Genomic DNA, 72,089 nt, shown 5'->3' with positions numbered 1-72,089 from the left:
ATTAACACCATGGTTGTACTGGGAAAGTTTATCAACAAAGGCCAGATCTAATGACCAGATTTCGTCGATATCGTAAACTAAGACCTTGAGTCGCGGTGTTTTTTGGTTGACAGTTCGATATTTTGTGTAAGCAGGTTCAGTGTGAAGGAAAGTAGTATTTTTTGTCGCGATAAGTCGGTTGCTTTTATAAAGTTGCTCACACTACCAAATAGAGCGGGACTTTTGTCACTGTTTTTACTTTTCAACAATTTTTTTTCAATTTTGGTAATTTTCCCATTGTTTCAATTTCCCTTTCGTCTTTTCTGACGATGGAGAATCTGAATCGTTATGACGCGTTCCGTACGAGTCAGAGCCTTCTTCTGACTTTTTTTTTCACAATTTTGGTTTCGGTTTTTCTATTACCGCTGAGACTTTTTCGTTTGTGTTTTCTAATTATCTTAAGTTTTGAAGTACTTTTTTCTGCCAAGTGGCCGTTGTTGAGTTCTTAGGGGTTCGAATTCTCGTTTCTCGTGATCGTTAAAAGAGGGTGACTGAACCGCGTGTCTGGCATTCCGATTTTTTACTAGGTTTTCATTCAAGTTGAGAGCAGTTAAAGTGTTACTAAACGCCGGATTGTGTATTTTTTTCGTTGGTTGTTGTATGTCGTATAAAAATATTGCAGCTTGAAATCCTGTTGGCACTTTATCTACGTATATCACCTCATTGTCACGGTTTATGGTTACTCTTTCTGAGTTCTCTATGATTTCAAGTATGGTTTTTGCTCTAACAAATTTTTCGGTCTGTCTATCGTTTTTCTCTTCTAACTTTCGTCTTTATCACGTTCGGCTGGTACTTATTCATCGTCCGTTAACAGTTGTGCTGTTCTTGTCGGGGCTCAACATTTTCCGTAGTTTTTTCCTTTGTTGCAATAGTCTTACTATTTTGAGTAGGTAAATTTGGTCTAAGCCGGTTAGGTTAGGATAGTTGAGCGTTTTTATGTTTAATGTTATAATCATGAAGAACACGTGCTGCATGTGGTTGCTCTTTGCCAGATAAGTGTTTTCGGAATTAGAATGAACACTTCAGCAGTCATAACTAAGTTGTGAGAAATTTGTAAGAAAAATAAAGTACTTGTCGCACTGACTGAAAGCCTCTTGACTCAAAATAATCGAACGTTTTGGAAGTGATTAAATAATTGTATGCTATCTCGAATCGTTCGATGTTTGCGATTTTAACATGTACGTTTCTTTTGACTACATTGAGCAAACATTCACAAATAAGTGTTATGATCTCGAGATTTGAAATTTTTCTAATTAATCTTCTCAGCTGGTCAGGTTTCATTTGTACCGTATGCCTCAGAATAGATAAGATTTTCTTTTTCATTTGTGACTGTAGTAGTTTCTGCTTAAGATGAGGGTAAAAAAACTGTTGGCTCAGGCTGTAAGATATTCGAACAATGTCTCAAACAATCTAATGTACGGGGTCCAAGTTGATTAGAAGATGTCCACAAGAGTCTCTGGTAGCTAATTAATAATAGCTTCTCAAAAATTTTGATACATTCAATTGTCTTTCTAGACTATCTAGTTGCTGAACGTCACGAGGTGATTCGAACAGAATGATGCGCGAAGCGTAAGCAATTGAGTCAGTCGCTGTAGTCTGAAGTTCTTATTGCTAAATCTTTAACCACAAAGGCGTTTTTCTTCTAACGAAATCCTCCCACGTCCAGCACAAATGATCTCTGGCTTAGCATTCTAGTAAATGATAAACTTCTGGTTTTTTCTACTGCATGAAAAGGCGGAAGTCTATTAGCCAAATGTCCCAATAAAGTGTTGTTGCAGTTCCAGGGCAACGTGTAACAGTACGTGGGTTCCTCTTGGTAAAACTCGTGTACAAATCCTGCCGCATCGTGCAAAATAGCGTGCAATCGTTTATTTTTGGAAGTAATATCAATAGCAGTCGTCAAGCCACCTTAAGATCTCAAAATTTTTGAAATGTCGTAGTTACGATTATCAGAACTAACAGAAAACAGTTAACAAGCAGCTAAAAAACAGTTTCATCGGTTAGAATTATCTTGATAAGTTTATTTCAAAGACGTAGAAATTTCGTGAAATATTTTTAAATCAAAAGGAGTTACTCTGCTTTTTTGCAATCTCATTGTTTATTTTTTTGAACACCACTCCAACCTGCTGAATTTCAAGCCTGTGGGAACAAGAGTGACCCTGCATAAACCATTCAGACTCAATGAGATGTCGGTGGTAAATAATCAAATAAACCAACGTAAGTTTTTTTCTGTATTTGATAGCTTGTTGGAACATAGACGAAATTTTCTCTCCAAGTCTTCATCAACCCACATTGAGTTGAAATGAAACGAAAAGTCAAATACTTTTTCATAATCAGCAAAATTTAAATCGCTCAAACTATCAAACAATTTGTTATGTAGAAATGCATCAAGTGATTTGTTGAAGCTCACTCAAACAAAATTGCTCTTTGAAAATACCTCGTATTCTTTATTTGAAATTTCCTTTACCTTCTCGAGAAACACGACGTAGCGTTCATTACAGAGTTTAAAAAATGAGTTTTTTTCCCTGATTGATTACACTCTTAATTGTAAATGTTCATTATCAACATCTTCAGTACAGCAAGTTACCTCTTACTTCATTTTTCTGATTTCAAAATTGGACAAATTTATCATTTGGTTTATTTTTCCAGAAACGGCCGCCGCCTTTGCAAAATATTTTCAATTTACTGCCCTTTTACCATAAAATATAGCTCAAGTTAAGGAATTAATTTACTGCTGCCAACAGTTAAGCTACGCTGCCAAAATTGCTGGCGAATTTTTTAATTTACCATAAAATTCATTTCCAGATTCCCTAACCAATTTCAACTAGGTCGAAAGTTCATTTGCCCGAAACAAATTTAACAATTGATATGATTCATATAATTAACCAGAACCAATAATAAGGACCCCAAAAATTGGAATTAGAAAGAATTTTGTATCGTGTCCCTTGTTTTTAAGCTAAGCTTAGCAAGATCCTAAGTGGGGGGGTCTTCTGCTTTTTGGGTGGAAACTTTCTTTCGTTTACAGAATCCTAGGATGATCGTCCTCCAAAAAATTAAGGACCCCTCTCCTAAGAATTTGCCTTAAGTGAGGACCCCCCTCCCACCTTAGGATCCGGAACACGATACAAAACTACTTTAACGTAATTAATTGATAAAACCTTGAATGATTTTTGACAACTATGTCGCTTCGAAAACAAATAAGCATCAAGATACATACAGATATCAGTTCTTTTTCAAACCGTTCATAAGTTTCACTATACCAGGATTATTAAAAAAATGAAATCAATGTTATCCTTTTACTGGGTAAAGCTGTTGAACTTTGAACGTTTTTAAAAATTTTTTTCAACTATTTATTCTCGTTTTTTTTTGGTTGGGAGCGGAGAAGTTGTGATCATTAAGGGTATAATGCAAAAATTACAGTTCACTAAGCTTTCTGATGGATCAGATATTCCTGCGGAATCTGATAAATGGCTTTGGTACGATGACAATCGAGATTCAAACCAACAGACTCAGGAGTGCGTTTCAACTATCGGTGAGTCGTTTTATACTGGGCAACCTTATAATTGAAAATTTTCATTCGACTGTGACAACTAAGTTCTTTGGTTTGAATTAGGTAAAGCATAGGTCAACTCTTTTTTTTTGCCACAACAAAGTTTTTCCAAGATTTCCTGTCGACTGATCAAGTTCTGATTATATCTATCAGAAATTTTGTTTGGTTGCAAACACTAAAGAATTTTTGAAGAGTCATTATGATTATTTTGTTTAACTGTAAGCCTTCAAAAATCAGCTGAGAAAACTGTAAATTGGCAGGTGAGAAAATTGAATTGTCTCAATGCAAGTCCAAACTGTGCACTAGATAGGCGAAAAATTTTGTAAAATTATTTTCCTGGATTCCAGAGACGAGTCTTTAAACATGTTTAAAATTTGTCGAAACGATCAAAAGACATGAAAAAAACAACAGACGAATAAAGTTAGCGTCCTTTTTGCAGGTTCCGCTCACATTTCGCAAAAAGGACATTTTGTCCGCACTGGAGTATCATGGATAATAATCGATTATATTGTCATTGTATTGTCAGGATCCATAAAATTACAAAAGTAATCGATTGGAATCCATTAAAAATGGATTATTATCCTACTTTTATATCAATATAGTCCATTGTAATCGATGATTGTTGGTGAACTTTGCAAATTTTACAAGTTCCTGTTTATTGCATGCTACGGATTACGTTTCAATAACATAAAATTTACACATAAGTTTATACATATAAGTTTCTCTATTTTTTCAATTTGGCAGTTCAGCATTTTCTTTAATTGTTATTTTTTCTACAGCCGCCGTAGTAAAACCTTACCATTCGCCCACTCCCGCCCCGCCTACTTTCCTTCCCCTGCCCAATACCCTACTCCCCTCATTTGAACCACAGGGGGCCTTTTTTCCAGTTCCCCCTTTCAAAATACCGATATTTATGGTTGTTTTACGTGTTTTTGCGGCTAAATGCGTCATGTTATGCTGTAAAGTATGAAGAACAAAACTCTTCAAGTTCACCACGCCAAACTTTGTTGCATTATGACAACGTTGAATTAACTTAAGGGCTGACAACGTTAAAGGGTATTATTCATGGCATTATGACACTGTTAAGGGATAAATAATGGTTGAAGGTAGGGTGGGAATGGTTCTACGGGGTGGCGGATATTCTGGGGAAGATCTGGGACATGCTTGAACGTGCGTTTCAGGGGCTGAAGTGTATGTTTATGCATGTCCCAGGTCTTCCCCTACCATATTTTGAGGAAAAAATTGTTTAAGAATTGATTTTTGAGTCGAATACGATGTGGAAGACATGGGACATGAATAAACGTGCGTTTCAGGGGTTGAAGTAGCGTAAACCCCATCACAACTTCTTGCAACTCCCTCTCCAAGCCCCGTTTTTTAGGTCATCACCACCACAGAAGATACTTGGACTTTTTATACAACCAAGTAGGAGGGGATTAAACGGCGGTGGGGGAGCGGTGTGGGGGACAAACTTTTTTGAGTTTTTTTTTAGCGATGAACGTGTTTGTTCGGGTTTCAATTTTCCAGAAAATTGAGTTTTTAACAATTACTTGTCATTTTGATGTGATTGTGCAAAATTTGTGGCCTAATGAAATCGATTATATTATCAAAACAACCGATTATGATGTATTTCTAAATATTGAGAGTAATCGATTAAAAGCGACTAAAAACCCATTGTCATGGTTAAATGGTTCATGAAAATCGATCAAATGTGGCACGTGTTTTGCCAATAAAATCAATTATAATCAGTTATTTCCCATTAAACTCAATTGCGGTTGGCCTCATAATGCAGAAGCGTAAAAAAAATTTGCAAAATAACCTGACTCAGACTAAAAAAACTGAAACTGACGCCAGCGGTTTTGTCTTGTTTTTGTCATTTCTTTGCACTCTCTATTCTTTCAGTGCAAGCTAAATCTCTTTTTGAACTTGTAATTTTAGAAAGATGCAAATTTCTCTAAAGTCAAGATTTGAATGGGTCTGAAAATAATGACAGACTATTTTTCAGGAAACATCGATTGGTTGTTTCCGAAAGCAATCTCCTAAAAGTTTCTCCTATTTTAACAACAAATTTAGATTTAAGTTTTTATACTATAGTTAAAAGTTCTGCATATAGCTTAAAAGAAACACTAGCCCTACCATTTCGATAACTGTTATTTTGGTATCGAATTTGAACAAATAATACAAACAGTAAAACAGTCTTACAAAAAAGTATTCGCACTGCTCACTTTCTAATTCAACTCTCCGGTGTGATTTAGATGCAGGAATATTTTTTTATGTGTCAGTTCGCTCAAATTAACAAATTAAAAAACTTTCAAAAAATCGTAAGCGAACAAAATTCCCAAAATACTTATCTTATGATTGATAATAGTACATAAGGTTACCGATTTTCACCAGACTGAAAAAGAGCACCTGATTGAATCTTGCCATAGCGATTGAGATCATTTTTGGTAATTAACTCATGGCTATCAAAAAAACTTTTGCCATGAATTTATTTTTTCCAACACGAAACTTTTGGTTCCAATTTATAATTCATTTTCAAAAACTTTGTAATTTGTTTTGCTTATGAAAAACATTTTTTAGGAGAACAAAACTATGTTCATGATGTTGAGTGCTATGGAAACGTAGAAGAGCCCAATGCTGTTTGTGAGGTCACAGCTGAATTCGATCGAGAGCCAGAAGAAAATTTTATACGTGATTTCAATAGTGTAGGAATGTATAACTGAAAAAAATAATAACTTTAAAAAAATCACTCATCGATGTCAACTTGGGCGGAGGGTAAAATCGAAATTCTGGACAATGGGAGACAAAATAACAAAATCTTCACATCACAATTCTTTTTTGTGAATGGTTAAAAATTATAATTAAATATGTTAATTTTTAATGATTATACTACTGAACTTGGTCACGTTGACGTTCGTAAAAGTATCTTAACTAATTCTATCTGCGAAAATGAGTGATATAATATGTGAGAAACAAGTAAAGTTCTTTATATCTATCATAATTTATAGTTTGAATGCATTTTCTCAGAATCTGACTTTTGAACTGAAAAGTTTTTGATTCTGCGTTACAATGTTTACTGCGGTAAACATACCCGCACCGAGCGCCAATGGATTCTAGTCGATTATATTGCCATTATATAGACAGATAGACAGTGTCTATGAAATTACAAAATAATCGATTATAATCCATTAAAAATCGATTATAATGACACTATTTTTCGAATCAGCAAAATCCATTATAATCGATTATAATCGATTATAATCGTTTTTTGTGTTTATTCCACAACATTCGAGTTTGAGTTATGATCCATTATAATCGATTAAAATCCTTAGACGCTCGGCGGCCATCACTTAGAGTTTTATCTGGTTCTACAATGTTATTTGGTTGTTATAGTTCGGATTGCCTTTTTCACAATATTTCAAATTTTTACATTTTTTTTTCAAATTTTCGATCAAAAAATTTTAAAATAGTGCGACGTCAAAAAAGACGCTCTGAGACAAAACATGTAAATTTAGCTTTATTTTGCTCATTTAGTGTACCCACGGTAGTATGAGTTATTCGTAAAGCTAGTAAATTTAAATTCCAGGGTAATTTAACAGGGTCCGTACGTACCATCACCTGTTTTTACTCACTTAATCCCCTGTATCCTTTTCTTGGAAATGTTTTTTTCAATTATTTGGCCGGAGCGGGCAGCTATTATGGTTAATGGTTTTGGCAAACAAAGAGGACTTTTTAAAATCATGAGATTTGAATTCTACTTTTTTGGGGGGGGGGTTGAATTATGTACCTCAAAAAACTTGTACAAAGTCTTTTTTGTTTACTTAAGAATTAGAAATAGAATCGCTGGATTAGCTGACTAAAATGAATTATAATCGATTATAATGGACTATAATGGATTTTTACCTCATAATTAATCGATTATAATCGATTATGGTGGATTATAATGGATTTTTTTACCTCATAAATAATCGATTTTGATGGATTTTCCTGGCAAAATAATCGATTTCAGTGACAAAATAATGGATTATTATCGATCATAATGGATTATAATGGATTATTATTTCTCCAGAACAATCGATTCTAATTGCAAAAAAATCGATTTCCTGGTCTGAACTTTACATCCGTAAGGGATTATAAACATTTTTTGGTCTCGGGAATCCATTATTATTGATTAGAATCCATGGGCACTCGGTGCGGGTATTAAAATGACAGCTTTTTTTTGTTTTATTAAGTAAATTACGGCTTTGCAGAAAACTTTTTTTTGATAGCATAACACATTTCTATATAACTCTGAACTGAGAAAAAAATTAAGGACTTTTGATGGCTGTGCGAGTTCTACAGTAAGATATGGCTACAATTTGTTGCAAGAAAAAGATAGATGTTAGGTAGAAAGCAATAGATCTTTTTTTTTTTGAAAAAAAGTATTTTCCAATGTAAGATGCAGATTTGAAAACATTTCATAAGACAAAACAAAAAACATTGATTTAGAAAAACTGGTGTTTCGGCAAGCATAATAGAAAGTATGTACCACAAAAGTTTAAAAGAAAACGCAAAACCGTTTTTTTTTTCAAAACAAAAAAACCTTCCCCAAATTAAAATTATAAGAAGAAAAATGTCACATATCATTCCAATCTGGGGCTGGAATATTGCGGATCGAAATGGTTTAAACAGCCTCTTAATGATACCCACCAGTTGTATTCTCTCTTTGCTCAGTTTAGGTCAGAGAGGCAAAACTGTCCTGAACAGTTTTTCTGTGAAAAAGTTTTTTTGACCGAAAACCCAATGGTGTGATTTGTTTTTTTGCTGTTTCAAATGACCTTCAGTATTAATTAAAAACCACTTAACTTATTCGATACGACCATCGGTCGATCGTAGTGTGTTAGTTCGGTTGTCTTTTTAGAACGTTTTAAGTTAACACACTCTATTTTGATAATTTAAACTTTTAAAAAAGTCGTACAATAGTTGTACAAAGACCGTGGATTTAGAATAATTTTTTATGGCGCAGTCAAATGATTCAAACCTGCGTGGAATTCTCCCCTTCTCATCTAACCATACCTTAGAGCCACCGCATGACTGGACCCAATGGAGCGACCATTTTCAATTGACGATTATTGCTAAAGAAAATCTGGACATAGAGAGGCTACACATACCAGAGATTCCAGAAACGTAAATCCCCATCTTGGAACAAATTAGAGGTAGCGAGTCGGACACGGACAGAGCCAACAGAGAGACAAGGAACAGAAACGCAATGAAACATTACGAATCGGCCAAAAAAAGCGGATCAAGGAAGAAAAAAGGAAATTCAACGGAATGAGACAAACAAAGGCAGATAAGAAACTGCGCTCAATCTTGTTTCTAGCTTTAGGGAGCGAAGGAAAAAGAATCTTTACAAAAAAGAACACGAGGTTCAAGATCTTAGCAATCTCCTACACAGAGTTTTGGAATCTGCTTGACGCAGGATTAAACAACACTACGGCTAATACTACGTTTGGAAGGTACAAATTTTTAAATCGAAAGCAGAAATATCGTAAATTTTACGAGCATTTCTCGGGAGCCCTAACGGATTTGGCGAGTACGTGTAATATAAAGAAATCCGATGAAGCGGAGTGGATAAGGGACGTTTTCATCTGCAATATGAGAACACAGACACCCAAAGGAAATCACTTTCAGCCATCATAAGTCCAACGGAAGCACTCAACCAAGCCTTGATTGATCAAAAAAGATATTTTATTCATCATAAATTGACAAATATGGCACGATCATTGACCAATAGGACAATGTTTAATTCTTTTAACAACCATAACAAGATCAAGAAGGAACCAAGTCTAAATATAGAACGGAGTAACTCGCGCATAAAACGTGGGAAAGTACTTAAGAAAAGGCATCCGAACGTTTGCCCAGTGAAGGAAAAAACGTGAAAAAATTGTAATTATAAAGGACACTTCGCCAAGTAATGTAAATCCCGCTGTAACTGATGTGAATGACAATTATGTAAATACCGAGAATTGTACATACGTCTCCCCGGAAAGCTCCTCGGCTGAGAATCGAGAGTCATGTGATGTGATAAACGCCTGTAACGAGTACGGGCAGAGCGACAATGACGACTTCAAAGTATTGAGCGTGAGGACAATCTACGAAAAAAACGGACTCGAAACGAAGAAACTCCTGAAAATAGGCCTGAGTTGGGATATGATTGTGAATATGAACATACCAGTAAATTCAGCAAGCCCTGAAAATTTTTTAAAACAAAATTTGTTGCACAAGATCAAATTTAGATACCCGAACTTGAAATTTTACCCAGAGGAGAAGCGGATCAAAGACTTGTATTGTGGCTTCACTGACGATACAATCAATATCTTAGGAAAAATAATCGTGAGGACACAATCCAATGACTGGACCAGCGAAGAAACACCGTTCTTCAGAGTACACACTTGCCTCCTTTCAATGACAAGATCTTTAATGAGTTCAAAAAACTAATCACTAGAGTGTGAAAAAAACTTAACGATCACAAAGTAACTCACTTTCACTCACCATTTAAACCAGTACAAGCTAAAGGGAGAAGAGTTCCTCTTCAACTAAACGCGTGGGTAAATTAAGATTTAAAAAGAATGGAGACCGAAGGTCATATATCAATACTGGAACAATGCGACAAAGATTGCTTCATCAGCCCGGTTGTGATTACTCGAAAAAAAGACGGTTCAAATAAATTTGCGTTAGATTCTAAATTATTAAACGACCGTTTTCTCAAAAACTAGTAATAAATTCCTAATATCCACAAACTCATAGATAACGTAGCTCTACAAATCTCAGAGAAAACCAACGGACAAGTTTGGTTCAGCAACCTAGATCTGAAAAACGCCTACATTCAACTCAAGTTGTGTGATCAAACAAGTAAACAGTGTAATTATAGTATAGTAGTTTAACTGGGTGACATGCAAATTGAATTCCAACGGATCATGGACTCACTGTTGAAAAAAATACTATTCACAAACTGTTACATAGACACAAACTATTCACAAACAATTTTTAAATCAGAAAAAGAATGGCTTGGCTTCAAAATCTCCGGCGAGGGAGTACGACCATTGGTCGGTAAAGCAGACGTCATAAAAGTTTGCCAATTCCCGAGAAAATTTCTGAACTACGTTCGTTCTTCGGCTCGATAAACTGGTATGTGAAATTCGTCCCGAATTTCTCGACCCTAAGCTCTCCACTTTGTCCGCTACTGAATAAAAATCTGTCTATAAATGGGACAATGATTATTCAAGAGCATTCGAAAAACTAAAATCAGAAATTGTAAAAATCACAGAAAATAGCCATTTTGACATAAAAAGAAGGACCAGGCTGGAAATGGACGCTTCGCACAGCGCACAGCTTCGTGCGACTCCAGAACAACTACAGGGGACCAGTGGAAAACGATTGCATTTGCATCTATATTTCAAAAGAATCATAAAATGAGGTATTCCACCAATGAATTAGAACTACTGGGAGTGGTGTGGGCTTCCGAACACTTTAGGAAATATCTTCAGGGAACAGAATTCCAAATCATTACGGACCATAAAGCACTACTCTCTTCACTTTTGGCAAACCACGGGAATGTAACGATGCATAGTCGACAGACCCGTTGGTTGAATAGACTCTTACCATACTATTTTGCTTGCTGTACTATTCACTTTCATGGCGCAGTTTGTACAAATTTGTTCCTACTTTGAAGGGGGAAATTGATTGTGTATAGAATTAGTTTGTGATTTAGTAGTTTATCTTTTTTCCCGGCGGGAAATGTTGTAATTTGTTTTTAGCTGTTTCACATGACCTTCGGTATTAATTAAATACCAGTTAACTTATTCGATACCACCATCGGTCGATCGTAGTGTGTTAGTTCAGTTGTCCTTCCACAGCGTTTTAAATTAACACACTCTAATTTATTAGTTTTATCTTTTCAAGTAATTGTACATTAGTTGACATAGACCGTGGATTTAGAATAGTTTATTACACAATCAAAATGACGTTAAATAGTCACTACTCAATTCCATCCGAGATTTTTTAAACTGAAACTCCATCCGACATTAAAATAAGTAGGCACAAAAAAACTAGTGCCATTATCTTCTCCTGCTTTTTTGTTGCTTTTTTCATTTAGAACCAAAAAAAATAATTTTGAAACCTTAATATAAAAATTTGCAACTCATCCTGCATTAATAATTTTGTCATTATTTTGAAGTTCAGATGCTTATGATTGTCTCAATTGTACCTTTCGACAGGAGCATCCTTGTTTTTTCAGCAGGTCCTCTTATTCAGCAATGTTTCTCATGGGATAACAATGCCGAACTGTTTTGCTTCTTGTTTTTAACGTTTACATAACATGATATATCCTCGATGGTACAGACCAACATACAATCTATTCAATTCTTCTGAAAGAATAATTGTCGCGGTTGACTAAAAAAACTTTTCGAACTTATCGTTTTATTTCATACTTTTTCATACCTCAAAAAAAACTACGAAAACTGCAAGATAAGTATTTTTTTCTATTCTATGAAATATTATAAAAAGCAATTTTGTCATATTCTGGGATTCAATGGCAAGTGTTTTCCAAAACTTTTTATCACAAAAATTTTTTGAAAATAACCAAAGTCATACCATTCCTTGGCTAGTGTTTCGGAGAAACCTTTTTTGCATACTATGAAAAGATTCGATAAACACTTTTTCCATAAATATGTAAAAATACAAAAAAGTTTTTTTTTTCATTTTTTGGGTTTCATCCGAAACACTAGCCAAGGATTTTTGTCATAAGAAAGCCCAGATTGTAACTGGCAATTATTACGTAGATAATCTGCATTTGGTAATTTTAGCCTTGTAAGTTAGTTTTAACATTTTTATACGGAACTATAAACCAAAAACAAGACTGATTGTTTATGCTAGATACTTTGTAGTTTGTGTACTTTGGTAGTTGAGAAGAAAGGCCTGTTTTCTTACAAATTCATCTTTATCTTTGCATATGAAACAAAAAAAATCGTGTTTCTGATTTTTGGACTTTTTGAGTGAAATATATTTGAGCACAAAAACAAGATTGCAACCAAAAAAGATTAAAATTTAAAACCGTTAATACGAAAAAAACAATGTTCATTCCACATGGAACCACTAGTTGAGCCTAACGAAGAAATTAACATAGAATTTGCAGCCCCCCAGTCAATATAAATAATGATGCTTACATATTAGTTGCCATAGATAAGTGGTCCAAACTCACTACATCTAAAGTAGTATCAATTATGGCGGCAGACATCGCCATGAAACATCTGCAATGCAATATTTCAAATCCCCGAGTACAAAGAAAACTGAGATGTGGTCGAACCCAAACTTTTAGAGCTAAAATTTCCAAAGATTTTGTAAATCAAACAACATCAAACTACTTTTCGCACCTGTAGATGATCATAGATCATTTAGTGTAGTAGAAAAAAAATAAAATCGCTAAAACACATGGGTTTATGAGGATAGTCAGAACTAACACACCATTCAAAAAAGCATCGAATAAGGCTGAATTCCAAAATTTATTTCGCATCAATTTTTGAGATACGCAGGTGACGAAAACCAACACTCCAATTTCAAACCTAAAGACAAACAGTTCGCCAAATAAACTAAACTGGGAAAATTCAAACACGCATTTTTAGATTTTAAAAAATCGATATAACTTCTACAGCCTTTATATTGCACCATCAAGAATTGGTCGGAGGACGAAGTTGTAAAAAAGACATCGGGAAAGTATACCAGAGCCAACCCTAGTGGACCCCAATTTTTCAACAGACCAGCAGATGCAGAAAATAGGTGCGAAAACTAGACAGTCAAGAGCTATTGACGCTATTGAACAAGAAAATTTAAACTTAAGATTTAACGGGGTGCAAGCAAAGGTAGATGAAAAAGTCAATAAACGACAAGAACAAGTAGCAACGAAAACAAAAAGAAAAAGAAACAAGTGAAAAGCTCAAAAACTAGTATAAAAATAGAAAACAAGTGACGGGAAAAATCTAATTTACACAACAATTTGGATGCTTACACTAAAAAAACAACCGAGATTGTTGAGAGAAATCGGAATTGATTTTGTTCCTAACCCAATGAATTATGGGCAATGAAGACCATCACAGCTCAGTGACAATGTCGCAATTAAATCCACACTTGCTTTTTTTAGACATAAAAAACCCAACGCGCCATAATATTTGATGTTCAAGAAAGACACCGCATCGGGGCCACGAAATCCAGAAGGAAATATGAGTTATTTTTGTGGCTGAAATATGGCAGTCGAAATAGTCTTGGTGAGACTTCTGCTATCCTTCAAATAGATGAAACAAGCAATCACTCGGACTAAGTTCTCTGTACTGGCTATAATTTTTTGCGGTAATATAAAAATATACACAATTTTATGCGATCTAACCACTCTGGAATTATCACGCTGAAATTATACTAGGTAGTTTTTCTAATAAACAGAAATTTTCCTTAGGTTTGATGCTACATGTATAACGAGACTGCTCGTATCAGGGCAAAGCCATGAATGTTCCGACTGCCTTTTAAGTTTTATTGAGCAGTAATAACATTAAAAAAATAAATGAAATAAAATAAAATGAAAATTTTTTTTCTATAATTTGAAAATTTTTATGACAATCATCACCCCACACGCCATTTAAAGTACAAAATGAAAGATTTCGTTCCTTGTAACAAATCAGTTACGGCAAATAAGCTTCTTTGTACCAATTTGGAACAATTTCTAAGACGGACAAGACTGCTCGTAACAGGGCGAAGCCCTGAATGTTCCGACTGCCTTTTTAGGTTTATGGAGCAGTAAAACATAAAAACATTAAATGAAATGAAACAAAAAGAAAAAAATTCTAAACTTTGAAACTTCTATTGAAAATCATCCCCCCACACGCCATATCAAGTACATCAGGATATATTTAGCTCCTTACAACAAATCAATTTAGGCAAATAAGCTTCTTTCAACCAATTTGGAACGATTTCTAAGGCGGATTAACTCTCCGCTTACGCGTTATTAGCGCGAAATATATCGCGCGTTAATTGTCCCAAATTGGCCGAAATGGCAATCTTTAAACTCCCATAACTTTACTAAAAATGATCACAGGTGACATTACCTTTCAAATTTAAGCTCAAAACAACAATACATTTCGAATGATATTTAAAAATTCCGTCAAAAACGGCTAGTTAAAAAGTTGAAATTTGTCTGATGAAAAAAAACCCACTCCGAGCACAAATATTCCGCTGTTTTCGTGTCGAAAATTGGAACAAAAAATAACAACGAAAACACGGATCAATTTTTAGACAAAATCTCACTTGCTTGTCCCTCGCATAACTTGTTGCCCTCTGCGGGACGCACAACAGTGGCGTAACTCGAGTCGAGATTTTTCACCTAATTTGAAGCAAGATTTGAGCCGTTTGAGCGGTTTTTTGAAACCTTTACGCTGAAAATCTTGCTTCAAAATGAGCGGTTTGAGCGGTTTTTGAACGTTTTTTTTTAAAAAACCGCTACAAAACCGCGCAAGATTTGACTGGTTTTGAGCGGTTTATCTGAAAAAAAATGCTCAAAAACCGCGCAAGATTAGAGCGGTTTTTGAGCGGTTTATCTAGAAAAACCGTTCAAAAACCGCTCAAATCTTGTGCGGTTTTTGAACAGTTTTTTAGATAAACCGCTCAAATCTTGCGCGGTTTTCGAGCGGTTTTTTTTAAATAAACCGTTCAAAAACCGTTCAAACCGCTCATCTTGAAGCAAGATTTTGAGCGTAATTGTCTAAAAAAACCACTCAAACCGCTCAAATCTTACATATTTTCTAGTGGTAGATTTGCTCGAGCATTTGAAAAAAGTCGCTCACATTGTTTTTGGTCAAGACATCTTGCTTGATTTGAGAACTGTTAAGTTATTTTTTAATTTGTAGATAGTATTTCAAGTGCATCTTAGCGTGGGTTGACCAAAAATGATTATCCTACAATTTCCATTATGAACAAATGTTTGTCCTACAATTGCTACAGTTTCATAGACTCAGAAAATTGTAAGAAAAAACTCTAGGACATTCTGCACATCTTGCCTTTTATGAAGAAATGGTTATCATGCAATTTTCATATATGGAAATTGTTTGATAACTATTTTCTTAGCTTCAATTTAAATTTGTACTTTAAATTGAGCAAAGGCACTCTTAAAAAATATAAATTTGTTTATAACAACTTTGAACAATTTCTGAAAATCTTGCCTTCTATGAAAAAATGGTTATCATACAATTTTCATATATGGAAAGTGTATGGTAACCGTTTTTTTTTTCAAAAAAAAACGTAGTTATTTTTCAATAAAAAAGCAAGATCGGTATTTTTTTTTCCTTCTATAAAATATTTTAATAAGCAATTTTTCTCATACTCTGGAGTTAAACAACAAGCGTTTTGCCAACTTTTTTATCACAAAAAAATTTTGAAAACAGCCAAAGCAGTTTTTGTCAATTTATGAAGTTGTATGAGATATATTTTTTTCCATACTACGAAAAGGTACGAAACACATTTTTTTCCATTAATAAAATAAACAAAGTTTCGTTTTAGTTTTTTGGGTTTCATCCGAAACCTTTACCAAGGATTTTTTCTTATAATAAAACCCAGAGTGTAACTTGCAATTACCACGCAGAAAAACTGCATTTGGTTTTTTTTCTTGTAAGTTAATTTTAATTTTTTATAAGGAACTATTAACTAAAAATTTGAAAAAAAGGCCTGTTTTTTTACAAAAATATTATATGAAACAAAAAAAAACAAAAGTTTTCTTACCAAAAAGCACTCTTTTTGATTTTTAGATTTTTTGGGTGAAACATATTTTTGGGCACAAAAACAAAATTGCAACCAGAAAAAGGAATGCAAATTTATACCGAACAGGACATTTTTTTAAATAGTTAATGCAAAAAAAAGTTCATTACAAATGGAATCACTAGTTGAGCCTAAAGAAGAAAATAATTTAGATTTTTGCAGTGCCCCTCCCAGTCAGTATAAATTAGGATGCCTACATCTTAGTTGCTATAGATAAGTGGTCCAAATTACCTACATCTAAAGATTTATCTAACACAACGGCCGACATTGGCATAAAATATACGCAACGCAATATTTCAAATCACAAAGTACGAAGAAAAATGAGATGTGATCAAACCCAAGTTTTTAGAGCTAAAATTTCCAACGATTTTGTAAGTCAGACAACATCAAACTAATTTTTGCACCCCTAGATGATCAAAGATTAATCAGTGAAGTAGAGAGAATGATAAAATCAATAAAAACAGACATATTTATGAGGATATGAAATCTAAAACACCGTTGAAAAAAACATCGGGTAAGGCTGAATTACTAACAATAACTCGCATCAATTTTTGAGATACACAGATGAGGAAAACCAACACTTCAATTTCAAACCTAAAAACAAAGAGTTTGACAAAAACCTAATATCGAAAAAGTCAAACATGCATATTTAGATTGAAAAAATTGATATAACCCTGCGGCCTACTGAAATTATGCACGATCTCAAGAAGTGGTCGGAGGACGAGGTTGTAAATAGAAATCGGAAAAATAAATCAGAGCCAACCCAAGTGGTCCCCACACTTTCAACAGACCAGCAGATACAGAAAACAGATGCGAAAACTAGACAGTCAAGAGCTATTTAACAAGAAAATTTAAACTTAAGATATAAACGAGTGCACGCAAAGGCAGATGGAAAAGTCAATAAACGACTAGAAAAATAGCAACGAAAACAAAAAGAAAGACAAAAATGAGAAAAACCCAGAAACTAGAAAAAAATTAGAAAACAACTGACGGTAAAAATCTGAAGTACACACCAATTTGAGTCCTAATACCAGGAAAACAACCGAGATTGTTGAGAGACATCGGAATTGCTTTTGTTCATAGCCCAATGAGTTATGGTCCAAGCAGAACATAACAGCTAAGTGACTATGTCGCATACAGATCCACACTGAGAACGAGATCTTGCTTGCGTTTTTTAGACATAGAAAAAGCTAACGTGCCACAATATCTGATGTTCAAGAAAGACACGGCATCGGGGCAACCAAATCATGCAGGAAAGATGAGTTATTATTGTGGCTGGAATTTGGCAGTCAAAATAGCCTTGTGATACTTCTGCTATCCTTAAATTAAATGAACAAACAATCATGTTATACAGATCACTCGGACCAAGTTTTTTGTACTGGCTATATTATGTTTCGGTAATATAAAAATATACACAGTTTTATTCGATCTAATCACTCTAGCTAGAATTAAATTAAGTAGTTTTTTTTAATGATCGAAGTTTTCTTTATATATAAAACAGAAAGAAAAAAACCGGATCAGTTTTAAGACAAATTCTCACTCGCTCGTCCCTCGCATAACTTGTTGCCCTCTGCGGGATGCACCAAATCAACTGATATCTATCAATTCAATCGATTAGTCTAAATTTGAGAATTCATTCATCAAAGGACAAACGTTTTTCTTGGTTAACTTCCAGTGCAAGTAATCATAAAGTTGAGATGTCTAGTTTATACAAAAAAGCTCAAAGAGATGGTCATTATTGACTTATCTGAGGAAGTCAGACTACAGCATACTCTGAGAGCGCGTTGTCTTATTGAATGAGCCGAAACCCTGTCAGGAAGAAAGAACTGTGAAAACCAATTTCTTTTGACACTTCATGAACCTGATCGATACTGTAAAATCAGAATTTGAATTTACCATTGGTGACTAAATGATACCAATGGAATTCATCTCGTGACAAAAATTGCGTTTACTAGCAAAAAATAATTTGAATTAATACAGCTGAAACAGATATAATTCTAAGTGATTTGCTAGTTCTCCTACAGTTTAATAATCAAGCACAGCATGCTAGGTTGCTCTTGGAGTATGATCACGGGGGGGGGGGGGGTTTCATACAATGTTAAGACAATCATCTGACAATTCAGGACAAATTAGTTTAAAAAATCTAGAAACCAAAAAAATTAAATTCTGTGGAGATAAGTCATATTTTCCATCAAGTAAAAACATAACTCAGGCGGTAAAACTGGATTTTCTGCAAAAAATGAAAGAGTGATGATGGTTGTCTTAACATGCAAACTTATAGCGATTGGCAGCTACAACTCCAATAGTCACGCCTGCTCGGTGTTTTTTATGCTGGAAACATTTTTTTTCTAATGTGTCAACGGTTGTCCCACTGTGTAACACCGCCGGGTTATGTACTAGTCGTGGGACTGTGTATTTTGATTCTCCGCCAGTTCATCCCCAGCATGTTCCGCATTTCTTCAATTATACTAATACCGGTTCTCAACCAGTCAACGAAGACTACGCACCATCATTTGCTTATCCGAACCAAGGTTGTTCGTCGGATCGACCTCTCTCCGCTCGTGAATTGGCGGAACTATTGATGCATAGCCGCAAAGATCATCTTCCTGAACGGAAGTTAGCTCAGTTTGACGGCAACCCGTTAAACTGGTACGAATGTTTTGGTCAGTTTAAGTTTGGACTCCGTTGTTCTCAACGATGATACGAAACTGACATATCTAAAAACACTCGTCACAGGCAAAGCAAAAGCCGCAATTGAGCGTTGAGTTATTGCGTGTTATGCGTGTTATGGTGTTAGGTACAAAGTGCATTGTGGAACTGTGCTGTTTTTAAGGAAAAGAATGCTACTCAGCGAGCAAAATACTTAGTTGAGCAGAGATTTTGCTTCGCTTGCCTCAATGTTCCGGCAATAATCTAGAGCTAAAAAGTGCCCGAAGCCAGAGTGTGATAGCACACACAAATGTATTGCTCCATTAAGCCGTAAAAGTATTTCCTCGGAAGGAAAATTCAATTTTAACATAAAAACTTCCACCCATGCTGCTGTTAGTGATATACATGACATTGAATTGTCTAAAATGTCGTTGCCAATTGCAACACATGGTGTATCCTGTGATGTAACCAGTCTTCTGACGTTGGTTCTTTGTTATAGTGCATCGACTCGCTCTTGTGCGTCTTCGTCACTAGTTAACCGTCTCTGCATAGAAGGTGAGCCCATTATTTTGTCAATTAGTGGTTTCAATTCAACCACCATTGTTGAGTTTCAGAGGGTCAAGTTTACAGGTTCCTCCGAGCCGAATAAAAGTGATTTCGTTTTTCTCTGTGTGCATATGTTAAAAAAATATTCGGATCGGTTCCGAATTAATCAATATTGCTGATTTGCAGAAAAAATATCCACAATTAGCACTTCTTAAGATCACTCAAAAAAATTTTGAGGGTGTTGAAGTTGTTATAGGACAAGACTACTACCACGCCGTTAGATCCACTGAGTTCATCTTGGGAGATGATGAAAACTCACTGTGTTCCGTTCGCCTACCGATAGGTTGGGTCATAAGTGGTCCGTCGCCGCCGTCCGTTGTTTCTACTTATTCGTGTTTCAAATGTGTTGTTGAAGATTATTCTCTGACCGACCAGATAAAATCCTAGTATGAGTTGGAATCTTATGTTCTTTCAAAAAAAAATAGATGCCCATTGCGCCGCGGGTAAACATCCTTTATCCATCCTTAATTCTGAAACCGTTCACGGGGGCGAAAGATGCATTGTTCCTCTGCTTTGATAGTAATGTCAATCTACCAAACCACTATTACTCGTCACTCGTCCAATTTGAAAAATTGGAGAGAAGGTTAAGTAAAGACCCTGAACTGCGCGAAAGTTACGCATACACAAATAGAGAGGACAATAGGAAAGGCTATGTCGTTACCGTCGAATCTCATGATCCACGTACGCGTTCCGATCGCGAGTGGTATCTTCCGCACCATCCCGTCGTGAAACCGAACAAGCCGGTTAAGGTGCGCCGAGTCCTGAATGGGGCTTTTAAGTTTCACTGCACATCCTTTAAAAAGTCCTTAATGATGGGTCCGGACCTACACCAAAAATTAAGTTTTGTACTTTTGCGATTCCGTCAACACAAGTACACCGTCTCCGCGCATGTAAAGGGTATGTTCCTCCAGGTAGGAGTCCTCGCCCGTGATCAAGTTTCACTCCGATTTTTGTGGCGAGAGGATACCACTTCCGATGTGGTAGTTCATCAGTACGCTCGCCATATATTCGGCGCCCGGGATTCGTCTACGTACGCCAATTTCGCATTGAGAAAAACAGCAACTGATAATATGTCTACATACCCTGAGGCCGCATCAGTCGTAACTGAAAATTTTACACGGACCCTTACATGGATTCGTTCGAAAACATTACCCATACAATTAAAATTAGCCGCAATTTTGTTTCGTTTAAATTTCACTCCGATTTTTGTGGCGAGAGGATACCACTTCCGATGTGGTAGTTCATCAGTACACTCGCGAAATATTCGGCGCTCGGGATTCGCCTACGTGCGCCAATTTCGCGTTGCGAAAAACAGCAACTGATAATACAAACACATACACTTAGGCCGCCTCAGTCGTAACTGAAAATGTTTACATGGACGAATGGTTGAATTCGTTCGAAAAAGTTACCCATACAATTAAAGTTAGCCGCAATTTGGTTTCGTTACTAAAATTGGGAGGATGAAAAGTTGTCAGTAGGGCTGATGAAATCACTTCAGCAATGAACCCCGAGGATTGCGAAACCTTGTCTTTACCTATCAAGGAAGTTTGTAATGGTGCAGAACAATCATCACACGTCTTTGGTCTCAAGTGGGACCATGTGAAAGACACATTAGTTGTTAGCAGAGGCGTTGGTCGTCCTCTCGATAAGGCATTAACTCAACGAACCGTCTTGAAATTCGTCTCTGCTGTGTTTGACCCTGTTGGGTTAGTAGCGCCATACACCGTTAGGGCCCGTCTTTTGCTTAAGGATATTTGGAAAATCATTGGCCAAAGTTGGGACGAGGAACTTCCGGAAGCGATAAAAGATAACTTTCTCGAGTGGCACTCCTCTCTTAGGGCAATTGACTTTTCCCCGTGGTTACTTCACAGAGCTTGTAGATCAAATTGAGCTCCACATGTTCGGTGATAGCTTGCAGGACGTTTTCTGTGCTGTTGGATTATTGCATGCGCGACTCTCGAGTTGGCACAAAACTCAAATATCCTTCATCTTTGGTAAAACTCGCGTTGCGCTCCTGAAAGCGCTATCTATGCCAAAGGTAGAGCTTCAAGCTGCTCTGCTCGCCACACGACTGAAAGATGATATACTGACCGCCTTTACTGTCTGCATTAATCATGTCTACATGTGGACGGATTGTACTACAGTTTTGCAGTGGCTAAACTCCACTGAAGAATTACCTGTATTCGTCGCTAACCGTGTCGGCGAAATGCTCGAACCGACCACTATTGATGAGTGGCAACATGTACTGATCGGCGATAATCCAGCTGCTACCGGTACGCGGGGGATTTCTTCGGAAGCCCTCAAGGATAGCAGCTGGGTTATTGGTCCGAGCATCCTCAGGACTAAAGATTGGCCGTTTATACCCGACGAACGTGTAATCAATAAATTTCGTTTAAAGGGTCTTTCTTGTGATGTTGATAATTGCTTGGAGACATCATCTTCCTTCGTCCCCGATGTCACATCCATCAAACATCCCGAAAACAATTTCAATTGGGAAAGGTTCAGTTCCTTCACGGGATATAAATGATTAGTCGCTTTTCTGTTAAGGATGCTGCCTTCACATAAGCATTTTCGCGGTAAGGACTTACGAAACACGACCCCACTGAACTTGATATTGCAAAAAGCAGACTGATTCAACTTGCACAGATGGAATGCTTCCTCGTTGATTTAAAAACACTCGCCGCTGGCAAACCTATTAAGAATAGCCATTTTTTGGTCCCGCTGGTATCATCTGTTCCACCAGACGGATCGTGCGCTTAGTGAATACCGAGTTTGATACTAAGCACCCAATATTACTTGACGCCCGACATACCCTAGTTCGCTTGTTGGCCCGCAGCCACAACAACAAACATTTTCATCAAGGTTTAGATTATATGCGCTCCGTTTTAAATATGAAATATGCAATACTTGCGTTGCGTCGACTAGTTTGGTCTATCGGAAATCAATGTGTAACATGCCGTAAACGCAAAGCAACTACCATCCAGCCAATGATGTCGGATTTATCTTTCGAACGTCTCAGATACAAGCAACCACCCTTTCATCATACGGGTGGGGATTACTTTGGACCGCTCCACGTTCCGGTTCGCAGAAGCAGTGAAAAAAAGTTGGGGATTTCTTTTCACTTGCCTCACCACCAGGGCTGTACACCTTGAGATTGTACCATCTCTGGACACTAGTTCGTGTGTCATGGGCATTGAACAGTTCATTACAATAAGCCCGATCTGGTCGGATAGCGGCACGAACTTCGTTGGTGCGGAAAAGGAACTACTTGCCTGCATCAGAGCTGGAATGGCATGTCTCCGATCATTTTTGCACACAAAGGTGTAACTTGGAAAGTTAACCCGCTAGGCGCACCCCATCATGGCGGTTCCAGGTAGCGTCTCGTTCGAAGCGTAAAACGCGTGCTTTACGATATACTAGGCAGTAGGCGAGTCACCGAAGAGGTGTTAGGAACAACACCCTGCTTAGTTGAGCAGGCTTTGAATTCGAGGCCAATCACTCCCGTTAGTTCGGATTCATGTGAGTTAGAAGCGTCGACCCCAAACCACTTTTTGTTTGGACAACATGCCACAAGTTTTCCTTCGCTTTTACTTGGGGAGCTTTTTGACCAAAAGAAGAGGTACGTGCGAGCGCAGTCATATGCTAACGCGATTTGGTCTCGTTGGCTTCGAGAATATGTTCCCTCACTGAATAAGCGTGTCAAGTGCCTCACTCAATTTGACTCCACTCTCAAGTGGCACAACTCGTGTGGGTGATTGAGCCCGATAGTCCACGTGGGTACTAACCCCTCGCCCGATTCGTCAAGCTGAATTAAGGACAGGACCGTTGCGCCCGATCCGCCTTGGTTAAGACCGCAACCCGTGATGTCACTCGGCCGACCGTTAAGATTGCTCCGGTTCTTCCTTCTTATAAAACAGAGTATAAATGCATATAAAATCAAACACAAGCTTGAATATGATTGGACCAAAATGTAACAACCATAAGCACAGTTGGCCGAGCGGCCTAGGAACAAGTCTCTCATGCCGGTCAACCGGGATCGAGTCCACTCATACGCAGGCCTTAAAACATGTAGACCCGAGGGGTTATAGCCCCATTTGACCGTTTTTTTACTGTTTTTTGGTTCTAATTCGTTTCAGCCTTAATTAAGGCGGACCGCCAAAGAGAGCAATTTGTCTCAAGGACATTACCGACCGATTCTTGCGGCTAGCTTGCGCCAATGTGTTTATTGAAGCTGAAAACTGGTGTTATATGAGCTAATGTTTTTGGATGGAAATTATCAAAACCCCTGATAATTTTTTATTGCCGATAATACGAAATTATTTTTGATTCTTCTCGACTTCAATTTCATCTTACGGAGATTGAGCGCACATGTTGAATCTCATAAAAACACAGTTAAAAACATAGCAAAAAATAAAATGGACTATCATGTTGTTGGCATTCTGGATTCTCAAGGAAATTTGAGAAGTACATATGATAGCTATGAAGTGGTAATTTTTCTGCTCCATTTCTCATCCAGTGGCGGATCTAGGATTTTTTCGAGGGTGGGGGCGGATCCTTTTTTTTAGATCGACCAAATTGATTTTCCGAGCTCTTCTAAAGCACACTAAAATGTCCTTATTTTGGCCCAATTTTCTGCGCCGCAGGCTAATTTTTGAAAAAAACAGTCAAGAAAGCCGTTTTTGGATACTTTTTGAAAATTTTGACAAAAAAATTGCGTTTTTTTTGGCGCGCGCTCCCCCTCAAAGTTAGTATATATTGGCGCCAAAGGCGCCTTTAGAAAGATTTCAGGGTCGGTCGGCCAAAAATTGATTTCGGAAAAAAATATCAAAGGGGGGACCCTTTGGGTTGGCAGGGGGTCAAATCCCTGAGGGCGGGGAGCGTACGCCCCACCCCCCCCCCCTAAATCCGCCCCTGGGGCTCAGTATTCGAAAATTAGAAAATTCGAAATAAGCGTCAAATTTGGTTAATTTTTGGACAGTTTCAAGGTCTTTGATTGGTTGAAAGGTCATGTGAGTAGCTTTAGAACAGTTGAAATAAAAGGCATCAAACGCGTGATCATCAAATTTAAAAAACGGAGGACTAAGAAAAAAAATAACCATCATGGAAACGAATTCAAACTCGAAACCATTTCCGATCATTTGATATGCTGTGTATTTGGTATCAGCTGCCGAAATTAAGTTTCGGGAAACATCCTGCTGGCCATAAAACCTGCACTCGTTTTCATCTCTGACCGTTTTCTACAAAAGAACGATACCAAATTATGCCGCCAAGAAACTTCCGCTGATAGATTTTCATCAGAAAAGTTCTGACTGAAACGACAAAAACAAAAAAAATCATGCTGAAAACGAGGAGCGCAGGTTTAACAAAAAATTAATACCGCAAAACGGATGCCCCTAAAAAAATTCAGGAACATATTTAGCTTAGAAGGAGAAAAGCAACTGTTTGTTTTTGTGGTGGAATAAAAATTCAGATTCAAGCAATTCAAACTCGCACTCAAATCAATCGTGAAAAATCATAACAAACTCTTTGAGTGATTTTTAGCTCACGATTTTGAGACAGTGAAAACAGCAGCATCTATTAAAAATATTCGATAAATTGTGTAGATGGAGTTGGACTACTAATTATAGATTGTTCCCGCAAAGTAGAGTCTTCATGCATATTTGCTCTACGAATACTGCATCATGAAAACAGAGCAGAAGAACGAAACAACGTTTCGTGCAAAACGACAACTTCTTCTCAAATAGTCAGACAACTACTATCGGAGTCATAGTACACGATCTTCAAGCAAATCTGACACTTAAAGACACCCTTAGAGCAGGAAAAGGTTTTCGATGCAACGTTCATACGCTGAATAGTATTTCAAGAAGGAAGCCAAATCATTGGCAACATCAGAAGGCATTAACTACTGAGGATTCTGAAAGTTCATGCAACTGGGATTCAAATGAGAAGTGGGCGATGTTTCTCAAAAAATTGGACTCAAATCAAAGACCAATGAAACATTTCGGCTGCTGTCGACAATGGAGACTTGCTCAAATAATGATGAAAAACTACTCTGACAGTCAAAATTATTTGTCAGCAGTTTTTGCCAGATTTGGAGAACCGAAAAGTTTACTCTTTGACAACGAACGCAAGGTGTTTCAAAATGATCTCATAGACCATCGTAAAACTCAAGTCATGAGAATTATGTAATCTCCGATAAATCACTCACGAGCATTTTTCAGGCAGAAGCAGAAGTCTAAACAATCGTTTAAGACATGAAAATGAAAATATTTTGGTCAATTCAAAAGGCCAGGGACGCAGTGAAATGAAGAATAGGCCCGGTGGGTTGACCTCCGTAGATAAAAACTGCTAATCTTACAATTCCATAAACTAAATCTATGAAAAAATACTCCACGAACAAAGTTTATACATTTTGCCAAAATGGGATCATCGAATTTTTCAGGAACTTTTTTGCTGTTTTGGCATAAAGTTCGGTCTATCATAGTAATTCAAAAAGAAAAGCTTTTGTCAAAGAATTGGTAATCAGACAATTTCCAAAAACGGAAAATGTATGATAGCTTTTTTTGATGCACCAACTGATTTTTTCTTTTGTTATCAACCGTAAAACAAAATTTGTACTCAAACAAACAATTCGTTATAATATTCACCAAAGACAGGCTAAAGAACTTTCAGGACGTTTTCAAAGCAAAATTAATGCGACGCGGTAAAACCTCTGTTTACTCTACGTTTTTGCTTACATTCTTTTTTCTCGAATAGTTACTCAATTTTATTCACAGCTCCCGTGCTATATTTGACCAATGATTTGAAAAAAAAAGAAAATACTAAAAAAGAAAACCAAACCTGAAACAACTTTTGGCCCCAATAGACATCTCCTTCATTTTATAAGATTTTCGAGTGATAGTGACAGAAAACATGAAACTCTTCTGAGACAAATTATCATTCTCAACTAACGTTTTTGTCACTTCTGTCCAGTTATGAAGACAACCAAAAGATTTTCAGAAACTAAAATATAATATAACAATATTTTTGGTCTATGGAAAAACGCTAGTAATGAAAAATATATGAAAAATCACTAATCATAGACCTTTCAAACAATTTTCTGTAATTGCATTAAAAGTGTATGATTAGCAATTTTGGTCAACCTGGGAGAATACGACGAAAAAAAAAACTACTATAGAAAAGGTGACTGGACGGAAAATCAAGTTGGCGATAATCATAAAAGTTTCGATCAAACTAAAAAAAAGCACCAGGGATTGAACAGATTCGTTGCCAAAAAACTGATCGAACTGAAATTATCCAGGCTGCGATGACTAGTCATGATATCACAAAAATGGGAAAAAAGATAAAACGGATATTACAGGATGTTTTAAAAATCCACAAAACATGTTCGCAAAAAACGATCTTCACAGTTACTGATGTTAAATCTGGGGTGGAAAACTCCAAATGATCATCGAGTCTGGAAAACTCAAATAAAAGGAGGGCTGGTTAAATGATATAAAATTTCATCCAAAAGGAAACTCTTAGTTGTAATTCAGATGACGCACGTTATTGCTGACGGCTGCCATAACAAGGGTAAGTTAAAACGGTACGGTTGAAGATTAAGTTCAACTTGTTTCTAGTTCGCATAATTAGGACTCTGAACTAGAGGTCAACAAATAGGCAGACTAGACAAACCTAGACTGACTGACAGTCAGGTACCAATTTCCCACTTAATAGTAATATGAGAAACTCTCAAGGATATAAATAATAGTAGGTAGCAACTAAATTGATTGACATCTAAACATGTAGCCCCTCACAGTTGATCTGATGCGATTTTAAAAGCTGTCTTTCTTTAACTCTTTCATATTTACTCAACTGTCCAGATGGGTCAGCCATTCATTTTTCTCGAATAACTACTCAATTTTATTCACAGCTCCCATGCTATATTTGACCAATGATTTGAAAAAAAAAGAAAATACTAAAAAAGAAAACCAAACCTGAAACAACTTTCGGGCCCTATAGACATCTCTTCATTTTGTAAGATTTTCGAGTGATAGTGACAAAAAACATGGAACTCTTCTGAGACAAATTCTCATTCTCAATGATGCCAATCCTAATCGTCATGGTACAAGTCTTACTCTTCACTTATCCACAAGTTTGTTGCTAACGTTTCTTTTCTAAAATGTGATATTCGCACAATTCAGATGAAAAAGAAATAAGTTTTACTAGAACACTTCAAAATCAACATTTATCTCTGAGAAAGGATACTCTTCTATCTGGACAGGTTGTTAGAATTCAAATTTTGTTGATTCATGATTCAACGAAAAAAAATGTTACCGACGAATATTTTTTGGACACCTATGGAAAAAGATAGAGCAGATGAAACCGCAAGAGACCAGAGAAATTAGATACACTTGCATGTACTTAAGTTGCATAACTCGTGTTAAAAAAGAACTTTTTCAAGTAAACATTTTTGGAGACTTTTTCAGTCGCAAAACTCTTCTAGGCGCAAATAAACTAGTTTCGAAAAAAAATACTACAAGCTAAATTTGAGTTTTTATATTCAAGCACATTTCTGAACAAAAAAAACAAAGATCAGAGTGTGGTTTGTGTGAACCAGAATTAGTCATTTTGTTTTAAATAGAAAGCTAGTATCAAAAGTCACAAAACTTACACGTTTGAAAAGAAGGCGTTTTATACGTGCTCAACAAAATGCAAAGTAGTGTTAAAAATTACAAAGGCGTTATAGTAGAACAGTAATGTACACGGTGATTCTTAAGATGCAGTAGTTTGGTGGGATTATTGCTTCTGAATCTGTTGATTTTCGCACCTGCGAAATTTTTCAGTTATTGCATAGGGAAGCGAACACAAAAGCTTACAGCCAAACTCAAAAAGTTTATTGTTTTTAAAATAAATACGAAATGCTTATCACTCAGTTTCATACAGAGAAAAAAATTCAACTATTTTTACACTGCGAAAAAATGCTAGTCGTAGAATTATCAGACATTTTCTGGAGGTGTGAAATACTAACTGAACAAGTGTGAAATTGTGCGAATGGCGTTTTTGCAACAAGGGCAGTTGATTTAAAAAAATTAAAAAAACAATCTGAATCACCTGAAAATTATATGGTTAACAAATATAAAACACAAGAAAGAGCTGTTTTGTTACAAATTTGAGGAAAAAATGAGCTTTTTGAAGAAAACCTGAAACATTTTTTGAAAAAGGAAAAAATGAAAACTTTTACCAATTTTGTTCTCATTTCTTAAAAAATACCATGAAAAAAAACATATATTTAGGAGAAAAAATTGAATTACTCTCAAAGTTTTACACAAATCACAGAGACCTTCGTTTGCTCAATAATAGAGTCAACAAAGGTTTGACTGTCTTGCATTTGAACGCTCAGAACTTTCTTAGATTTTTTTCACAGTTGATTTCAAAAAGTAACAGATTTTAAAAACTCTGGCAAAGTTTTTCAGAGATGGTTATTATAAAAAGTTTGGATCAAAACATCAAGTTAATCGTAAACATGCAAAAAAAAAACGGCGTTTTGGGCGTTTTTGAGAAACTAAATTTTGCATGCTAAAGGGTGTATCAGATGAACATTCCTTTTGCAGTTCAAAAAACCTTCTTTGTTTTGCAGCAATTTGTAAATTATTTGAAAATATTTTTGTGGGCTTCATAGAATGCTGGTCATAATTTTTTCCCATATATGGAAATTCTGTTTTTTTGACAAAGTTTTTTAAATTTTATTAATGACGATACACTGACCAAACATGAAAAGCGTTCTTTGAAAACTCGATGTACTTTTCAGCAAAATGGAAGAATTTTTTATGATCAGAATTCTTTCATTGATTAGCGTTTTTGGTCGAATAGAGGTCAACCCTAAAAAGGTGCATATGAGGAGCTGCGAGGAGGGCTCTTAAATTTTTTCCTTTAACTCTCTTCCTTTTGTCTTCTGATGTAATTTAATTAAAGTATTTTTTCGTCAAAGTAAATTATCACCTATTCTGAATTGTTTCCAGACAGTTTTGATTTGACAATTTGGTGAATATCTTAGAAAACAATCGATAAAATTATTTTTATTTGCAAATGATATATCCAAGCGAGATAAAACTATGATTTTTATCCAGTTAGTAGCTTCTAATACAGTTTTTCTAGTAACTATACAAATTTACAATTTCCATATTATTCACACAGATTGGTTAATTTAGAAAAAAGTCGATAGATAGGTCATTAGCCATGAAGTTCTTCATTTCTTTTATCTCACACGCCTTTTGGAAGAGCTTTTTCTTTTCGTTCTCGATCTGAATTTTGTTATCCTTCAGGCTCCGAGAAAATGCAGACAGCTCGCTTGCAGACATATTTCCAATATTTTTTTGTTTACTTTTGAGATCATTCGACATGCTTATCAGCCTGTTTTGAATCACGCGGATTTCCTCGATTGCTGAGGTATGAATTGCAGATATCATCATGTCCGTTTCTTTCCTGACATTGGTCCGCATTTCTTGAATATCGACTGGCCGGACATTATGGCCTTTGTGATTTTCGATCCAGTCTGAGTTACCAGTCAGCAGTCTGTCGCAGTCGGAGCAGATCAAGTTGATATCAGAGTTTGACCCGGATGCCGAGGTGTTTGGGGTATTTTTCATCTCCTAAATTACACATGGAGAAGAAAGGTGCTCTTTTTTAATACAAAAATTGAAGAAAACTTGATTTGTAGGTTGAGTTTGAGAAATTTGATGTCAAAAAGTTGCTAAAATCTAATTTGATTCAATTGCCAAACAAATCTGGATAATATTTTTAATGCTATTTTTAACGAAAACTGAGGCTGGACAAACAGATAAAAATAAAACATCATTTAATATTGCAAAAATTTGTTCATCGTACCACGAGAATTTCAGATAAGCTATACGAGCAGAATGAATGCCTCGATGAAAGAGAGTATAAAAGAAAACAAAAACGGAATATATAATTGCAATAACAAGCCAAAAAAGCAGTATGTCGGTTGACCGACAGGACATCAGTTCTTTTTTGTACGAACTCTGCCTCTAATGAAAAACCATTGTTTGATAACTATCTTTTTTGATTATGGGCGATTAAAAAAAACAGATTAATAGGATGCACGATACCAAGTAATTGTTAAAAATAAGTGGAAAAATTATTGTTCTGAAAAAACAGCAGGAAACGTTTTTTGAAATTCTTGAAATAGGAAATGATTGTTGCAGATTATCTTAAAAACACTGGTAATTAAAACGAAAAGATACGATGATTTACTCATATTCGTTTCTTTGGATACTTGCTAAACCTCCCCACACTCAGTAAAAAGAGAAAATAAACGATTATATTATAATTACAATCGTACTTTTAACAAAATTATAATCAATTATAATCACCAATAAATGATGTTTAAACGATTTGTAATCCATGATAATGGTGAAATTTTAAAAAAATATATAATCGATTATAATTGACTATAGTTTTTCCAAAAACCTCTCACATTCTCTTATTAAATATTATATAATAGGTTAAAATCCTTTTTCTATCAAAATTTTATCTTACAAAAAATAATCAATTAAAATGGGTTAAAATTTAGCTACTTTGCATGAAAACATAGTAAAAATTAAATTGATTCAAATTTAAGCTATAAAATCGAAATATCAGCTTTTTTAGTTCGGTAAACAAATAAAAAGCACCCAAAACAAAACAAAAATAAAACGAAATGAAGCGAGGACGTTTGTTGAAAAACCAATAGCCAACTGAAAAGCACTTAAAATGAAACTAAAATAAGACGAAATGAAGGGATGACAATTTTTGAACAAAAATGGATTATAATCCATTATAAAGGATTATAATTCCTTAAATTTTGACAAAAAAAAACTTTCAAAAAATGATCCATTTTTAATCGATTATAATCAATTCTTTTAGAAAATTATGGAGACTACAAAAAAAATTTCTTATAATCTATCATTTTCTCTTTTTACTGAGTGCGGGTCACGATAAAAAAAAATAGTGTATAGAAACGGGAACTACAATTATGTGGAAAAATGCAGAGTTCAGAAGCGGTATAAAAAAGAAGCTAAATATGGTAATCAAAAACATTCGCAGAGCTTTAGATCTGAAATTAAACTACCATAATCCGATCTGAAGAAACTCGACGATTTTTGTGAATTAAATAATTTGAAAATGTATGAAGTACATATGAATTTGAATGAAGTTGTTTGTATCTCCCTGAGATAATGGGAGAGGAGAGAATAAGAATTTTATCGAAATTCAAATTTTAGATTCAGGAAACGGGACTGTAATTAAATAGAGCTGAAACATTTTTGCTAAATTCAGCTAATCATGAAGCTCCGAACAAAACAAAAAGTATGACCTTCCGTTTAACTAAGAGAGAAATTTCAATTAAGCTAACTGATTTTATAGCTACTACTGTAACAATACGAGGCGAGTTTGAGCAAGTTGTGAATTGTAAGCGGATTCCGAAACAGGCCAAAACAGATTTGCCGCCGATCCGCATATTTGCTGTTTTCATTGATCTTCTCTGCTGTATTGGATACCCCGGGCAATAAATTACTATTGTGCTCAAAATCGCTCCGAAAACCGGCAATCGCTCCGAGTCCAGAGAAATCTGTGGAATCCACAAACAAGTAATTTTATGTGTTTAGTAAACTTAAGCTATCGCGGAATCCGCAACTGTCAGTGGAATGCGTATTTGAAAGCAAATCCGCAAATTGTAAGCGGATTCGGCAAATTTTAAGAGGGTTTCTCAAATTGTAAGCGAAATCCGCATAAAATTGCGTAATCCACTTAAATTTGCGAAATCCATAACAGGTTCTTATATTGTCAGAATCTAATATGCCGACAAAACCAATGTGATGACAAAGCTTTCATTATACTTATTTTTACACGGAATCCACGGAAATTATGTTTTGTAACATGTTTAATTTGTGTTGTAACTTTTTTTTTCTACATTTATCTCTGGAACCAGGAACTTACAGACACAAAAATGTGCGCCTATCCAGTGCACAGTTTGACCTCGGAGCTATGAACAAGAAAAGTGCAATGTTTCCCCTCGCGTTCTTCCTTAGTTCAACAGTCGAGTTTTTTTTCTGATATAGAATTTTGAATTATTTTGTTGAAAGTTCAAGCGAATGTATCAAAAAAAAATTTCTGTAGAGTTTTACATGCACTAAAATGGAAATGGTTTTCTTCAGATGACTTTTTATTTATCACTTCTTTTATCATCTTTTTTAATATCACCCAAGTTTGTCATTACTCGTTATTATCCAGATATTATCTTCATGAATCGTATTCCCTTTTGATCAAATGCTATAGTGCTGACTGAAACCGCAAAAAAACAACAATTTAAAACTGTGAGTCTTGAAGTTTGACGAGATTGAGTAGTTATAAAACAAAAAGAATGGTTACAAAAACTGCAAAACCTCATCAATCGACTGAACTATTAAAACAGGCATGCATGAGCAAGCAAGCAAATTGTGAAAATTTTGTCGTTCATTTCGAAAATTGAAAAAATATAGCTTGGAAATTTTAACAATTATGATGTGTTTTATGACTTAAAACTGAAAAAGCATCCAAAGTTCATAACCACGGAAGGACCTGCACGCTATTCATAAGTTTTCACAAATATAGCTGATAAAAAAACGCTAGTCATACAGTTTCATCATATAAAAATTGTATGACTAGCATTTTTGCTTTAGAAGGAAAATTAGTTTTTTCTCCATCAACAAAAAAATTTTAGGTGGAGTTTCTCTAGGAAATCGCGATTAGTGGAAATTTTTTTTTTCAAGATGGAAAAAATTGATTTCGTTGACAAAAAAAACTGAAAGTTTGATGAAACATGATTACGTCATAAATTGCTTGTTATACAACTTTATACTACCAAATTTGTTTGAATGGTTTTTGTTTCAGACAGAAAGTTTAAAATTAAGGATAAAATGTTATTTAGTTCTTTTTCAGTCGCAGAAAATTTCTAGGTGCAAACAAACAAAATTGGAAAAAAAACTTACCTGAAAGATTGAATTGTTCGTCTATACCATAGTCTAGGCTTCGATCGTCTATAAATTTGTTTTTTTTTGTTTTGTAGTCAGCTATATCCAAGTTTTTTCAAAACAAAATAGGCTGTGATTTACAAACACTCAAAAATTAGAAAAAAAAGAGTTTTTTTTAACCTATAATTCCATTAAGAGGCCAAACTGTGCACTGGATAGTCGCACAGTTTGGTTTTTGTATAACCCTGGCTTCCTATCGATTATCACTGTAATGTCATCCGTTTTTTACTGGTTATTAATTTATTAAATTTTACAATAGAAAGCCTGTAGATTCATTGCTTTTTGATTATTACTTTTATCAAACTTGATTGCGTTTTAACTTCTTACAGTTTTTTTTTTCAAAAACCCACAGCATTTCAAGTTGAACAACTACATAAAATTCTGCTTTAAGTTATTACAATTAATTAGAAATCAAAAAATCAAAAGACAATTTGAATCAGGGGCGGATTTAGGGGGGGTGTTTGGGCTACGCTCCTCTCTCAATGATTCGACCCCCTGCCGACCCAAAGGGTCCCCCCTTTGATACTTTTTCAAAAATCCATTTTTGGCCGAACGACCCTAAACTGTTTCTAAAGGCGCCTTCGGCGCCAATATATACTAACTTTGAGGGGGAGCGCGCGCCAAAAATAACGCAATTTTTTGTCAACATTTTTCAAAAAGTGCCCAAAAACTGCTTTTTTAACTGTTTTTTCAAAATTTGCCTGCCGCGCAGAAAATTTAGCCTAAATTGGGGCAAAACAGTGCTTTGGGAGAGCTCGAAAAATCAATTTGGTCGACCTAAAAAAAAGGTCGTCAAAATTTTGGAAAATTTTTTGAAAATCCGCCCCCCCTCGAGAAAATCATAGATCCGCCCCTGGTTTGAATCCTTTTCTCTCAAGCTTCAATAACTAACGCAAAGGATGACGAGGAAAATGTTTGCCTCGGATTTTACCAAACTTTTATTGTAGAATTGACCTTATGAAAATCTGAACGAAATGACAGCTTAAAATTAGCTGAATCTGAGCCAAAATCTTTACCAGAAAATCTGTTTTAAGTTACATCCTTAACAAGAACTAAAGCGAGTTGAGTGGTATCACCAAAAATTTAAATCAAAACAATCGACTACTTTCGTGACTTCAAATTGTTTCCTAGTTTCGTTTGTCAATAGCACAAAAAGTTTTCAAAAACTACGAAAGACACTTTATAAATCTGACAAAACCTTCAAGGCAACGCCTTGTTGTCAAATGTTTGTCAATAAATTCCTGAAATGCCACTTGGAACTGTTTCTCTGATAAAAAACTTTCTTACATTATTCGCCACAAAAAACTTTGAGATATGTTAAATTCAAAAAGCTGCTTCATGACTTTATCATAAACGGGGAGTAGTAGATGTTGGAGCTGATCAGGGGGGGGGGGGGGGGGTGCCTGCTGACCCCCATGTATTAAGTTAGGGAATAGAGCATCCGGTCAGCAGGCTATGTATTAAGGTTGGGTATAGAGTCTACAATGTATTAAGATAGGGAATACCGATGGTAAGGTTTTATGGTTTGTGTGATGGTAAGATAATGGTAAGAAAAGCGTAATTTTTTGGTTTTTGTCTAGTTTTTTCGCAAAAATGTTGGCGCGTGTTAACTAATTTGTGAATATCGAAATTTAATCGTGTAGGTTGTGTAATGAAGGACTTTTGATTAGTTTTTTGATACATGGTAAGTCAATGGTAAGAGTTTTTGGGTAAAAACTTGGAATTTTTATGAAAAAATTTTCAAAAAAACTTCAAAAAACGATAAGGTTAGCTATTATTTGACCTAATTTATTAAATAATCTTACTTTCTATCTAATTGAAACGATAATTTTACTTTGATGATGATGATGATGATGATGATGATGATGATGATGAAGATGATGATGATGATGATGATGGTGATGATGATGATGATGATGATGATGATGATGATAATGATGATGATGATGATGATGATGATGATGAAACAATGAAACAAGGCTGAAACCTACAGAGACTTCGAAAAAAGTCAAGTTTTTTGAGAAAAGAAGTTTAAATTACAAAGAAAGTATATAAATCACTGCATCGTATAGTAAACTTACTGCCATAATTTACACTTACAAATGAAAAAACTACAAATTTACATAAATTACTTATAAAATTCAAAACATGCACATCATGAATATTATTCAAGTTTGTCTGGTAGTATTTAAAAAGAAGAAATGCTGAATGAATTGCGTAAAATCCAAACAAATTATCAGTTTTTTGTAGCTTCGAGGAACCATTCGCCGATATTTTTTTGTGAGAAAGGAATAAGTTGTTCTTTTCCGACCCAAAGAATCAGCAAAATAGTAAGTTTTATCCAGTCGAATCATCATGATCCAGTGCTCCCCTCTATCATTGCTTGGAGCCGAGTTAACAATTGCAAAAGAGTATTTTGTTAGTTGAGGTACTTTATCAGAGGGGTAAGATCCCATGTACTTGAACCTGAGTTCAGGAATTCTTTCAATAATTTGCAGAAGTGAAAAATTATCCATTTTCGCAAATTTTAGCTGATTTACATCTAAAACAAAGAACTAGAAAGTATGATATTGTAATTTAGGATGAGAAATCCTAAAGTTATTGACTTACTCGCATTTAGGTACTGAATCAACAAAGTCCCAAACACAAAACTTGTCAACTGGACAAAATTTGTTGAACACTGATTTACAGTCTAGGTTGAAGAAATTCTTGGGTTTTCAATTAAACAGCATTCATTAGCTGCTTTTTCTGAGGTCTGAAGAAAAACAAAATATGTAGTACAGAGACAATCACAATGAAAAGTCCCAAAAAAGCTACAATTTTTTTATAGGAACCTGAAAACTCAAAAAAACTAAACATTTTTAGCGACTGTTCCGATTTTGTCAATTTGAACATTTGATAGTCTTTCTCCCAAGACTATCACTTCCGTTACTTGCTCCAAGGGAAACTGAAAAAACATTTCTAATCTCAAGCTTTCTCAACTAAGTTCTGGATAATGCAACAGTTCAGCAGCATCCTGTAGTGAAGTCAAGTCGAAAACTAGAATATAGTGATTTTGAAAATCTTCCATAGGAAGAGCTGGAAAATCTTCGTTAAACTGCATTGCTTTCATTGTTGTAACATAGGGTCGACAAGGAGAAGTTGTATCTAATGAAATAATTGCTCTTCCACCCCGAATAATTCTAAGCTCTCTCAATTGAAATTGTTGATAATCGAAAGGATTTTCATAAAAAGAACCTGCAACAGCTGAATTTGTATTCATTGCAACAGCTACTCTTCTTATTGGAGAGTTAATGAATATATTTTCTTGTATGAATTGGTTTTGACGAGATGGAATGATAAAGGTTCTTGCTATAGTTTCCATGTAATTGTATTGAGCAGGTTCTCTTTCCAGATTCCATTGCAAGAATTGATGATTAGGTTCAGCAACTAAAATTCTTCTAGTAAACAACGAACAATCAACTATTTTCAAACTGACATTTGGTTTATCAGATAACATGTAAAAATTAGGTCTAGCTCGAATAAGTTTAATTCGAACTTTGGTATTTGGTAGCAACAGTTTTTCGCAAGTAAACAAATCAATGGCGAGCCTCCCATAGAGTGAAAAATTTATCCCTGTTCTCAAGGAAGTTGCTCTATCAGTGAATGGATACATATCAAATGCATCAGGATTTTTTTCAAAACTGTATCCATGACAAGCAAGAATTCCTTTATTACTCACTGCTGACGAGTTGAATTCGTTCGATATCTGTGCCTTATGAGGATATAATCCATTGGCATTGTAAACCATTGTATTGTTAAAATAATCTTCACAGTTCGAGAATAGAGAATGTAGTAGATTGTTTACATAAGTTAAGTAAGTTTGTGGTTCCTCATCTGAATCTTCCTCCGATTTTTCTTTATGTTCTGCTTTTTCTTTTTTGAAAGCATCAAACAATCTTCCTTTAAATAGTTGAAGCTTTAAGCTAAGATGGGTATCACGCATATCCAAGTAGAGTTTACGATCCGTTTCAAATTCAAACTCAATACTGCTTTCATCCAGAGAAGTACTGGGGAATACTTCTTGTGTGTAAGATGACATAATTGTTTCCAAAACTGGGACTTTATCAAAAATCTCCAATGAAGAATTTGTAAAAGGACCGTACCAAAAATGGCTTTGGTTTACACTCATTTTATATTGTCAAAAATTGTCAGAGCGACTGTTTTTTGATCTACTTTTTCGAGAAATGGATCTGGTTCTAGCTGTTCTACGCTTAGATTTCTTTTTTCCACCTCCCAATTGTTTCCGAATTGTTTTTGTTCTCACATCTTTTGCAAATGTTTTCAAGTTTTTTACGTCCACTAACAATTTCCCCAATCTCTGGAGCAGCGATTTCAAACAAATCTGCCCCAATTCTTTTCGCAGCTGGGACTATATATTTTTTAATAAAAGGGATTGCAGTTCTCCCGAGAGTTTGTGCAAGAGCTCCAAAACCTCTTCCACGCTGTCTTGCATGTCCTCGAAAAATAGGGAAATCAGCTGAATTTTGAGCAACCATTTCGTATGAAGTTTAAATCAAAAATGATTATTCGAAATCTTGCGGAACAAGAGAACAACTCGAAAGATTCCTACGGACACAAAAGGAATTTTTTCGCCTGTACTATCTCTTAGTTCTATCTTGATACTATGGAAAGAATTTTTCAACAGATTTTTAAACTGTAAATTTGTAAAGGATTGATATTTCATGTACTGTCCTGTAGAAATTATATCTCCACTCTTCACTTTGGAGATAAATGGAATACAACGCAATAAGGGAGTTTTTGTATCACCAACTATGTTATATTCTATAATATCACTGTATATCATTATAGAATGTATTCTCATAATGTCGTAAGAATATTGAGGATAATGTGGACCTTTTCCTTTCATTATAGCCCCTGTTTGATTTTGTTCTAAATCACAGCCAAAAATGTGGCTCAAATCAACACTCTGAATTGTAAACTCTGATTGACTCTCAGGTAAATGAACAGCAACTTTTTGTGTAACTTTATCTACTGATAAATAGATTCCGTTATTTTCAAAAACTTGAGCTCCTAGACGTTATCATGGCTACAACTATATCAACAATACTTGGATACAATCCTGGTTCAATGTTCATCGATACAATCTTTCTTTTCTCCTCAGAACTTTCTCTTCCATCTACGAATGTAAACTTTCCCTCTGTAACATTTTGGTACAAAGAAGGGTACGATATTTCTGAAATAGCAACCTCCCATTCTCCTTTCAAATGTATTTTTTCAGGTAGAAAATTTGTAAAAAAACTAAGACTATTATTCGGATAACAATTAAAAGAAGCGTTGGAAACCAACTCAATAGTGAAAGAATCCATGACAACTGATCGGTAAAAATTTAGTTTAAAAATGATTTACCTTTAATCAGAGCATTTTCTAAGCTCTTTTTCATAAAATTTTCCAAGAATTTCCTCTTTGTCGAGTTCTTTGATGATGTATGTTGGAGGCTTTTTTTGTAGAGACTGCCGAAATTTCGAAAATTTCATCTGTAAATTGTGGTTTAGATCCTTTTCGGAACGGAATATCATTCTTTGAAATTTTCACTCTGTCTCCAACTTTGAATTTTAGTTTCTTATACCTTGTTAGAGATTTATTGTACAAAATTGAGAGGAAATTAGTATTCTTGACATCTCTATGTGATTTCCCAATAGATCTATTGATGCGACAATTCATTGTAGACACAAATTGCGGTAACTTGTAATGAATTTTTCACCATGATCTTCTATGTAGCGGTAAATAATGGGTTTTAATGATTGAATGGCTCTCTCTGCAAATGCAGCTTTTGTTTGGTCGAGTAAACTTCAATGCTTTTTTCCTTGCAAAATGTTTTGAAAATTCCTCCATATTCCGTTCCTTTATCAACACAAAGCTTTTCAGGAGTGTTTTATCGAGAAATCATTTTTTTTGAAAGCTTGCAAAGTGTCTTTGGCATATTTAGTTTTCATTGTTTGAACTCTGACAAATCGCGAAAAAACACTCATGGTCGACCAATAATCAGAAACCAATAAATATTTGACTCCCTGGTTTTGACTCGCTAGTTTAAAAAAAAATGCCAAATCCATACACCAAATTTCATTTATATATTTTGAAAATGCTTGAAGCCTTCGAAAACGTCTGATTGGCGGACCAAATTTTGTATACGATGTCTTGGTTTGTATAAACTGTTCTACTTTCTTTTTTGACAATCCGCTTGCTTTACTCAAGTTTCGCACAGAACCGCACGCAGCTCTACCCCTAGAATACAATCTGTTCAGACTTACCTTTTCAGATTTTGAAAGGGATCCAAGTTCCTCTGTCTTTTGCTTTGGCATTCTTGTTGACAACAAGTTTAGGTGTATTTTGAGTTGCTTCCAAAATGGTAAAGTAAATATCGGGAAAAGCGGTATTTTTCGTTTTAGTGCACACACAAAGTCTACAAATGATTCTTTTGTGTCTCGATTATCTAATATAGTTTTGTCTGACTGGCTGAGTTTAATTCTAGGAGAATTCAAAATTAAATCAATAATATGCTTATTGTTGCTCGTTTTCAACCTCGCATTTACAGCACTGTAAACAGAATCAAAATTTTTTGGTACAATCTCCTCTTTTTCTTGCTTTTGTTCCAATTTTTGTTTTGTTGGAAGTGTACTTTGTGATTGATAAACTGAGTACGGAATTAGAACAAACTGATCCATACTACGTCAACCGTTTAATTACAAAAGGAGTGATAACAAATATTAATTGTAAGCCTTTTGGCGAGCTCAAAATAGTTCTCCTTTTATGCAGTGAAGTTCTTCTTCGTGTGAGTTCTGATATTTCTCGTCGATATTTTACTACGACTACTTTTCGAAGATCCTTTAGCTCGCCTCGTAGTAAGTTTACTAGACATTCGCTGAGGAATTGAATGAAACTTTTGGACAATGGAGGATGAATTGTTTTTGAAGTTTTTGGGAAAAAGTTTGGAATATTGGGAGTATAGAGACGTAATGTATGCTCATCGTCCAAAAACTTAGTTTCTGTTCCTGCTGGTAGATAAAACTTTGATGGAATTGAACCACTGTTTGTGCAATATCTTAGCGAATCAACTGTTTTTGGAGTTAAATCAATGAGTAAATGACCATAAGGAGTAGATGTTGCATCTTGATACCACTCTTTCAATTGTGATCCTAGACCTAGTTGTTGACTTATTGTATTGATTTGTAAAACATCTCTCGGTGACTTGAAAAGGACTATATGTGTATTTTGTAACTCAACATCTCTTCCCAATTTGCTTTGATGAAACAAGTTATGCTTAATATATATTGTATTCAGTCCCCTGTGTCTTCCAGCAGCAGCAACTTTTACAAACTGCTTAGAATTTGAAATTTCTTCACAAGAGTCATCAAATATTAATAGGTATTTTGTTCCATTATTGGGAAGGTTTTCAATCAGTTCAAAGTCATCTCCTTGGATAAACTTAAGGTTTTTTCTTTGCATTTGTCCATAAAGAGGTTGATCATGTAGATAAAAATAAAAAATGTTGTCAAACTTTGGTTGAAATGTACCAATTTTTAACCACTCAAAAATAAGATGTGATTTTCCAGATCCACTCGGTCCAACTAGCGAAATAAAAATTCGTTCTTTGGTAGAAATTATTTTATTCATAGCTTTGGAGAAGGTAAAATATAACCGACTGTACTTGATAAAATTGCTACCCAACCAGTTGTTTCTTCACATGTAATGGATAACATTATTCGAACGATTGCACAAGCTAGTATTAAAACTATGACAAAAAATTGGCACATAAAAACACTAAAAGAGATTTATTACACGTACGTCCAAAAAACTTCCAAGATTTTCGTTCATGATTCTCCTCATCAAAAACAAAATTTCCTAAAACTAATTGCTTGTCACATTCATCACCCATCTCAACTCTGGAATGAAAAAATTGATAATGACTAACATTTAAATTTCAAAAACACGATAATACAAAATTATTAAGGTAATTTACAATTTATTAAAAAAACATCGAGTCCATGTTCCGTATCCAAAGGCTTTTCTTTCTGCACAGTGAAGAGTGAACCTCCAATCATATTCTTCACTTATCAAATTAAATTCTGAACTTTTGGACATGCGTAGTCATCCAAGTTTGTAACCTTTGTTTCCAAATTTCTGACAGAATTTTACGTTTTTCCTAACCTTTTGCAAAAAACTCCGTTTCTGGAGCTTTTAGTTTTTTCAATATTTTTTCAAGCTCAGTATAATTTTCATGGCCACTGTTCCAATTGATTCCATGAAGATGCTTCGTACACCAAGCAGACTGAGATGTAGCTTTGAATTTTTTGGGAGGAAGAAAGGAATATCCCAAAGTTTGTCCATTTTGATAAACTCCTAACTCTTTAACTATTTTGTTTTCAATACACTCAATATCCAAAACAACTAGACTCATGATGGTAACTGTTTTCGCTGAAAATTTTTGTTAGAATAACTAACAATCGAACAATGCATATACTGATGAAGCAAAAATTTATAACATATAAGCAAAAGATTAATCCAGTCACGTGACCAAGAAAACAAGAACTTGGAAATCTAGGTAAAACATAACAATAACCAGGTCCCTTATAAGTAGTAGAAGTCACAGATCCAGCTGCATCATGTAAAATTGCATGAAGTCTGAAAATTTTTGAATTTGCAAAAAAGTAATCCATACAAGAATTTCCGTGTCCAATTAGACCCCCAAAAGGAAATTTTTGGTTCATTTCTTTCAAATTTATGTTTGGGTCCAAATCAATACAGGTGCAAAGAAAGTAATTTTTTCTTTTTGTATTTGATGAAAAGTCATGCTTAATCAAATCAAAATTTCTGAGAATTCCATTCAATTTCTGAACGTTCATTTTCTACAGTGCATTCGTCAATAATGATACACGTTTTTTTGAATGTTTCTACATAAGACAAAACTGAGGGGATAAAATCAACCAAATTATCATACTCTTTTTTTCCAACTGAAAATTCTGATTGTTCTTCCAAGTGTTTCTATTTCTACGATACTCTATAAGATCTATTTTTTTAATATCTGAACAATAACTAAGAAAAATTTTTCGTCTTCCATTATGCAAAGTCCACTCAATATGAGAAATTTGTGATTCTGTATCCAAATCTTGCAATTTTGGTAAATTTTGAGATTCCAAAACTGTTAGTGAAAATTTCTGGGACTTTTCTTGTAAGACGATATGAAAAAGTCCCAATTTATTTTGAAGCTTTAAAACAAGATTTCTGGAAAAACCAATGTTCCAACTCATACTGCTCAGCACAAAGAAGTTTTAAAAAATGATTCAAGAAGATGAATATTTGAATTACATTACTATAATAACATCACTCAACAACAAAATTTTTGAACATTACAGTTCTCAACAAACATAAAATCTCCCAAGACTTGGGCAAGTTCTTTGACATAGGCAACTTGCTTCAAGACTTCGTTCTCCTTTGCGGTGAAGAGTCGAATCTGAATGTAGGGTGACTTGTTCACACTGTACTTCTTGATTGTGACACACACCCTTCTCTTCTTGTATGTTGCTACGTCATACACCGCATGCCAGTTCGCAAGTTCCTGCACCATGGTTGAGTCTTTGTCAGAATAGGGTTCCAATACAAGAACGAGTCCAAGGTTTTCAGCATCGTGAATAACAGTATTCCGTATTGCTGATATCATTTCTCCTTCTTTTTCACCAAGATAGACTTGCTGGGTTTTTTCGATTTGTCCAGATTCATTTTTCTTTAGCAATTGGAAGCAAGGTTCAAAGTAAATTGTTCCGTTGTAGGGTTTTTGGGACCAAGAAAATATCCCAATCCTTTTTTGGTTCTTAGCAAATTCAATTTAGTTGGGAAGGATATCTTTTCGTGAATACATTTTTGATTTAAGATTCAGAACCAACTGATCAGTAGTAGAAATTTCAAAATAATGACTGTGCAATCCATGTAAGGTATTATTACCTTATATGTAATAATGAGTAGGTGATGATCCAATTATGGACATTGCGTAGGTGATGGAACTACTATATAGGCAATTCAATATAGATAATATCATTTTCAACAAGTAATCGGTGATGGCATCTGCTATGTGTCAAGCATATCCCACTTTTTATTCGGACTACAATGCAAAATCTCTTTTTATCTCTGTCTCAGAAAATTTTTATGAAAAATTTATTGTCACCCAAGACTACTGTGTATCTAACCATTCATCACTCTGCCCAGTGGAAAATTGCAAATTTCACTTAGTATTAATCGGATCATCGCTCGATCAGATTTTGCAAAGATTAGATAAATATCATTTCACTTATCAAATTGTTGGCTGTATATATACTTTATACAAATACAGATTTTATTTCAATTTTATTTCATCAAGAGGCGAAGTTTTCAATCAATTGAATCGTGCAGTCGAACACAATTTGAAAGGTAGAATACCGGAAAAATTACCCAGTGTTGCAAAGAAACGACTGCTGCGAAAAAAAATTCAAAAGACATTATCTCAGTTCTGCTCAGAAGCTTGCGTCCACTCAGACTCTTGGATCAGCTTTTTTGGAAAGGATTCGAAAAGTTCAAAACTCAAAGTATGAGACTGACTTGTTGAAAATTGTTGATTGTTTTATTGACGGTTTTGGTACCGTAAATAGTGAGCGTATCAATTTTTCTATTAATAATTGAATATATGTTAATAAAACTCTTGTCAAAATTGTTTTTATTCAAATCAAGAGTTTTTTCGCAAGATGCGAATTTTGGTTTGATTTTTTCAACACTTTTGCAAAAATTTAATTAAACTTTTTTACAAGATGCAAAAACTGTTTTGGTTTTTTCAACAAGTGCAAAATTTTTCAAGAAATTTTTGTGTTAGATGCAAGTTTTTTCGTGATTTTTTTGAAAACAAATCTAACTTATTTTTTCTTATTCATATGCAAAAATTGCAAAATTTTATGGTAAAAAACTTGTTAAATTAATGCTAAAAATTTTTCATAATTGCTGACTTTGAGTGCTATTCCCTATCTTAATACATTGTTTTTCCAGTATTTTTGATCAATATAAATGCAAAGAGGAGATTTTTTATGATCAAAATTAAAACAAAGATTTTCATTTTCTTTAATTATTAATTGTGCAAGAAAAATGTCTTTCAGTTTTCTTTAAAATGCGAAAATATTTAATGAAATTTTTCTTAATTTGCGAGATTTTCTATGTTTTTTTTAACAAGCGTGCAAAAAAATTATGAAAAATTTTGCATGGTGCAAAAATTAATGTAGAGTTTTTAACATGATTGCAAAAATTGGTTTAATTTTTTTGCCATCTTTCTAACAAAATTCTATAAAAGTATTTACCAGATGCATAATTAGTTTCATTTTTAACAATTTTTTACCACTGAAATTTCCTAATAAACTTTTCTATGATCTCTTTGTTCCTATCTCTTGAAAATAAATTTACTAGATGTAAAACAATTAAATTACAAAGCACAAGTCAGTAGCCAATTTATTTACAACTCAAAGAGCTGTCGAGCAGCTGAGTTCTCAAAACTTTGCAAGTTCTCAATGGAGCGCAAAGCTGGTCCTGCTTCCATCACTGGTGGTTCGCTGACTGGAGTTCTTGGCTCAGAGAACCCCTCATCCTCTTCGATTGTAATTGGGTTGTCCACAGATCCCTCTTCCCAAGGAAAGAGGAAATCGTCGAATGGTTGAGCCACATATCTAGAGTCAAGAATTTCGGGGTAGTTCATTCCCACATGCTCGGCCACTTCCTCCATCATTTGCATTTCTCCAAGTTCATTCTCTGTAGGGGGTACTTGCGTTATATGATGTTCGTTGAAATCCCTTCGCATCACTTCCACCATTTGCCAGACTTGGATTGGGATGTCCATTCGTGCCAGAAAAACTCAACAAACTGTTTCTCGCACTTGGATTTGTACTAAATCACCCGAAAGTTTCACCGAGAACATAAGGTTGTTGTTTTGTACTGAGAAGATCATTTTGAGCAATAAGTTGAGTTAATGAGTAAAAAGAAGAAAGAATTGAGAGAGGGTGAAAGTTGACTGTGGTTAAGTCGAAATTATTGTATTTAGAGCTGAGAGAGGAGGTAGTTGACGGTAGTTAAGTTGAAAATAAAATGATTTTTAGTTAAGAGAGAGGGGTACCTTCAACTGGAATGTGTGAGTTTAACCAATCAGAATGGATTCTCTTTATTTGGCTTGTAGTCGTGTCCAATCAGATTTGAGTTTCCTTTTATGGAATTCTTATAGAAAACTCGTGTCCAATTGGAAACAAAGCTCCATTTTACACATTATCGTTTCCAATCACAAAAATGTTCATTTTTGTTGAAGTTGTCGTATCCAATCAGAGGAACCTTTCAATAAAGTCAGTCTTCCAAATAAGTGAAAATATACACAAAAGCAATCGCAAAAATAAATGACCAAAAGTTGTTTGCTGTGAAAATAAGAAATATTGCCGATATAAGTAACAAAAGAAGAAAAATTAATAAAAGTAACTTCTCTGCAAGTCTTCTCATCAAGTTAACTGAATTTTTTGTATAAAATCGATGAGAAATTGCTGCTTTTTCAGCAGATATTCAAGTTCTTTAATTTTGATGTAGATTTGAGATTTTCAAAGCAAATCTCTGGAAATCTAATACCAAACCTGATCATGCAAGATTTTGAACTTTGAAAATCCTAAAAAAAAATGGAGGAATAAAGAACTGATGTTTTTTTATTAACTTCAAGTTTTCTAGAATAAATAAAATTTCTTTTCTAGTCAAGTGTAACTCAGCTGTAAGTTTATAGCTTTGATACGCAATATGTGGATCAAAAATAAACTCTTTGATTGAGTAAGTTTCTCTAAAGAGACCTTTACTTAGCCGGAGAACTCTATTTTGGACAATATAAACGTCCAAAAAGTTGTGAAAAAAGTAACAATCTACATCTATTTCATCAAAAGGGAAATCACACGGAATATTTTCTTTTTTCTTGTAGAGTAATTCGAGGAAGTTCAAATGCTTTTTAATTGACATTCTTCAAAAATGAATTTTTTGGATCCAACGTTATGACTAGAAACTGCTTAGTTCTGATTGGTTAAAAATTTTTCTGGAAAATTCTAGAACTTTCAAAGGAATGACGTCATTGCCATAAAACCATAAAAGGAAAATTGCGTGGGTGTTGACGTCACTTCTATTTATAGAATGACGTCATTATCATAAAAGGAACATTGCGTAGGTGGTGACGTCACTTCTAATCAAAGAATGACGTCATTACCATAAAAGGAAAATTGCGTAGGTCGTGACGTCACTTCTATTCAAAGAATGACGTCATTACCATAAAAGGAAAATTGCGTAGGTGGTGACGTCACTTCTATTCTCTAATCAAAGGTTGACGTCATAACCGTAAAAGAATAATTGCGTAGGCGTCACTGTTAGTATAAATACGCTTATTTTATTGGGTTAAATCATTCATTTTGTATGCCAATCAGAAACAGTTAATTGAATCTTATTTCAAACTTTACAGTTCGTTACTTCACGAAAAGTAAATATTTTCATTCAATTGGTACTTTAAACTTTTAATTTTGGAACATTTCTAAAGTCCCAATTATGTTTAGATAATGCCTGCCCTTAACCGACACGAGAAAGTCAAATGTGAGGACTGTGGTCGGGAATACAGGAGATCCAATGCTGCTAGACATCAAAAAAATTGTTCTAAAGGAGTTATTTCTTGCCCTGATTATAAGTATTTTACTTATAATCGACAAGAAATGAGCTATCATATGGCTAAGAAGCATGGTCAATTAAGCTCGAAGCAGTCGACGGTTTGTCTTTCTTGTGAACAAGAGTTCCCCAGTTACTACTCTCTCCAGCAACATGGGAGAAAAGAACATGAAGCGAAACAACGGAAGCCAAGTGATACGGTAGCCGACTTGAACAAGATTGTGGAGGATGAGGGGGAAGATGGTGAAAAGCTGAAGGAGGAACTTAGTGCTTGTCAACATTTTCTAGTGGATACGGAGATGGAAAATGGGAGAAATAAGGTATTTAACTTCCAAATGTCCAAGTTAGATACTAAAATTATCAGCGAGAAACTTGAAGAAGTCTTCAACAAGCTCGACTCTGCCGCAAAAATCAATATTGCTCTGGTTTTTGTCCTCGAAATATTGTGACTGGTGAATATCGATATTTCTACGCCCATGAAAACAATACTCTGTTTGAAAAATCCCACTTACTTTGTACGAAAGCGGATTTGATAACAATCCAAGGAAAAGTAGATAAATTTGATATTGTGGAGCAATGTACCCAAGAACGCTAGAACACAAAGTGGCGATTTAAGTTGATTAATAACGTTACAATTTTTGCTGCTTTGATGAAAAACATCCCAATGGGATGTCCAGACTCTGTCTTAACCGAACCTCTACTGAAAAACCATTCTGTTAACTGTCTTTTATCTAACAAGGACAAGGAACCTTACAAAGATCATTTGTTTCTTTTCCGCGCATTGGCAGTGTACATGAACGGACACAAAGATCTCGACTCTCACACTTCCAGATACTTTACAGAGTTTATATCAAAATCTGGTTATGATCCTAAAAATTTTCGTGGAGTTTCTGTAGAAGACTTACCTGTTGTCGAGGAAATTGTGCAAAGAAACATTTCTATATACGATTTCGATATCCAAGAAGGAGAAAATGTAGGAGAACTAGCTCGAAGAAGTATCGGAAGATTCGATAAAACAGTTAAGCTACTGAGATTTAACAATCAAATTATTCATACAAATGATATAGATAGATTCTTCAAGTGCTTTCGATGCCCTAGTTGTAACACTTTTTTTAATAAATCCGACAATTTTCGACATCTTCTGAGATGCAAGGATCGAGTGAAACATATTTACCCAAAGAACGTCTATGAGCCTTGTTTGTAAAGCTAGAAGGATTCAATTAATAACCTAGGAATTTTCGATTTTGAATCGATTTGTGTTCCTACAGAGGAACTAAAAGAGACGCAGACTACTACTAGGATTGGAAAACATGTCCCCATTTCAGTCTCTATATCATCAAATCTGATTGATGAACCCATCTTTTTGTATAACAAGGATCCACAGAACTTGATTATTGATTTTGTAAGCAAACTCGAGCTGTTGGCTGAACAAAGTAAGCTAGAAATGAGAAAAAAGTTTCAAGAGAGTGAAGTAGCTGTGAATGAAAGAATGAGAAAGATCTTTGATCAGCTGAACGAACGTGGTAAAAACTTTTCAAGTAACAAATTTGAGTACGAAGACGAATGTATTGAAGATTCGGAAGAAACAGATATGTCAACACAATTCTTGCGAATTCAGAAAAATCAACTCATCGATTTGAAACAACATCTGGAGAGATATATAAATACTTTACCTGTTTTTAGATTTAACAGTGGTAGATATGACTTAAATTTGATCTGGCATTATGAAATTTCTGGGTGGAGCAACAACTCTGGACTCATTTCTCAAAGCTTATAAAGCTAGTGAAACAAAAGGATTCTTTCCTTATGAGTGGTTTGACAACCCCGACAAACTTGATTTTCCAGGACTGCCCCCATATGAAGCATTTTTCAGTAAACTTAGAAACAACAATCCTCTAGACAAAGACTTTACTGATTATGAAAAACTGAGGAAGAGTGGACTTGATGAACAGCAAGCACTGAAAAAGCTTCAAATCAAGACTGTACCCCCATCTGGACTAGATAATTACAGTTACTTACAACAAGCTTGGCAGAAAAACGGAATGACTGTGTTCAAAGACTTTTTGCAGTAGTACAACAACAAAGACGTAGTTCCAACCCTGGAAGCAATGCAAAAAATGATTCAATTTTATCATAACAAAGGGATAGATATGTTGAAACTTGGATGTACACTTCCAAATCTAGCAAACATATGTCTACACAAATCTACAAATTACAAGTTTTATCCATTTTGCGAAAGTGATAAAGATTTGTGAAAAAATACGAGAAGACATGACCGGTGGGCCTTCGATTGTGTTCACTCGAAAAGCTGTTGTAGACCAAACATTTATCAGAGATTCATCAAATATTTATAAGTCAATCGTTGGAATTGATGCGAGCCAGCTTTACCCCTACGCAATGTGTCAAGATATGCCAACAGGACTGTATACGAGATGGGAGTTTGACACTGATATGCAGAAATTTAAGGCTAGACATAATCGAACTCGCAACTTTGAGATTATGATCATGTCTTTCTATCAAGAATCAAGACCAGAATGTAAAATTGAGAGCTTTTTTATATCTGGAAAACAGAAGAAAATTGACTGTTTTAATGTAGACGGTTATTGTGATCACTGTAAAACAGTATTCGAGGCAATGGGATGGTACTATCACTTTTGTTCTTGTCAAGAAGCTTGTCCCTCGTTAACAGAACAGGAGATTGAGCGAGGAAACAAGAAGAGAGAAATGGATGATATGCGACGAGAATACATTAAAGAGAAAGGATACAAAGTGGAAGAAATGTGGGAGTGTGAGTGGTGGCAAAATTTCAAAACCAATGACAAGATCAAAAATCATGTTCGAACCCACTTTCCCTATAAAAGACCTCTTTCTACAGACTCACTTCTAGCAAAAATTTAAAAATGGATCTGTTCTTGGCTACGTTCAGTGTGACTTAGTTGTTCCAGATGAACTGAAATCGAAATTTGCGAATTTTCCTCCAATTTTCAAAAACACTGAGGTTGGAAGAAACGATATTGGTGACTATATGAAGAATTATGCTATTGAAAATGAAATGTTGAAACATCCACAGAGAATGCTTATATCTAGCTTCAACCTAGAAAATGGAACAGTTATAACTCCTTTCTTCAACTTTTATTTGGAACTTGGCTTGCAATGCACCAAAATTTATCGTTTTGTTGAATATTCTCCTCGGAAGTGTTTCAATAATTTCGTTCAATCGGTGGTTGATGCAAGAAGAGAAGGAAATGAAAACCCTCTATCAGGAGTTGTAGCAGAAACAATGAAGCTCTTGGGCAATTCCTCCTATGGATATCAGATCATGGATAGATCCATGCATACAATCACGAAGTATCTGAACGATGAAAAAACTCACAAGGCAATCAATGAACCATTGTTCAAAAGATTGAATACAGTTGAAAAAAACTTGTATGAGGTGGAGTTGTTGAAATCAACCATTGAACATAGAGAACCCATCATCGTTGGTTTTTTCATATTTCAGTATGCAAAGCTGAGAATGTTGGAACTCTACTACAACTTCTTTGACAAGTTCTGTGATGTATATAAATTTGAAGAGTTGGAGATGGACACAGACTCACTTTGGTGGTAGTATCCATAACGTGTGGTAGTATCCATAAAAAACATGATAAGCGGGAGCCGGGACTTTTCAAAGAAGAATTTAAGTGCACAGAAATGCTCTGTTTATGTATCAAGACATATTGCTGCTATGAAAAACAAGTCAGACAAATTCAAATTTAGCAGCAAAGGATTGAATAAGCGGGTTCTAGAAGACTCTGGAGATGGACCTTTAGCAAAGTATAGGAGAGTGCTTGATGAAGCAATTAATCTTACATCTACTAACAGAGGATTCAGAACTATAAATCATATGGTGGCCACATATGAACAGACAAAGAAAGGACTAAGCTATTTTTATCCAAAAAGACAAGTACAAGATGATGGAATTCATACAAAACCACTGAACTTATAAGAACTGATCTGATCAAGTAAATTTATTCATGATGTTGTATTATATTGGCTTTATGATGTTAAAATGTAAAATGTTGCGGTAAACTTGTGATACAATGCAGTGATTTATATACTTTTTTTGTTATTTAATTTTTTTTCTCAAAAAATTTGATTTTTTTAGAGGTCTCTGTAGGTTTCAGCATTGTTTCATTGTTCCATCATCATCATCATCATCATCATCATCATCATCATCATCATCACCATCATCATCATCATCATCATCTTCATCATCATCATCATCATTATCATCATCATCATCATCATCATCATCATCATCATCATCATCATCAAAGTAAAATTATCGTTTCAATTAGATAGAAAGTAAGATTATTTAATAAATTAGGTCAAATAATAGCTAACCTATTACATCTGTTTCTGCTGCAAAAAAACTAGACAAAAACCAAAAAATTACGCTTTTTTTACCATTATCTTACCATCACACAAACCATAAAACCTTTCAATCGGTATTCCCTATCTTAATACATTGTAGACTCTATACCCAACCTTAATACATAGCCTGCTGACCGGATGCTCTATTCCCTATTTTGATACATGGGGGTCAGCAGGCAAACCCCCCCCCCCCCTTATCAGCTCCAGCATCTACTACTACGGGGTAATCCTAGACAAAAATCGCAAAAACGCTCTGTACTTTTTACCTGAATAAACAAACTCTACATACCTCAATCATAGCCATGACAGTGTAATTAGACGCGAGATTCGCGATGACCAAGTGGCCGATATCCGCCTGACAAACTGGACATTTGGGATTGTCCATATTCATCAAACTTGAAATACATTTGCGTGGAGGTCCACAAAATGTGTGGCCACAGGGAAACAACTTGGGTTGCTGAAACGTCTCCGCACAAAGAATGCACTCATATGCTTCTGTGACAGCTCTGTTTGGTCCGGATGCACCAGAATGAGAGCTGTTGGTGGTTGGTTTTTGGGAGAGGGCTTCTCTTTCTCTCACCCGCCTTTAAACGCAAAAGTGTACTTAATCCCGTTATATAAATTAAAGTTGTAATTTCAAAGAGTTTATTGAACTAAATTAGAAAACCAGTTCCGTTTTTCATCTATGTTGATCAAATCTAACATGAAGAAAAATTATAGGCATTGTTTAATAATACTTTTTTGTTATAGCATTCTAAGCAATTCCGGTAGACTATTTTGAAAGTGTGTTAGCAAATTGTCTTTTCCTAGTCAATCAGCAACAGGCCTAAGCCGGAGGTTAATTTGTAAATTTGAATGAGAGCTCACTTAATCATGATGAGCAAATTAAGTTGCATCTTGTTGCGAATTACAGTTCACGAGCAATTTGAACCCGCATTTAAATTTTTACTGGGCATCACCGCAACGCCATAAGGTACTGAAACGTCAGTTTCTTCATAATTCTTTTTCTACTTGCTTGAAATGCGACTTTATAGGTCACATCTCAATTGCAAACTACTAGAAATCATCAGTGCTTACAAAAACGCTGACTTTGAGAGCAATTTCCATTAGTCCTAATTATTTAAACCCAGTTTCGTTTAGTTATTTTTGTGGTTTTTGGTCGCATCGGTTGAATCGTGACTGCCAGGGTTGAAGTACGCAACCTAATTTTCATTTTTTCTTGTCGGGCTGATGTGTGCTCCGCGGTCAAAAAACCATAGTCAGGTTTTAAGTCGAGGGCAAATTCTCAAAATACGGCCATCTCGGTCGCGATGTTCGAAAAAGCAGTCGCAGATTGAGGCTGGAAATAGCGTAACTCTGTGGCCGAGATCGAAAAAATAGTCGCGGCATGGTTGAAAAACTAGCTGCGGCGACAAAATAGTTTTATTGGAATGGTAGAAAAGTTAGATGCAGCGTGGTCGCGTAGAAAACTGTTGCATGGTCAAAAAATCAGTTGCGGTATGGTCATAAAAATAATCCAGGCAAGATAAAAAAGGCCCCAGTCACTATCGAAAAAAAAAACAGTCGTTGCAGGGTCGAAAAATAAGTAGCGGTATGGTCAAAAAATTTCTCGAGGCCATTTCAAAAAATTAGTCCTCAAAAAAAAATATACATGCATACGTACATACATACATACATACATACATACATATACAAAACATACAAACACACTTGCATACATTTAACCATACCCACAATATATACATATATACATAAATTCATACATACATAAATACATCATAGATACATATATACTTACATATATCTTTATATATACTTAAATACATGCAAGGATACATACATTCATACATAAATATATAAATGAACACATACATACATACAGATATACATTCATAGATAGATACACACATACACACATACAAACATACATACATACATACAAACAAACATACATACATACATACATACATACATACAATTGTACATACATACATACATACATACAAACATGCATACAAACATACATACATACATGGGTCCTTTTCTATTACAGGACATACATACATACATACAGGACATTTCTATTAGTCCTGGGTCTTTTGAAAAGGTTGGATAGTGAACCGACGTTTGAGGTCGTTAAACACGTTATAAGTGGGTGAAGGAGAACAAAACTGTTCTTTGATCCAAGGATAAGCTTTGATGATCAAGAATAAAACTAAGAATAGAAAATTAATTTACATCCAAGGATAAGCCTTGATCATCTAGTTTTGGATTTTAAGTTTAAAGTATATAAAATTTATAATTTCAAACAACAATTTGTGAATTTTAGTTTTGATGATGTTAATTGACTTATGATTGCTGTTATGTTTAGGTGATGAAGCTGGAACAACAAGGTGATTTGTTTTTACTAACAATTTATTGTCATGCTACTAATTTTTATTTTTATTTTGAATAAATTATTTTTTGAATATGTTTTATATAGCACTGCAGAGAAAGAAACGATTGGAGATGTTTTTATCAATCGTTATTGAACATTAATAATTTATTTAGCGCCTGGTAGATGCATTGAAGATTTTACTTCAAGAACTTTATGTTTGCGAATGAAAAACTAAATTCATTGCCATTAATAATCTAAATTTAAAAGTTTGTTGTGGCTTTTGCCGTACTATTATGAAACTATCTGGTAAGTTTCTTCGTAGTCGTATGTCGTCTCTTGTCCGAGGTCTGTTTCCAATACGTGGTCGTTCTTGTATTGTTCGGAATAGCGGTTTTGATCTATTGAGGCCTATCCAACCTTTTCAAAAGACCCAGGACTAATAGAAGTTTTTCAAACACTAACCATTTAAATTAGGCTAAACAGTGAAGAACTTCGGTTATTCATCCTTCACTTGACCCCTCCTCTCATACGACCAAGGATAATCATAGACTTAGTAAGTTTAAAATAGTACCTAACGAACTACTTGCGTTCTAATTATACCTGAACCTTGTGGATCGATTTACTATTGTCCAACCCTTGTGAACACAATCACTACCCCTCAGTATGATTAAGTAAGTTAACACCTTATTTCATTTCCTAGATTTTTTAATGACATAAGGTTTAGCGTGATGGATGCAAAGTTGTTTGTAAGTGATTTTAATTTCCTAGACTGTTAGTCCTTACGATTTTTTGGTTAGCTTAGCCTGGGTCTTTTTTTTCAGGGTTGGAGAGAAAAGTATATCGATTCCGAGGAATGATTATTACTTTCTCGTGGCTGGTATAAGCTAAGGTGTTAACTTACTTAATCATACTGAGGGGTAGTGATTGTGTTCACAAGGGTTGGACAATAGTAAATCGATCCACAAGGTTCAGGTATAATTAGAACGCAAGTAGTTCGTTAGGTACTATTTTAAACTTACTAAGTCTATGATTATCCTTGGTCGTATGAGAGGAGGGGTCAAGTGAAGGATGAATAACCGAAGTTCTTCACTGTTTAGCCTAATTTAAATGGTTAGTGTTTGAAAAACTTCTATTAGTCCTGGGTCTTTTGAAAAGGTTGGATAGTGAATCGACGTTTGAGGTCGTTAAACACTTTATAAGTGGGTGAAGGAGAACAAAACTGTTCTTTGATCCAAGGATAAGCCTTGATGATCAAGAATAAAACTAAGAATAGAAAATTAATTTACATCCAAGGATAAGCCTTGATGATCTAGTTTTGGATTTTAAGTTTAAAGTATATAAAGTTTATAATTTCAAACAACAATTTGTGAATTTTAGTTTTGATGATGTTAATTGACTTATGATTGCTGTTATGTTTAGGTGATGAAGCTGGAACAACAAGGTGATTTATATTTACTAACAATTTGTTGTCATGCTACTAATTTTTATTTTTATTTTGAATAAATTATTTTTTGAATATGTTTTATATAGCACTGCAGAGAAAGAAACGATTAGAGATGTTTTTATCAATCGTTATTGAACATTAATAATTTATTTAGCGCCTGGTAGATGCATTGAAGATTTTACTTCAAGAACTTTATGTTTGCGAATGAAAAACTAAATTCATTGCCATTAATAATCTAAATTTAAAAGTTTGTTGTGGCTTTTGCCGTACTATTATGAAACTATCTGGTAAGTTTCTTCGTAGTCGTATGTCGTCTCTTGTCCGAGGTCTGTTTCCAATACGTGGTCGTTCTTGTATTGTTCGGAATAGCGGTTTTGATCTATTGAGTCGTAGAGACCATTCAATTAAATTATTATCGTATAACATTTTGAAAATGTTTTTGTCTATTTCTAATCTAATTTTTATTAGTTCTAAGCTAATTTGTTTTTTAAGGTCTTGTTCGAGACTTATGGTCGCACCAGATGAGTTAAGTGTGGGTGGCTTATCTCATAGAGTAATTTCGGATAGGGTACACCGTCTGCTCGTCACGCTATCTTATTTTCGGCCGGATAGATTCGTGCAACTTCTTAGTCTAATACCGATCCTAATCTTACTCTTATAACTACTAGTCTCAGGGTGTTTAACTAGTCTCTGCTAGGCTCAATAGATCTAGAGTATACTGGTATTGTTGCGGCTGCTGAAGTACTCGGGAGAGGCAACTAATTTCTAAGTTAAATTCAAATCTCTCTGGTGCTGAAATTACAAGTAATTTCAGCACTTACAAATAAGTGGATTGTTAGTTAGATGGATTGTGATTGGTTAATATTAAATACTTTACAGTGGTAAGATATCTAAATTATGAATAATGAAATGTAGTTTAGATTAGGTTCCAAAAACCAGCTCATAGCGTTTCAAGCGCTGGTCTCCGGGATTGCTAAAGCAAAACGTTTTTTCACTTATGAAAAAAGTAGCCACCAATCCAAGTTTTTTGAGTCCTTAACCCGACATAACTCCAGCCGCTTGGCATCAATCAACTTCCTTCAAAGTTGAACGAAACTGATTTTACAAGCCTCATTGAAAGCTCGGATGACAAACTAGGCGAACATGAGTCGACTTGTCTGGGAACAACATCGGACACCAAACTCAAGCCCTAACCATCGATAAAGAGAACCAACCCGTCACTTGGGTGTATCTTAGCACCCCGCACTATTCGACCCTGAAGCACTTATAAACTAAATGTAGTTTAGCTGAGTGTTTTAATTATTTTTAATTGAACTTTCTTTTTAACTAGTCTTAGCTCAAAAAAATTTCAATTTAATTATTTAAAGTGCGTTGTTTAACAACCAAGGCTAATCTCGTGTTTTGAAAGATAGTTTGTTCCGCGCTTGGTTGGGCAAAAAAGCGTCTCTCAAATTTGTGTTTTATTGTTCTCACGGCTTTCTGGTAAAGTGCACCAATTCAAGAAAACTCAGCAACAGCTGATTTCAATTTAAAATGTTGAGTGTTTTTCCAAAAAGAAGTTTTTCATAGAAACTGTTACCGGACTGCAGCTATGGATGCTGTTGCAGAAACGATCAAAAAAAGACAAGCCTTGCAAGAGGGTTGAAATCGATTTGGGCCAACTTAAAATGATGTTGTTATCTCGCTTAACAGCTAACAATTCAGCCGAAAGTTACATAGCGACTAAATTCTTCGCAGCTAATGCTCGGCTAACGGTAGACGGTACATGGTAACTAATAAAAAGAGTTGGTTTCCGAAATTATTGTTTGAATAGTTTTAATGGCCGCTGTTTGAGTTACTACCTCGCATATAAAAGAAAAAAAAAGGTTTACTGGTTGTTGTATCAAGATTTTCCCACTAGTCACTCAAAATTTGATGAATAAGTTTCGCTGTGTGCGAGAAGCAGCTTAAGGTTTTTAAAAAAAAATGATGAATTGGGCCTAAAATTGACTGGTTCAGTGAATAAGTTCCAGGCTGGAAAAAAAAATAAAAAAACCGTGCCTTCTCTCTTTTCAAGGAAAAACTTTCGGCGTTTGAGCCATCACGCTAGCTGCAGCTGGATCGACGGTTTATTCCGACCAAATTTTGAACAAAAACGTGGCTTTTTAAACTGTCATTGGAACTAGCGCATCCAATAGCGTATTGTATGATCTCAAAAAAATGAAAAAATCCGGTGCAGTTTGAAGTTTATACTGTAAAGCCGGAGATTTTTAAATTAGATGATTAAAAGGCTGTTAATTAGGATGGTATTAGGATTAGGTTTGGTTGAGATTTTTTTCCGTTTCCATTTTTGCATTGATGTTTGCTATTGACAAACTCGAGTCTCAAAATCCGTAGAAGTTTAGCAAAAACAGGTCATGCTGCTAATCATTTCTTCTCTCGGCAACTCACCTTTTATCAAGTAGTCTCCTCATTTTGTTTGTGCCAGCTTTCCGTGGATTTTTGATCTTTTTCTCTGAGGTACCTTTTGACAACGAATCTTATCAGCTTCCTGCTGTTTTCGACTCATATCTGTATCGCTATGTTTTTCTCTACTTCACATTTCGGCTTAGCTATTTCAAGTTTCTTGCTTCTTTGTGGATATATTTTTCAGCAAGTTCTCTCAAATTTTTGCTACTAGAATTTATGAAACCTAAAGAGTTGAAAACGTTTTTCGATCACTGATGCGTTTTTTTGTGGAAACACTTACTTCTGAGAAGGAAGCAAGCAAATTTGTTTCGATGTAGCCCACGTCGGATCAAAATCTTCCAACCAATTGATTCCAATGGCCAGTTTTAACGTTTTGTTTACTGATATAGTTAGCTAAAGTTAGCTAAAGAATCCAATTTCTGAAGTTTATCAGCGAACTTTCAAGATTTCAGAAATTGCGTTTTTTTTGGGTAATTGACAAATAAGGATCAAAAGTATTTCAACAAAACCTTGCAGATTTACAGTGCGATACGGTGAGAAATTGATGAAAAACAGGTTACAGAGTCAAAATGATATTGGGTAAAATTTACGAAGTGTTACCGTGAGCAGATGAGATGGTATTTTAACCTGAAAGTCAGGCAATCTGTTGTAGAAGTCAATTCACATCATACAAAATAACAACAAAATTGAAGTACAAACTCGACAAATGCAGTCACTTCAAGAAAAAAGAACGGGTCAGAAGATGAACTCCAGAATTTCGAAGTCGAGTTAACCATTTTGCCTAAAAGATAGCTCCTAGGAGGTTTCACAAGGTAAAAAAAGTACACAAGCTGATTCAATTAACAGATGAAACGATAATTGATTCATCTTGGATGCGTTTTTTAACATGGATCACATATCACAAAATCGCTTATGTTTTTATGAAATAAGTGTTGTAATTTACTGTCAACCGAACTGTTTGAACAATGATCGAAACTGTCTTAAAGATATTGGGGTCACTCACTATCAAAATTTCTGAGATTACCGACTTTGGTTTGCTGTTACGAGTTTAACCAGCAACTAGCGGGAAAACTTTTATTTATTTTTTTAATCAAATTTTTCGAATTAAAGATTGGCTGTAATTTAAATGTATAGTTTTTGGGGATCGAAAACAGTGAGCAATTGGGATCAATGTTTTGACTACTTTGGTTATTTGGTTTACATGCAAATAAAACTATTCGAGTTTTTCTGGAAAGTTGTTTCATCAAACAAAGTTCCAAACCTCGACTCTCTTTGATTTCATTTTTTATGGTTTGTCATATTACGTTCAGTTTACACAGTTTTGACCACTCTTCGTTGCTCTAGATCAATTTTGATTATGTCTGGTGTAATGTATGGACAAATTTCACATTTTTTAAAACTTCACATTTTCACATAATAACTTAGTAGCAACCAGATAATAACTTTCATTTAAAAAATTCTATCCATTTCGTTATTTTACAGGGCATTTCATGAGATATGGGCAGATTTAAAAAATTGTTATTTCTTTCAAACAATACCGAAGATCTCGAACATGGTGTCAATTGATAGATACAGGAATATTTTGAAAATTCTTATAAAAAACCAATTGGGATTTTTTTCAGTAGCTGCTGAAAACGCCGATCATTCAGAGTGTGACAATTTTCCATTCGTCCTACGATGTTCAGGGTTGCCCTTAAAACGTCGTTTTTTGTGTGCGGAAAAAGTCTTCACCTGATATTTTCAGCACTAAGGAAGTTGAAGAGTTTTGGTGAGAAAAAAACAATGAAAAAAAAATTCTGTTCTGACGTGATTAATGTAATCGTAAAAAGATATGTGGATTGTCAAAACTATTCTAATTCCTTTCAAGCGACGGTTTCATCGGACTGAAGGTTGTTCAAATTAGCAAATAGGCACCTCTGAAGTTTTCTACTAGGCTAAGGGTGAAAATATAGTTTTTTTTCTAGATTAGCACCAGCTACAAGTCGAGGCTGACTAAAGTTGCGTAGTCAATGATCAAGACTTCTGGTACAATGCGCCAATACAAGCAAATTCAGCAAACGCTGACTTCAATTGATCTTTTTTTAAAAATAGGTTGTTCTCACCGAAACTGTTGCCGGACTGATGCTATGGGTGCTACAGAAATTATAGAAAAATTCAAGCTTTAGAAGAGGGTTTAAATCAGTTCTGGCAAACTTGCAATAATTGTCCCGTCCCGCTTAACAGCTAAAAACTCAACCAAAGTTTGATTGTCGACTAATTTCTTCGCAGCAAACGCTTGGGTAACAATACAGGAAAACTAATAAGGAGAAATTGTTTCTGAATCTATGGTTTGAATTGGTATGAGGGTAGCTTTTTGTGTTACTATATGGCAAGAAAGGTTGACTGGATATTGATTCAAAGGTTTAAAGAAAAGAAAGGTTGACTGAATTTTGGATGAAGATTTTCCCAGTAGTCAATCATTGTTTGATAAACAACCAAATGTCTCTCTGTTTGCGAGAACCAGTTAAAGACTCTTGGAAAATCGGGATAAACTGATTGGTTCAGTGATACAATTCCAGACTGGACAGAAACAATATACCTCGCAAGGTCTTTGTCAAGGAAAACTGTCTCGGCACATGAGCCATCACACTAGCTGCAGATGGATGAACAATTTGAATGAAAAAGTTGCTCTGAAAACTGTCATTTGAAATAACGCGTCCAATACTGGAATGAATAATCTCTTTAAGAAAAGATACTCAAAAAATGATTTAATTACGATGCACTTTGAAAATGTTAGGCGTAAGCACAAATTGCTTAAGGTAGATAGTTGAAAGTCATTGAAGAGGGATTAGAATCCAATCACTTGTATTTCTGTTAATTATAGTTGTGTGGTAAGGGATAGTATGCTATAATACTGGTGTGAAAACAATGTAGGTTTCAAGATGTAAATTTAGTCTCTGAAACTGTTTCTGATGGTTTTCTCTGAAAGGCTTTTAGGTCAGACCGAATTCCATATCTGCCGTACGGAGATCTGCCTCTCAACTGAATAGACTCAGTGAACAATAAGAAACGACCTTGGTATAATAACAATTTATGATTACAGATAGCAATATGAATCTAAAGGTTAGTGTACAGCAAAGTTAACACATAATTACTGCACATGCCGCATGTGCTGTACCACACTCACTCGAAGACAACTAAACTTTATATAATAGTTGATAAAATTTATTAAGTAAATAAGAATTTTAGTACTCAGCTTACTAAGTTTTTGACTCATTTTTCTTCGAGTTTCTACTTCTCTTGCTTCTATCTATTTTCTTGGTTCCCATCGAAAAGCAATGGTACACGCCACGATGCGTTCCAGTTTCTTGAAATATCTAAGGCCTCGCTCCCGATCTTTCTTCTAAGCAAAAGTTTTTCCAGGTTTCCAAGTTCTGTTTCTATTGACTTATTCGCGTCTACTCGAAATGTTGCTAATTTTAATCTGTACGCTTCGAGAGCTGCCTTGCTTAAGTCCGTGATGTTTTGTTGCAAACTTATGAGCTTAACTGAGTGCTTCAGTGGATTTTCGTAGCGACTAACTTTTGTTCTGTTATCCGATACGCCTCACTGTCACTTCGCTATCGCCTGACTGGTCGAAGAACACAGGAGGAGTACTGGTGTGCTTATCATCGCTCACCCCGTCCATAGATTTCAGTATCTTTTCTGCAGAATTCTGTACACCTCTCGTTAATACCAAATCGGCCAATTTGCTCCAATCATTTGTGGTCAATTCGCTGCTTTGTAATGTTTCCAATATTCTCTCTCCAGATGTATGTCTCGTAATGTCTTTGCTGCTGCCCGCTGCATCTTTTTGTGAACTTGTCGAGTTGGTCATATCCGCTTTCGACGGTTGTGAAAGCTTACTGACGTCTTGTTTTCTTGTTAGTTTATCGGTGTTTACTGCTGCAGCAGCTTTTTGTCTTCTGGCTTCTTGAGTCGTTGGGTTTTTTCTTTTTGCTTTCCTCCCTTAGCGTCAAGAAAAGTTTTCACTTTATCCGAAAGTGGTCCTGAGTTGTTCGGTTTGGCTTGCTTTACGGTTAAGTTCAAACCCCCGTTTACCTCCATGTCCTTTGAGGTCATATTCTCTTGGCTATCCTGATATACCACTGTTACCTTTATCATTTCCGATTTTTGTTGAGTTTGTGGCATATCTTCTTCTAATTCTCTATCCTCCAGTTGCATTCTGCTTTCTTTCTTCTGTAGCTTTTGCTTTGGTTCTTCTCCGTGTGGGCTTCTTAACTGGTCCTTCTTGAGATTCTTCTTTCCTGCTGCGCTGGCATCTTTTTTCAATTCCACGATGTCACTTTTCCGATAAACTGCACCTGCAGCCGTTTTTACTGTAAAAGGGGTTTCTGATTGCACTTTTCCCTTGAAGGGATTCATTAAGCTTTGCCACTATTCTGTTCTCGTCTTTCCATAGCAGGATGGGAGATCGCTGTTCTGGTTGTTCTTTTGGTTCATCCTCAATAAACCCATGTTCCCATGAGTATAGAAGTTCTTTCCGCAACTCGGTGTCAATTGTGCTAGTTTCGTTGCCAATTCGTCTCAGATCGTTACCGGAGGAGTCTCGTCTTGTGGCGTTCCACCTGGCATTGGCTTCAAGAAGGGTTCATAGTGCTTTTGATCGATCCTTATCCCTCGCTGATTCGACTTCTGACTTAAATAGCGGACTGATTTCCCAACTATTCTGCCCCTTTCGTACGATTTTGACATTCTTTCTCGACTGATCAATACGTTTCTTTAGCTGTGGTGCAGTGAGGGCTGAGCGCTCCAGGTGTTTTTTATCTACACGATCAAAATTTTTTACGAATTTTTCCCTTAAGATTTTAAATTCATAATTTGGAAGGCGTCCAAAATGGGCTTCAAATGGAGAGCATTGAATCGAATTTTGTTTTCTCTATCTAAGATCGCGAATTATCGTGCTAAGGTTAAGTTTTTTTGATGAAAAAATTTCATCCAACAACATAACTCACAATCTTGTTTTGATAGTTTGTATGGTTCGTTCAACTAATCCACAAACCCTGTGGTCCCCCACTGGACAAAATTTTTGTACACTATTAAGTTCGGAACAAAATTTTTGCATTGTTTTGTCCTCAAAGCCAGAGAATTGATCGTTTTTCAGAGACTCTGGTATTCCGTGATAATCAACATAGTACGTAAAAATTTAATTGATGATTAACGCCCAGTTGACTTAGTGATTTTTACCGACGGAAATTTTGAGTATCTATCTATAGCTACAAGTAAACAAATTTTCTCCCCCTTGTGATCTTCTAAATGTCCCGCATAGTCAATTTGTAATTCTTGGTCCAGCAGCGATAGCAGTGGGAGTGGCTTTGAAACATTCTTCGGTATTATATATTTAGCATTCCTACCATAACGAGTGCAATTCCTGCATTCTTCGGCCAAGTTCACAATGTCCTTATGCATGTGTGGCTACCACAGATACATTGCCTCCTGCCCGTTATGGCCACAATGAATCCAATTTAGTACTGCGAGCCGCAGCTGCCCTGGAACAGCTAGCCGACCGTCCACGATGATACAATCATCCACTACGGACATCTGGTGCCAGAGCGATTTCGTATAAGTTCCCATTAATTCAAAATTATTTCGGTGGTTCCGTTCGATGACGCGACGAAGTCTGTCTATCCATGTGTCCTCGGTGGTTAGTTCAGCTAACAGATTTCAATCAAATAACTTCGACAGATTAAGTACATTGCTCTTACTTTCATTGGCCATTTCAAAATTATTTCGGTCGTTCCGTTCGATGACGCGACGAAGTCTGTCTATCCATGTGTCCTCGGTGGTTAGTTCAGCTAATAGATTTCGATCGAATAACTTCGACAGATTAAGTACATTGCTCTCTTCATTCTTCTCTGCGACGCAAAACTCTGGGTTTGAGTCTTCTTCCTGCTACTGTGCTGACTTCTATGCTGTCTGTTGGGCTGTCTGCTGTTAAGTCCACCTCCATCACTGTTGCTCCCTTCCTATCTTCTATGTTCTTGTGTGGGCTGGTCACTTTCGTGGGCGCTTCTAGCTTTAACATGGTTCCTGGGGTTGATTTGTCATTACGCTCCGATCCAACTAGATCCTAAAATGACATGAACTTGGGTTGTTCTGTGCGTGTTGGTGTTGCCGTTGATGGTCTGATTTCAGGACTTTTTTGTATATGTCCATTTTCCACCACTCGACCTGCGTTACATCTGAGCCTCTCTGAACCTCTCTGAACCGTCCTCGTTCTCTGGAAAGTCGTTTCTGTTACTTGTTCCAACGTTTCACTCGTCTTTCCTCGCTGGTTTTCGGCTTGATTATTTTCACTGTCTTTTTCGGTTTCTCTTTTCCTAGTTTCTCCTCCATCCGTTTTTCTTCTGTGTATTTGAAATTATTTGATATGAATTTGACGGGCTGTTTACACTGAGATATTTTGCTTGAACTGTTCTGTACACAGTTTGAGAAACTTGAGTTTTGATCGTTTTTGTTCCGGTCGAGCTTTATTTGTTTTTGAAAGATTGGTTGCGATAACAATCGTGGGTTGACGTGTGTTGCGTTCTATCCAGAGATTTCTGGTTTCAGAATTATCTAGATTTTTTTGTTCCAGTCAGGCTGTGTCTAATTACTTAGCCGACTGTTCAAACAGTCGAGTGCTCGATGAAATTCCTCAATCGACGTTATCACAAATTTCTCATCCATTTTTGACTCAGCGCGTTTGGTTCTCTTGACAAATAATCTATTATTCCCATATCTCTACCCGGTATGTGCACCAACCCAAAATGGTAAGGTAACAATTGGTCCATCCAACTAGTGAGTCGAGATTAATACGTTTTATTTGATCTATTTTTCCCAATGCTGATGTTAGAGCTTTATTACAAATTCTTTTCCTAAATGATAGTATTTAAAGCGGTCGACTGACCAAACTACTGCACGCAGTTCCAGTACATTGGTCGAGTGTTTTTTCTCTTGGGTGTTTAGATAACGTGAAGCGAACGCTATGGGTACCCACTCGTCATTGGCTATTCTTTGTTCCAAAGTTGCCCATAGGCCACTGAGACTTGCGTCACAATTTACCCGGGTATCTTTTGTGGGATTATAATAGTTACTTTGTGCGATCCGTGCTACTGCCTTTTTAATTTCGTCGAAGATAAGGGAGTGTTTGCCCCCACCCCATTCAAAGTTTTTCATCGGCAAATGTATACTTTTCATTTTTTTTCCTCGTTTTCTTCTCTCAATAGTGGTCTGAGTTTATCGGTTAAATTCGCTGCGTTGGGAACAAATTTAGAGAGGTGATTGATACTACCCATGAATGATCTCAATTGTTGAAGCAATTTTGGGGGTCAAAGATTAAGTATAGCCTCCGTTTTTGTGATTTTGAGGAATATTCCACTTTGTGTTAGTTTATGTCCTAACCAATTAATTTCTGTCTGAAAGAACTTAACTTTTGAGGGCTTTAAAGCTAGTTTTTCATCATCTAGTTTCTTTGATACATCGAGTACCAACTTTTCATGTTTTGTCTCCTTTTGAAACGATCAAAATATCGTCGAGAAAGCAAAATGTGTTCTTAGCATGATTTAAGGTCCGGTCCATTGCCTTTTGAAATTCAGTAGGCATGGCTGCTAACCAATAGAACCCTGTAATGAACCTGTATGTTCATGTTGCTTGGCCACCCACAATATTGAAACTGCACTGTTTAGCTGTTTCTGCAGTTAGTTTGATTTGACTATATGAATATTTTAGGTTAAGCTTGGTAAAATACAATGTCACGCTTGTTTTTGCATTGACAATTTGACTCACTCCATCCAATAACTCATCTACATTTGGCATTTGGTTTTTGTTTTCATACAATTGTCTAATAATAGTCAATGAGTCTCATGCCAATTTAGTGGAGTCATCTTTTTTCACTGTAATTGCTATTGGAGCAATAAAGAAGTCGATTGTAAATTTGTCTAGTTTCATTATATAACCTTCCGATAACAATTTCGTTAAATTTGCCTGGATTTTGTCCTGAAAATGGATAGGTATTCCCCTAAATTTTTCTTGTATTTGTCATATCGGGTAGTTGAATTTTGGGTTAACCATATGATTTTTTTACATCCGCTGCCGGTCAAAAAGGAAGGCTTGAAAATTTTTGTTTCAAGCCTTCTGACTGTTCGCGCAGTAGCACGTCAAACCTAGATCTCTTTGATGGTGCTGGTCTTTTAGATGTAGAAATTCCCACCTTTCCTTGTAGATCCAGACCCAGAAAGCATCTTGCTCGTCGTTCTCTGATTAACAAATGTGCGTTTTTGACATCCCAACCTGCTGAAGGAATATTGGCTTGTATTGCTCCCAATACCATAAATGGGTGTTTGTGACAGTCTACAAACTGTGCTGACAGGTTCAGCGTCTCGGCTGGAAAAAATTTTGTTTCTGATGATCCATCTAATAGTTGTTTGGCTGTAGTCCAGTCAAGATATAATATTGGACTCCCTCTGTCTATTGTCATATTTTTGATTTGATTGTTTACTCTAACCAACGCTTTCACTAATTTCATTTGATGAGACTGAGGATTTCTGTGTATATCAATCTTCCATTTTTTCTGATTAACAGACCGAGGCTTCGTTTCGATGGCCATGATCTCGAACTCATCGCATGAATCAAAGCTCTGAATTAGATTACACTCTTCTCCTGAACTTGAGTTTTCTTCTGTTGCGAACGGCACATTTTGGCAAAATGGTTTGGTTTGTTACACTTTTTGCTGGTCTTTTGCATTGCCATACAATTTTTTATATGTCCCTCGCCGAGTGTTCATCCACATCTAGTGCACTGTTTTTGCTCTGGTCGAATTTTGTTTTCCTTTGCTATTTGTTTTCTTCCTGAATTGGTCTGTACTCGGTCTTTTGTATTTTTGACCCCTCGTTCCGAACTGAATTATGGGTTCTTGCTTTGTTTCAATCTGAGGCAATTAGTTTTGGTCAGCATTTTGTCAATTACTCTCAGAAAACAAAAATTAAAAAAGCTAGCATAATTAGCTGTAAAAAATATACTTCTGAAAAAAAGTTCACCTCATGTTCAAAATATTAAACAAAATCATAAAAATCAATTTAATCTGAGGGAAATTGACCAAAACTTTTTTTCCACTTATTGATTTTTGAAACGCCTGTGTCGTTTGTTTACTTTGTTCAAACTTAATGGCTCGTTTGAGTACCTCGTCTGGCGTAAACGTTTCAAACGTTAGATTGTCCTGTAATGTGGTATTTTTCATTGTTGATATGAATAATCTCGGACTATTCAGCCGTGGATGCCTGTGCAGTTAGTGCCGCGTGAAATGATTCTAACGTCTCTCCGTTTTCTTGCGCTCTTGTGATTAATCTATATCGCTCATACGGGATGTTCTCTATTTTTTGAACAGACATCTATTGCACATGCAGTTTGTGCTGTATCGCAAAATGAGAATTCTTTTCGTTTCGATTTTTGCATTGATGTTCGCTAATGACAAACTCGGGTAACAAATTTTGTAGAATATTTGCAAAAACAGTGAACGAAAAAAGTTGACTTTTAGTTTTCCAATTTTTAAAATTAGTAGGTCGAGAAAGTCGAGAAAATCGAAACCTATTCAACTTTCTTCGAGCTACTCAAAATATATCTATGCGGACTCGAACAAAAAAAAGTTTTAGAAAATCGGTCAAGAAAATCGAGAAAGTCGAAACATATCGAATTTTGATTGAGAAAGTGAAACTTACCTGAAATGCGTCGAACAAAGTCGAACACTTCTTTATAAGGCCGAGAAAGTTGAAACATACCAAAACTTGGTAAAGAAAGAGGAGCCATGCCAGTTTTTGGTCGAGAAAGTCGAGACATAAATCAAACACCTAAACCAGGGTCATGCTGCAACTCTATTTCTACAAGCTTCTTATCAATCACTCTGCTCATGATGTGTGTGCCTTTTTGCATCTAATTTTATCTAGCTTCCTGCTGTTTTAGATGCATTTCAGCATCGTTCTGCTTATCACTAATTCGCGTTTAAGCAACGCTAACTGATGTTTTTTGCTTCTTTGGCGAGACAATATTGAGCAAGTTCATTTAGATTTTTGCCTACAAAATCTTATGAAACCTGAGGGTTGGCCTTTTTTTCAAAATCACTGATGCAACCATTTACAAAAAACAGAATGCAAAGCCGACCAGTTAAAGCCAAGGGCAAGTGTTTAATATTTTTTTACAGCTAATTATGCTAGCTTTTTTAATTTTTGTTTTCTGAGAGTAATTGACAAAATGCTGGCCAAAACTAGTTCGAAAAAACTTTGCAGATTAACAGCGCGATACTGCACGAAATTAATGAAAAAACTGGTTGCAGAGTCAAGGCAATTTCCTCACAGTATATTGATTGTAACGATGAGCAGCTGGAATGGAAAAATAACTTGAAAGTCAGACAATCCTTTGTAACGCTCACAAGTCGAGAAGTCACTTTACATTAAACAAAATGATAACATTTGGGAAGTACAAACTCGTCAAATGCAGTCTCGTCAGTAGTAGATGTTGGAGCTGAAGTGGGGGAGGGGGGGGGGGGTACATGGCGGACCCCATGTATTAAGATACGTTATAGATTTCCGGTCCGCCATGCTATGTATTAAGATTGGGTATAGAGTCTACAATGTATTAGGATAGGGAAAACCGATGGCAAGGTTTCAGTGTGATGGTAAGATAATGGTAAGATAAACGAAATTTTTGGTTTTTGTGCGAAAATGTCTAATTTTTTCGCAAAAATCTCGGCGCGCGTTACCTAATTGGGAACAATTAATTGTTAATTACGTGTAGATTGTAGAATTCAGATTGTGTATTTAGTTTTTTTGGTGCATGGTAAGTCAATGGTAAGAGTTTTTGTGCAAAAACTTGGAATTTTTATCAAAAAAAAATTTAAAATTTTTTCGAAAAAATTCAAAACACGATAAGATTTTGTTTAATTTGATCTAATAAAAATTTATTAGATACTTTTACTTTCTATCTATCTGAATCTATTCTGAACCTACAGAGACATCGAAAAAAATCGAATTTTTTGAGAGAAAAAAACTAAATTACAAAAAGTATATAAATCACTGCATTGTATAACAAGTTTACCGCAAAATTTTACATTTTAACATCATAAAACCAATATAATACGACATCATGAATAAACTTACTAGACCAGATCAGTTCTTATAAGTTCACTGGTTTTGTATGAATTCCATCAACTTGTACTTGTCTTTTTGGATAAAAATAGCTTAGTCCTTTCTTTGTTTGTTCATATGTTGCCACCATATGATTTATAGTTCTGAATCCTCTATTTGTAGATGTTAAGTTGATTGCATCATCGAGCACCCTCCTGTACTTTGACATAGGTCCGTCTCCAGAATCGTCGAGAACTCGCTTGTTTAATCCTTTACTGCTAAATTTGAACTTACCTGACTTGTTGTCATAGCAGCAATATGTCTTGCTACACATAGCATTTCTGTACATCTAAATTCTTCTTTAAAAAGTCCCGGCTCAGGTTTATCATACTTTTTATGCGTATTGCAACACGTTCGAGGGAAGAAAAAGTTAGATTTTGCATCCGCCTTGAAAGAGTCTCTCCAGTCATTTTCCCTCATTTTTTCCCAAGCAGCTCTTTTATCTGGTTTGATACAGTCGTATAAATTTTCTTCGGCCCGTGCCAAGTAAAGTGAGTATGTGTCCATCTCCAACTCTTCAAATTTATTCACATCACAGAACTTGTCAAAGAAGTTATAGTAGACTTCCAACATTCTCAGTTTTGCATACTGAAGTATGAAAAATCCAACGATGATAGGTTCTCTATGTTCAATGGTTGATTTCAACAACTCCACCTCACACAAGTCTTTTTCAACTGTATTCAATCTTTTGAACAATGATTCATTGATTGCCTTGTGAGTTTTTTCATCGTTCAGATAGTTTGTGATTGTATGTCTCGATCTATCCATGATCTGATATCCATACGAAGAATTACCCAAAAGTTTCATTGTTTCTGCTACAACTCCTGACAAAGGGTTTTCATCTCCTTCTCTTCTAGCATCAACCACCGACTGAACGAAATTATTAAAGCATTTCCGAGGAGAATATTCAACAAATCGGTAAATTTTGGTGCACTGCAATCCAAATTTCATATAAAAGTTGAAGAGAGGAGTTATAACTGTTCCATTTTCTAGCTTGAAACCAGATATCAGCAGGATGCTTTAACATTTCGTTCTGGATCGCATAGTTTTTCAAGTAATCTCCAATATAATCTCTTCCAACCTCAGTAATTTTGAAAATTGGAGAAAAATTCGCAAGTTTTGATTTTAGCTCATAGCAGTCGCACTGAACGTAGCCAAAAAGAGATCCATCTTTTTTTTGCTAGAAGGGAGTCTGTAGAAAGAGGTCTTTTATAGGGAAAGCGGGTTCTGACGTGATTTTTGATCTTGTCATCGGTTTTGAAACTTTCCCACCAGTCACACTCCCACATTTCTTCCACTTTGTATCCTTTCTCTTTAATGTATTCTCGTCGCATATCATCCATCTCTCCCTTCTTGTTTCCTCGCTCAATATCCTGTTCTGTTAAGGAGGGACGAGCTTCTTGACAGGAACAGAAGTGGTAGTAGCATGCCATTGCTTCAAACACTGTTTTACAGTGATCACAATAACCGTCCACATTAAAACAGTCGATTTTTTTCTGTTTTCCGGATGTAAAAAAGCTCTCATTTTTTGATTCTGGTCTTGATTCTTGATAAAAAGACATGACCATATTCTCAAAGTTGCGAGTTCGATTTCGTCTTGCCTTGAATTTCTGCATTTCAGTGTCAAACTCCCATCTTGTAAAGAGTCCTGTTGGCATATCTTGACACATTGAGAAAGGGTAAAGCTGGCTTGCATCAATTCCAACGATTGATTTACAAACATTTGATGAATTTTTGATGTATGCTTCATCAACTACAGCTTTTCGAGTGAAAACAATGGAAGCTCCTCCAGTCATGTCCTCTCTAATTTTTTCACACAAGTCTTTATCACTTTCGCAAAATGGATAAAACTTGTAATTTGTAGATTTGTGAAGAAAAAGTGTTTGCTAGATTTGGAAGTGTGCAACCAAGTTTTAACATATCTATCCCCTTGTTATGATAAAAGTGAATCTTTTTTTGCATTGCCTCCAGGGTTGGAACTACATCTTTGTTGTTGTACCACTTCAAAAAGTCTTTGAACACTGTCATTCCATTTTTCTTCCAAGTCTCTTGTAAGTAATTGTAATTATCCAAGCCAGGTGGAGGAACAGTCTTGATTTGAAGCTTTTTCAGTGCCTGTTGTTCGTCAAACCCGCTTTTTCTAAGCTTCTCATAATCAAGGAAGTCTTTGTCTAGAGGATTGTTGTTTCTAAGTTTACTGAAAAAGGCTTCATACGGTGGCAATTCAGGAAAGTCAAGTTTTTCTGGGTTATCAAACCAATCATAGGGTAAGAATCTTTTCGTTTCGCTTTCTTTATAGGCTTTGAGAAAGGAGTTCAGAGTAGTTTCCCCTCCCAAAAACTTCATTATGTCGAGAAATTGTACATCTCCAAACTTGAAAGACATAAAGTCATTTGCTTTTTTGATGACGGATGTTTCTTGTTCTTTATCGCGAATCAAATAGGGGATTAGGTAGGACTTGATCAAATTTAAATCATGTCTACCGCTGTTAAATCCGAAAACAGGTTAAGTGTTTACATATCTCTCCAGATGTTGTTTCAAATCAATGAGTTGATTTTTCTGAATTCGCAAGAAAAGTGTTGACATATCTGCTTCTTGAAATTTTGTTCTCATCTCCAGCTTACTTTTCTCAGCCAACAGCTTGTGTTTGCTTACAAAATCAATAATCAAGTTCTGTGGATCCTTGTTGTACAAAAATATGGGTTCATCAATCAGATTTAATGGTATAGAGACTGAAATGGGGACATGTTTTTCAATT

General features: G+C 35.4%; 1 protein-coding gene across 1 annotated transcript; it reads right to left on the bottom strand.

Moving 5' to 3' along the window:
* Positions 1-29,853: 29,853 nt before the first annotated feature.
* On the bottom strand, positions 29,854-60,263 carry LOC134855066 (uncharacterized). The gene is made up of 3 exons (XM_063871446.1): positions 60,239-60,263; positions 52,157-52,451; positions 29,854-30,303 (listed from the first exon to the last, which is right to left on the bottom strand). Exons 2-3 carry the CDS (start codon positions 52,256-52,258, stop codon positions 29,854-29,856), a joined length of 552 nt encoding a protein of 183 aa, XP_063727516.1. The 5' UTR covers positions 52,259-52,451; positions 60,239-60,263.
* Between the last annotated feature and the right edge of the window lie 11,826 nt (positions 60,264-72,089).

This window comes from Symsagittifera roscoffensis, chromosome 10 (genome assembly GCF_963678635.1).
Source record: "Symsagittifera roscoffensis chromosome 10, txSymRosc1.1, whole genome shotgun sequence".
Taxonomy (NCBI): domain Eukaryota; kingdom Metazoa; phylum Xenacoelomorpha; order Acoela; family Convolutidae; genus Symsagittifera; species Symsagittifera roscoffensis.
This window is presented reverse-complemented; position numbering and strand designations above follow the sequence as displayed.

Bases quoted from the DNA above. Each gene is read 5' to 3' on its own strand.
- LOC134855066 (XM_063871446.1), bottom strand. From the start codon at position 52,258: ATGAATATGGACAATCCCAAATGTCCAGTTTGTCAGGCGGATATCGGC. The intron at 30,304-52,156 runs GTATGTAGAGTT...TGTGTAATTTAG, and splicing joins CTGTCATGGCTATGATTGAG to GAGATGAAAAATACCCCAAA.